Genomic DNA, 72,089 nt, shown 5'->3' on the forward strand with positions numbered 1-72,089 from the left:
GCCACGCATCATACGCTGCTGACACACGGAGCGGTTATGGACCTTTTGTGCGCGCAAAACGCACACGCTCGTGTGAATCCGGCCTAAGCGTAATAGTCTGTGGTTGAAATAGTAAAATCAACCCACTGGTATAATAAAAAGGTAGTAAGAGATGAGCAAAACACAAGCGAAAATCCCCACCTTGGTTCAGATGCCCAAGGTTTCTATGCACAGACATGTTTGTCAGAAAATCATGAGACCTATACAGATTTGCATATCAGCATGTGGGTATAAAGCATTGCCCACAGCTCGAAGCAGTCAACGGAAGAGGTTTTTAAAAGGGGCCGGGGGGGGGGGGGGAAACGACATTTTCGGACCAGAAAATGCACATTTACACATGCATCTTCATATATGTGGTTGGCATTTATATATTCCCAGTTTAACAGTTTGTCTCACATAGAACAAATAGCGTTTTGGATTTGCTACCTCATTCTTACCCTGTCACTTGTCCCTGTCAAGCAGTAAAAAATGAAAGCCTGCATGTCCTAGCACAGACAAGCCAAAAAACGTGTGTTTGGGTTTTATTTACCAACCACCAATTGACAGTAAGAATGAAAAATAAATATAATAACCTTTAATAGGCTACGTATAGCCAGACAGACCACATAGATATAGTGTTAAAATTGTCACTACCTGAGACACCGGACTAAATTGTCAGTTACCTGTATATAAACAGGCAGAATTAGTGATTGACTTAGGAATAAGTGTGGTTCCCCAGCCAGTTCCCTAGTCAGTTAGATTGTTAAATCAGCTAGTAAGGAATAGTGAGTCCGGTCTACGGTAGGTAATTAAAATCCTAACAGCCCCCCCGACATGTTTCGCTACTACGTAGTAGCGAAACATGTCGGGGGGGCTGTTAGGATTTTAATTACCTACCGTAGACCGGACTCACTATTCCTTACTAGCTGATTTAACAATCTAACTGACTAGGGAACTGGCTGGGGAACCACACTTATTCCTAAGTCAATCACTAATTCTGCCTGTTTATATACAGGTAACTGACAATTTAGTCCGGTGTCTCAGGTAGTGACAATTTTAACACTATATCTATGTGGTCTGTCTGGCTATACGTAGCCTATTAAAAGGTTATTATATTTATTTTTCATTCTTACTGTCAATTGGTGGTTGGGAAATTGGGCTTGGTTGCTTGCAGGCAGCCTTCCTTCTTTGCAATTGTTAATGTGCCCGCCAACTACCAGGGGTCCAATCCGTTTCTTGTATTCTTGGGTTTTATTTACTACTCCAATAAAGGGATATCCTAGAAGGTAAAACTAAAAAAAACAAAAACCGCTAAAACACCACATTACCATAGTAACTACTAAAGTCAATCACCGTGGCATCAAATGGGGTTTTAGTTGACTGAAGAAAAAAAAAAAGATCCCAGGGAAAGTGTTGTTTATGTATTGACTAAACCGGTTATTAACAAGGTTGTCCAAGCTTAGAAAAAAAAAAAAAAAAAAAAAAAAAAGGGTTTGCAATAACAGAGACAGCCGGTGGACAAGTGTCAACTTTTCTGAAAAAATTAAAAAACACCCGAAAAAAAAAAAACGTCAGAAAAGCAGATCTTTCATTTTAATCTCGAACAACCCCTTTGAAAAGGAAAAAGCACACCTAAAGAACGAACCTTATGGCGTAAATTATAGCGTAAATTTACTTGAACCCATAACTAGCGTAGAATTGACATTCCGGCACCCTGACGGCCAGAGATGTGCCTAATTATGTAAAAGGTATGCACGTTTTAATAAATTAGGCGCATCTTAATATATTTTCCCCTTTGTATTTATAAGGGTGGTCTACATTTATGTAAATAAGCATTCGTTTATAATGAAACATCATGCAACTGTCCAAACTATGTAAAACCTCTGCCGCTGTCAGTGACTGGATAGATGACGTTTCCATCCAAACGACACATTTAAAAATAAAGTTTAAATTCAGAACCCAAATATTCTATCCAACCACATGTCACAATAACGTGGTCCAGGAAGTGGAGTAGAATTAAAAAGTAGCAAAAGGTAAGTAGTAAATTTTTATGGATTTATTTTTAACCTTGCAAAGCCACCGCTGACTAAATTGTTCCCTTCATGTCACAGGCAAAAACATGGAGAGCAAGCAATACTAGTGAGGTCCCTGCTTCACAGCTCCTTATATATTAGCTTCCCGGACCTGTGCGAGTCTGACATGGGGAAGCAGAATATTTTGGTTTGGAATAACTGATCACTAGACGTACTTTAAAAGGGGTTGTCCTAAGATTAAAGGTTATCCCCTAACTACAGGATAGGGGATAACATGCTGATTGGTTGGGGTCAGACATTGGCGACCCCCACACATCGCGAAAACGGGCGTCCCATTTCTTTGAATGTAGTGGCAGGTCAAGCATGCGCCCCGCTGCTCCATTCATTCCCATAGACCTTGGATGGAACGGCAATGCACATGCTCCACCTGCCACCCTATTATGTTTAGTGAAACCAAAAAGAAAACTGCACTTCCAGAACTACTGGACACGTTCGTAGAGCATCGGAAGGATCATCTTCATTACTGAACGACTTACTGTGTTTTTTTTTGGAAAGACCTCATCCTGTTCCTCCTTCTTATCCTTCAGGTGACTATACAAGGAGAGACACTGTTTCTCCGGTCTGTGGAATATTCCAGATAACCATTCCACATAGTAGCACCCAAACATGTATTTTTATACACACACGAATTTAACAAATTGTCCTCCCTATCCATTCAGTTCGTCACGCATGCAGAAAAAAATCCTACTGTGCTTTACAATGGGACTGCGGAATATATGGGGGGGGGAGGGGGGGGGGGAAGATGCAAAAAAAACACATTCTCATAAATATGAAAACTCAAGGGATTCAAAAAAAAAAAAGGATACATGCCAGCATGCAGGCATAGAGGATGTGAGATGTTATAAGCCTGATGGTCATAACACAGCTTATTCTTTCTACACGGATATTGCAATGCAGCGTATATTCAATATCAAATATATATCTCTATAGAAGGATATATATATTTATATATGTACACACAATATCTAGATTATACCACCCCATCATTTAGAAGGGGGGCTGAATATGAACAAATAGCAAATAAAAGACAAATCTGTTCCACAGCAGACTCCTTCTAATGCTGTATTTCTCGACTTAGTGGAACCCTGCTTAAAAAAACAAAAAAAAAAACAAGGAGGTAGATTTAATGTCTATGCGTATGTATGTGTGTGTATATATATATATATATATATATATATATATATATATATATAAAGCTGAGTGCAAAAGAATATCTTCTTTCTATTAGATGGTAGGATGCTGTGGGGGTAAAAGTTACTGGGAAAAACGAATATATAGTTATCGGTACTTAATGCTGCAGATCAGTGCCTGCTATGTATGCACACGAGGGCATCCAAAGAACGAACCCTGTCAAACAGAAGATTGCTACATTAGTTGATAATTCTTGTGCTGGAAAGTGTATTGCTCTAGGATTACGGGGAAGGAATAACAGGATTTATGAGCAACGTTGTTTTTGAAAATGGAACAATAACAGCAAAACGGAAGGGGGTTAGCACCATGTGGCCTTTCATAACCGAAAGGTTTATCCACTTGCAAGTTTGTTTGCTTTTTTCCAAAGAAAATGAGATCTAAAACGAAACAAAAAAAAAAAAACTAACAAAAAAGGTTTAGTGAGCATTGGGAAGAGACAGGTGCGGAGGAGGAAGGTATCGCTGGGCCAAAATTGCAGCGTCCAACGGGCTCATTGGCTGAGCATCATACCCCAGTCTTCTAATTGGGGGAAAATTGCCAAAATGCCGTTTTTGTGGGAAGTTTTTGGCTTCATGGATTGTGTTCTTCTCTTCTGCTAGAAGAAGCTGCTGTCGCATGTAGTTTTCAAACTCGTACTGTGAGGATTCCTCCATTACCTTTGCCTAATGGTTAAAAAATAAAATTACAAGGAATTGTTATTAAGCAAAGATAATCACTTATAGTCAACAGCTAGATTATTTTTTTAAAGTAAATGTTTAACCCTTTCATGATTAAGGGTCATAGATGCCCCTGTGTCCAGGTCACATTTTGCATTTCTGATATGCACTTCTTTAAGTGATAATATCTTTTCAACTAGGGTTGCACGATGCATTGAAATATCGATACTATTTAGATGCCGTGCACCCTCAAACGGTTCAATACCGTAAATTCATGTATTTCGATACTAAGGTGTGCGGCTGTACAGCCTTGTATAGTAACACATGAAAGTAGTCAGAGCGGGGCTGCGTCTGTGCGATACAGCCATTGCCCTGCTCCTGACAACAAGTGCAAGCGCGGTCAGCATGATGTGATGCGGCTGGTGCTGCACTAATGAGCGCCGGAACTGAAGACTGAGAACATGGCGGGCTGTACTACAAAACATCCCCATGTTCTCTCTTCAGTGTTGGTGCTGATTAGTGCAGCGCCAGCAGCATAACCTCATGCTGACAGCACGCACACTTGCTGTCAGAAGCGGGGCAACAGCTGTATTACTACAGCCCCGCTCTAACGGTGGAGATCAGAGAAACCTCTCACCTCCGCCGTTATTCCCTTGAATGAAAAAAGCCAAACTTCCTCACAATGGCAGATATACTCTGCCTGTCTGTCTGTTCATCAGTATTTTTGCACTTGTGCCATCTCCCTCTATGTAGCATTGTAGTCTGTCTGCGACCTCGTGTGAATTGGTGCGTATATCGGCCATTGGGAGTAAGTTTGTCTTTTTTTGTGATTTTAAATTAATATTGCTCATTTTTGTGATTTATTCCCTTGAATGCTCCGATCAAAGTTGACCACAGCATTCAAGGGGAAAATGAGAAGGGGGATGCCCCATGGATCGAGTCATTGGGTATCCCTGTGACGCAATCCGGCGACATACCATATATGGGCAGACAGCCCAGGGTCCATTGAAGTCTGACCATATTTCCTGTTAGGGCATACTTCGGTATGTCCTAACAACTGCCTGTGTACTATCAGTACACAGGCTAATGTACTGGCATAGAGATATATGCCATTACATTAAAGTTTAAAAATAAAAAAATAAAACATTAAAATAAAAGTCCCAATACATAAAATATACACCTACAACAAACTTATAGCGTCATTTATGATGTGTACGCTGTAAAAAAATAAATAAAAAAAAAGTGTGTGCGCGCGCGTGTCCAACTAGGACAAGTATAAAGGTCCTTCTCCAGTTCTTACCTCTTGTGAGTTCTCTGGACTGGTCACATGATCAATGTCAGGCACAACTTGCAGTGGGCCGCTCAGAGAAGACATAGATTGCCTATGAGTTACAATATAATTTGTTATGAAATACATGGATTTGTAACAGCCCAAGTGGCAGCCGACCGACAAGAACAATAGAAATATAAACTTGGTATGAGTAAATTATCTAGTGAAACAGTGATCTAAGAGATTATACCATTAACCCTTTAACGACCAGGCTTCTTTTGGCCTTAATGACAAGTCATTCGTTTTAATTTTTTCATTGTCAATTTCCACAAGTAATACCTTATTTTTCGACATGGCCGTATGGGTGCTTGTTTTTTGCAGAACGACGTGACACCTTTTTTTTGGTACATGTAATACATTGATTACCGTTATCTTCTGGGAGGGAATTAAATAATTAACTCCGTTCTTAATGCGGCCTAATTAACATGTTACCTTAATTTCTTGGGTCGGTACATTTACAGCAATACCAAATATTTTTATTTTTTTTAATGTTCTACTACTTCTGCACACAAAAAAAAACAAAAATTAATTTGTTTTTGCATCGTCGCATTCCAAGAGATAGAGAAATTTATATATATACACACACACACACACACACTGGAAAATAAAACCACTTTTTATGGTAAAAACGATTTTATTTTTTACTTTGCAATTTTCTTTTTTTAAGAAAAACGGTCTTCATTATTTTTCTTAGTCCCACTAGGGGACATCACAATGCTTTCTTCTGATAGAGGATCTAATGCTTTTGCTTTGTTGCTCCGCATACCAAAGCACTAATGCATGGGGCTTTTATTAGGCCTCAGCCAGTGATTGCATTCATATGCCACCGATGGGTGACAGAGCTATAGACCATGATATTTAAGAAGTTAAACTGCCAGGATCGGAGGTTTCTCCTATCCCGGCCATTGAAGCAAGAGCCCAGTTGTTAGTCATAGCCGGGTGCCAGCATCGCACCACCATGTACAAGCACGTCAGGAATGCAGGAAGGGGAATAAAATGCACGTACATGGAATGCGTTAAGGAGTTAAGATAGATTACAAAGTTTCGCCTTCGTATTAGGACAAGAGTAACTAACCATGAGAATATGATGCCTCCAAGAGACTCTAGGACTTCTGACGCAGTCAAACGTTGTTGTGGGTCCAAAACCAACAACTTTCTAATGAGGCACACTGTGTTCTCCGACACTCTGCCATCTCTGTTAACAAAAATACAAGACATTGTATTTGAGAACTATAAACCATCAGTAAATAAGATTTGCAATTATTAAATACTGCAATATATAAAGAATTTGTTTGCAGGGCTATTGAAGTGATCTATTTCAGACCAAAGTCCCAATACTGAACTGTGCAATAGTCACACAAAATTCTAGTATCAACTTCTTCAAAGACAACCTCTATTAAAGCATTCATTTATTATTAATTTAATTATATTAAAAAGGTACATATCTTTATTACAACGGTTATCCAAAAAGGCTCATGACAATGCTGCACTAAAGACTTTCAAAGTCATCCACTTGGGGAATTCATACACTTAAAGGCCACGCAAACCTTTTTATTTATTTTTTAACTAAAACAATGTATTATAGTGTTTAATGCAAATTTGTAATTGTTTTTTATTTAAAAATCATAATAATTAACTTTTCAGATGCTTCTATGTATCTTGTGCTGAAACCCGAATCCATCAGGTCAGCGGGACGGAGGGCGGGTCCTGCATGTTTCTGGCACGCAGAATCCAGCTGTTATCGATCACATCTGAGCTAGAACTTAGATGTGATTGATAACCGGTGGATAGGACCCGCTGCACTATCAATATTCAGGATTCTGCACTAAAAATCCACAACATAAAGTACAACACAATGTAGAGGATACAAATCTATGTGGAACTTATGGCACGCTGTGGATTTTCACCATGGATTTCACGCTTTACAGTGGAAGGCAAATCTGCAACGTGTAAACTCAACCTTGAACTTTATAAATTAAAACATTTCTATTTTTTTAATTTAGAAGACAAACAAGAATCAATGCCCACGCGGGGTTAAAGTCCAATAAGATATATATGATTTTATAAACTTGTGATTGGCCTAGAACAATATTCCCCAACCAAAGCTAGAGCCCCCTTTTGGCTCCCTGGCCTCCTGCATGTGGCTCGTCAGCTGGTAACAACCCTAAATATTATTGCGCCCTAGCGGCACCGGTGATAGTTTTATTAAAACTTGGCACTATAGTCAAAACCATATATCTGGCAGTTACCAATAGTGCAAGCGTCATCGGTGTTAGACTTTTTCCCTTATAATACCTAGCTCAACACTAAAAGTCTAACAGTTTGCCTCTATTTCCGGGTTACCCAGGGCAGCGGTTTTAAACCGGATCAGAAACCAACAAGGTTCGCAAATCATCTTTTACTTAACTCACATTTATGGAGGCATTACGGGTCTTCCAACAAAAGCAGTTCTGTAACTTTTCTTAGAATCGTTTTAGTGAATCTCTTTAATTTATAATGACAGTGTTTGTAGTTCTTCTCTGTAAACAGCCAATGACTATACTCCGCTAATAGAAAATGGTCATATGCCAAGTGGTAAACAGGGAACACTGAGGATGTTTGTAACGGGCTTTTTTATTTTTGTTTGTTTATATAACAATAAAGGCACAAAAACAAAAAAAAGTGATTAATAAAAAGAATCTGCTTAAAACAATTACATTTTTCTGTCATGTCACGCAAAAACATGACGATTTTCCAATTATAAGTCATACAACAATGTTCCTGTGTCTACATTCTTGTTATGGTGCCCCCTGGTGTTCTTCTGATTCCCTTTCAGAACGTCCAACTTATGTGCTCAGTGCTAAGGAGAAGCAGCCACTTCTATTATGCCAACGCTTATTGGCTGGCCTGCACAATAGTAGGAATCATTCCAACGCCTGTGCACGAGAGCACTGTAACTGACCACAGGCACTGTAACACATTAGGTGGACGTCCTCAGAGGGAATCAAAAGAACACCAGGGGGCACCATAACAAGTATGTAACAGCAACACCTATACACAAGAGAACTGCTCGGATATGTCCGTTTTAGTAAATATTTGTATTCCCCTTGAAATAAAATTCTGAAAAATCTTATCTTAGAACTCTATGTTGTACCATTCCTCCTAAACATTTATGAATAAATGGACAACTGGGTATTACTACAGACCGACATTGTCCAATCAGTGCTGAGAGACTGTGTAGGGACACACCCCTTTGGCAATCGTACAACTGGTTGTTACATTTATTTATACATTTCTAGGAGGAATAACAGGAACCGCAGATGCAGAGTTCTTCCAAATTGTTATTTCATGGGAAATACAGATATTCACTAAAACGTGTCAGAAGATGCTACAGGTCCTTGTTAATGTTTCCAATTAAAAAATGCTTATATTTTGTGTCATGTAACAGAATTGTAGTATTTAATCAACCCCTTTAAAATTCTTATCACAGGGTGTGCCAGAATATCACTGAATAGGAATTATGGAACGCTTTAATCTGCCTATTTGAGGTGAAAGTGTGAGAAGGAATTACCTGAAAGTGGAAACATTTTTCAGTGGTTTCCCCAAGAAATTGGGTTGAAAATCACCTACTGTATTCTAAAATACATGCGCGACAATGCACACAAACAATATTTGTAATGAACTGAATGATTTTTCTATTACAAACAAAAGAATTCATAGCACTACAGACATCTTACAATATTTGCCTCTTTAACCAACAGCACAGTTAAAAATACAGAAACGATGGACAGAACATGGGAAAACGGACCCACGTATAGTCAGCTTTATAAAAGCATAAGTAACATGTCTCATTAAAAGATATGTGTAAACCCGAGTGTAATAGAAGCTTTAGAGGTCAGGAGAAATAAAATTTTTAAAAAAAAGTGTGGGAAGATCACAACCACTCACTCTGGGATAGAATATTCTGCCGCCTTAATTTTGCGAAAGAGTTCCTGAGGTATGCTGTCATAGAAGGGGAATTGGCCATACAACATAGTGAAAAGAACCACTCCAAGTGCCCACATGTCGCTTGGCTTTCCACGATAAGGACGACCTTGATACAAGCGGAAACAGCAGTTAAAACAAGGATAAAATAGAAGATCTAACACCGAATAGAGCTCTTCAGGTCTAGTTCACGCACCAAGACAGCTATTCAAATTTGTTGACTTGGCGTATTTGTCTTTTTTTTGCATTCGTGTTTGTAAGCCAAAACCAGAAGTGGAGAAAAAGTATAATGAAATTATCTGCACCTCCTCCATATTTTGGCTTACAAATGCTGATGCAAAAACCACTGACCATAATAAGTCCATGTAATGCCGTGTTCACTCTGAGTTTTTTGCACAAGAAAGTAGAGACCGCAGCCCACGTAGTTACCAAAGTATCAAAAAAAGGTGTCTTCTTTCACCATAATAAATAGCGACGTTTCAACCCAATTGTGGTTCTTTCTCAAGCAATTTATTATGGTGAAATAAGTGACCCCTTTTTTGATACTCTGATAACTACGTGGGCTGCGGTCTCTCTACTTTCTTGTGTCTATTTTGGAGTTGGACTGGCTACGACTTGACACTGCCTGCACCGGTTGAAAATTCTCTTGATGGAACGCTCCTCATGAGTGCTTCCTGGGACTGATGTGCAGCGGATTTCTTTTTCTGGACATCTGAGTTTTTTGCAGGCAGAAATCTCTGCCTGGAAAAATTGGCTCCGGTTTTTTTGAAGTGGTTTTGCATCACAGGCGTTTTTGCTGTGATTTTTGAGGCGTTTTTTTACCACTTTCGTCAACGTGCAAAGGAAAAATTCAGAAGCGTTTTTTGGCCACAAAACGCATCAAAAAAAGGCCTGAAGACAGGGCATGTCGCGGCTTTTTCCAAAGAGCGGGTGAAAAAAAAAAACTGCTTCCACCACCCAATAGGAGGAAATGTCGGCTGGTTTTTGCTGCAAAAAAAACTCAGTGTGAACAAGGCCTAAAAGTGGCCTTAATCCCTATTTTAAAAGAGAATGTTAATATGCAAACCCTTAATACGTTTATGCAAAAGTGGCATTTTCATTTAACAACATTTCACAGATTGAATTTACATTCACTTTTCCTTTCGACGTTGTGTCAGATGTATAGGTTGATCTACATCAGGGGTCTCAAACTCGGCCAGGTAAATGGGCCACATAAAGTGTGAAGTTGACGTGCCGCATTACTTTCAAATTTAATACATTATAAAGTGATTGTTGATCAATGTCATTTGAACTACTAGAACAATACTACATTACTATAATACTTTCTCCATGTGCTTATTATAGCAATCCAGTTTTCCGGTTTAAGTGTCGCTAAATGCAGTTCGGTGGCTCAGTTGGCAGCGTTTGGCAGACACACGAATGTCAAGATTGGGCAGCCCCTTTTTAGATCGTGCCAGTGCCCTCTAGATACTGCGACACACCCACCCATAGATAATGCCCCAGTGCCCTCTGTACACACACACACACTTTGGGGCTCCCTCTAGGAGTGGAATACCCAGCCAGTGGGTTGCCGACGCTTTGGCCTGGGATTCCTCTGCTGGAGGAGCCCCCCTGACGTCACTGTCCATAGACAGTGACGTCAGGGGATCCTCCCCGACAGGAATGTGATGTCAGGGGCAACCACAGAGCTCTGTTCCAGACGACAGAATTAGTATAGGCTCTGCTCCGGAACTCTGGCGAAGCCACTGACAGTGGTTATATATGGACAGTGATGTCAGGGGCTTGCTCAGAGCTGGAGCCCCGGAGCACAGCCGCTTCTAGCACTTTGCCTGGGATTACAGCTCTGCTCCTGACATCAATGTCCATATATGCACAGAGATGTCAGGGGCAACCCCAGAGCCAGAGTCCCGGGCAGAGCGCTAATAGCACTCTTCTGTGGGACTCCGGCTCTGGGGAAGCCCCTGACATCACTGTCCATGCATGGACAGGGATGTCGGGGCTTCCCCGAATCTCGGAGCAGAGAATATACTAGCGCTCTGCCTGGGACTCTGGCTCTGGGGAAGCCCCTAACATCACTGTCCATATATTGACAGTGACGTCAGGGGATTCCACAGTCCCGACAGCCTCAGGGGTTTGAGACACCTGATCTACATTGTCATATTTGAGAAATCTGCAATAAGCAAGCGCCAATGGTGCACCTGTTCCACCTGCTCTTGGATCTAAGCAGAGATTTATCTGCTTTTATAGTGGTCACAATAAATGGAATTGTTGTACCAGTTTTAATGACATATTGTCATAACAGGATAATGACAGGATATGCCATAAAAGGTCAGATAGATGCGGGTCCAACCTCTGGGATACGGTGGGTGTGTCACCTGAGGACTGGCCCTGGAAAAACTCCTCAAGTCACTGTCCATGTATGGACAGTGACGCCAACAGCTTCCCTATCGCCGGAGTCCCCGGTCAAAGTATCAGATGGCACACTGCCTCGGAACTCCCGCACTGCTCCTGACATCATTGGACATATAACTTTCCATATGCAAAGCCAAAGTCCCTGGCCAGAGCATCGGCACGCTCTGGCCGGGGATTCCAAACACAGAGAATCCCCTGATGTCACTGTCCATATATGGACGGTGACTTCAGAAGCTCCCCGAGATATTCTTCCAATGCATAACGGTGACTGATGCCATACAGTGGCATCCATCACCCATAGGCTCTCATGTTAAAAAACATATACCATGTTGTATAATTTTTGAGAGATCCCTCAGGATGCAATACCGTAGTCTACAACACTATTCCATCCTTAAAAAAAAAATAAAAAGGCATGTTGACCTATACCAGATGAAAACCTGATGAAAACCAAAAGGACACTCTTCTGATCTCGGTCGGGATAATGGTGCCGTATAAAAATGTTTATCGCGTATGTGGGGAGCTTTCCCGACATACACTACAAACGTAGGGAAATAACGTTGTGAATGGGGCCTTAGCCAGTAAAATACTCTTCAATATTCGCAGAACGACCGTTTCAACAAATAACTCACGACAAATTTTCATATATTTGACACAAATAAAACAAGAATTATAAATACAATAAAAAATATTAGTATATCTGCAAACCCATATATTCTATGAAAGTAGACACCTTACACATCGTAAAAATGGCAACCAGCACTTTACACGCAAAGCCTCCATACAATTTTGCATCACAGCGTAACGTTGTGTACAAAATGCACAAAAGTCTCTGCGATGCAGATGCTGGTAAACATCACAGTGCTGACAAATGGCCTGATTATTTGCAGAGTTTGAGAAGATGTGTAACATTATATTCTCACCATTGTAGTAAAAAAAAACCTACCCCTAAATTTGACAGAGTAAATATCATCTCTTCTTGGTAATGGGAGTGATAACACGAAGAAAAGTTCCTGCATATCCCCCCTGGATTCACTGAAGGGCTTTATAGGAGAGAGGTGACAGTAAGGCCTCATTTACACGAGCGTGTGCGTTTTGCGCGCGTAACAAACGCAGCGTTTTGCGTGCGCAAAAGGCACTTGACAGCTCCGTGTGTCATCCATGTATGATGCGCGGCTGCATGATTGTCGCGCAGCCGCCATCATAGAGATGAGGCTAGCCGACGTCAGTCACTGTCCATGGTGCTGAAAGAGTTAACTGATCGGCAGTAACTCTTTCAGCACCCTCGACAGTGCATTCCGATCACCATATCGAGTAACCTGTTTAAAAAAAAAAGAAGAGGTTCGTACTTACCGAGAACTTCCCGGCCGTTGCCTTGGTGACGCGTCCTTGGTGACGCGTCCTTGGTGACACGCCTCTCTTGACATCTGGCCCCACCTCCCTGGATGACGCGGCAGTCCATGTGACCGCTGCAGCCTGTGCTTGGCTTGTGATTGGCTGCAGCTGTCACTTGGACTGAATTGTCATCCTGGGAGGTCAGACTGGAGGAAGAAGCCGGGAGTTATCGGTAAGTCAGAACTTTTTTTTTATACGTTCACGTATATAGGAATCGGAAGTCACTGTCCAGGGTGCTGAACCAGTTTAACTCTTTCAGCACCCTGCACAGTGACTGTCTCCTGCCGGGTTCGGTCAAAACGAGTTCGGCCGAACCCGGTAAAGTTCGGTTCGGTCATCTGTAAGACACTCCGTTCGGATGTTTGTAAACAGAAAAGCACGTGGTGCTTTTCTGTTTACATTCAGTTTGACAGCACTTGCGCGAATCACGCAGTTCGCACGGAAGTGCTTCCGTGCGACCTTCGTGGTTTTCACGCACCCATTGACTTCAATATGTGCGTGATGTGCGAAAAACGCAGATTTATAGAACATGTCGTGAGTTTTTTTCAGCGCACTCACGCTGAGCAAAACTCACGGACTGTCTGCATGCCCCCATAGAGTAATATAGGTGTGTACGACACACGTGAAAAGCACGCGCGTATATTACGCTCGTGTAAATGAGGCCTAAAGGCCCTTTTACACGAGTCAATGATGGGGCAAACGCTCGTAAATCTGTCCATTCACCTATCATTTCCTATATGAGGGCAGAAAAGGATAGAGGAGGTGCTGAGCTCAGATATAAATGCGCTTTGTTATTTAAGTATTTTTAACTAAAAAGCTGTTTAACCCCTTAACTACCCGTCTTTTGACGGCAAGCGCTTCGTCTCCTGTGAGCGCTCATCTTCTAAGCAGGAGCTGTAACGTCCTGCTGAACACAACTGGGATTGGAAAACATTCCGACCAGCTGTTTAACCCCATGATCAAAGGGAACTCCCCTACACATATTTAGTATCTACACTACTTCAATTAATTCTTCAGGTTATTAAACAGGTTATGAAGCGTGAAACGTGAATGGGGTGAAAAAAAAAATGGCGAAAATAGCTTTTTCCTATATACACGCCGTAAAAATAAATTATATAAAAACCATACACCGTGAATTGTTTTTTTACCCCCAAAACAAAAAAAAACAAAAAAAAGTACACAATTTTTTCATGCATAAAACAAGACCTCATATAGCCACATCAATGAAAAAATAAAAACCATTATGGCTGCTGAAAGGCAGAGTCAAAAACTGAAAAATTTAGCTGGTCACTAAGGCCTTTTCAAGCCCGGTAATTAAGGGGTTAAATGGGATTTTTGTGCCAACAACAAAAACCTGACCATTAAATCTGAACCCATTTGAAATAGCCTCCTGCAGCTTCCCGGAGGCAATGTCAACTATACACTTTTATATATAGATAGGCATTGTAGGGAAAAGGATAAATTCTCGATAACCAGACAAAAAAACGGGAGAACTAGGCCTAATCCTAGATTTCATAGATCATTCCTGAGCGACTGCACGGGTGGATTGATTACGTATGAGCCCTATTAGGAGATATTACGGATGCTTTTCATCTTACCACTAAGTACATCAGGACTTATATAAGCTGGACTTCCTCGCTGATCCTTCAACAGATCGTCTTCACTCACCAAGTGCTTACCCAGGCAAAAATTGGTGATGGTTATTCTGTGCGTCCTGAAACAGAAATGACGAAAAGTATAAATGTGAACTTCATAAGTAAAGCAGTGTTCCAAATAAAACAAAAAATTCAGTGCCCATGTAGGTGCAGATGGCGCTCAACTAACTGAAAACAACCAAATCAGAGCCATTCACAGGACAACAGTGATCTTTTTCCCCAGAGAAATAATACATTTGCCACCCTTAGACAAGTATGGAGCAAGCTGCACTTGCTTTATCTTCTCCTGCCTCATTTACTATAAAACCTGTACTAAACACTTAGGGCTTGTTCACACACAACGGAATTGCTGCAGAAAATTTTTCATTGAAAAACGCAGATATTCCCCGGAGGCAAAAACGCACCATTTCCTGAAGTTTTTAGGCAGAAAATGGCACGTGTTTTGCTGCGTTATTCACAGGGTTCATCTCCTCTGAAAAACGCAGCAATTCTGGCCACTTTCCACAGTAGGAATTGACATGCTGCGGTCCAAAAAATACGCACAGTAGGTCAAATTCTGCTTGGAATTTTTACGCAGCGCGTGGATGAGATTTAAGTCTCATCCACTATGCTGCTACTGTATTCTTTGTTTTTTTCCATCCGAAATTCCAGCTGGAAAAACCGCGGAAATCCCGCAGCATGTGGACGAGCCCTTCAATTTACCATTGCATATTTAAAAAAAAAAAAATATTACAAATAAACGATGGTTGGTACAAATCAATATATATTAAAGGTGTTGTCAGTTGATTTAATAGGAAGCGGCGCTTGCTGAGGCCACTTCAAACAGCTTATCGGTGGGGGTGCCAAAAGCCAGACCACCCCCGATCTGATATTGATGGCCTATCGTCCCACCTGTCCGAGGCTGGTTTAACTAAGAGCGCAATAAAACTGACTAATACCTACCATGAGCTCATTTTCTGGGCTTAGTCCATAGTTATAAAAAATACTTCTATATCTTAGCACCCGCAGCGTGCATCTGCATCTTTATTTTGTCATTAAACATGTTGCCTAAAAGTCTCAGCACATTAGCACCTGCATATTTATTTCATGTTTCAGGAGAATGTTGTTTGTACGATCCTCAGGATAGGCCATCAATTTTTATTTTTTTTTCACGTGACAACCCCATTAAAGCAGTTCCCCACTTTGGAGAATGCCTGGTTAGGCAGGTCCTGTGACAATACGCAGATCAAACAGTCCCCCTGCTAGGATCCCCTGCAATCTGTGAGGAAGCCTGGCAGGAAGTGTTATCTTTCCCTGCAGTGTCACAACAGGTGAAGTAAATGGGTTGTTTGTGCAATAAAGGACAGGTCCTCCCGCACTAGAGACGCTCATTGTAACCCCTCTTCACTCTGGCCAAGAGGTGAGGATCCTGAACAGAGGGCCCACTCCTTAATCTCAATTCCCCAATAGGGTATATGAACATGGGTAGCACAACTTTATTTACTTCCATGTACACAGCACGTCAATTGCCTTGGCTGCTATGGTGCAGTGACTGTCTGGCTCCTGAAAATTAAAGGGAAGGGGTCACGAAAAAAAAAAATTTCTATATAATATTGCTTTTAGATAAATTATATTAAAATAAATTGTATTTGTGTTCTTGTGTTGTACTTTTTACCTTATTCTTACTTCTCTATGGGGGCTGCCATTTTTTTTTTCATCTCTGTGTCGATTAACGACACATACAGAGATGGAATACGGCACATACATCCCCATAGAGAATGCGAACGGATGCCGTTCCATTCACTATAGCGTATGCCGTCTGAGTGGGAACAGCGCATGCGCCGCTCCCACACAGACCAAAAGGAAGGTCTTTGGCAGAGCGAAATCCGGCGCCATTTTCATGTGGACCGGAAGCCACGGCCGGACAGTAAGATGACGACTTCCGGTCGCGGCTTCCGGCCATATGTTCAAGGCAGCGAATACGCAAGGAATAGGAGCGGAGGCGGCAGCAGGTAAGTTAGGTTTGTGTATGTGATGTGTGTTTTACGTTTGTGTAGGCTTGTGTTATACTGTCTGATTACCACTGTATATAATCTTCCTACACTGTGCATTCGCTCAGAAAATGGCGGCACACAGTGAAGGAGGTTTGAAGACTCAACCCCCTCCTTCTCCTGGCCCTAGCCAGAATAAGGGAGAGGGGATTGTGTGAGGACACTAGAGCGAGTGTGTCTACCCCAAATTTGCAGCATAAAGCAATGAGGTTGCTTTACCACATTGCCAATGCTGCAATTTTGGGAATTGCTCCCTCTAGTGACCAGCAGATGGAAATTTTATAAATTAGAATCTAATTTATAATTTATCCTGACTTGTGAAAAAATTAAAAACAATGTGTAATCACTTATATACTAACTGTTTAACTGAAAAAAACAAAAACATTCTAGCTACACATTCCCTTTAATTTGAAATTATTTGCAAAGTTTATGTTCATTACTTTGCATAGTAGCCAAGAGGCTATAGAGGGCAGAAATATTAATGAACAAGATACTGCTAAATGCGCTCTTAATAAACCCTTCTGTGTACATGTACGTGGGTGATGTACTGGACTGGGTAGAATACACACAGGAATCTCCATTATCTGATACAGAACAGGCTGTACTCCTGGAGATGAATCATCCTCATTAAGCCAATAGTTTTATACATAAACCCACACTAATCTACGGGGGAACACACTAAAGTGCTACAAACACATTCTTTTTCAATGCCTTTTCGAAGTCAGATTTGAAGATTTGTGAAAAAAAATATAAAAATATACAAAGTATTTAATAAAACACATTACTAAATGTATATATATTTCCCTCAAAAGGGAAATTACACAAAAAAAGGAACATCTATATAGCAGGGGAAAGTTCCATTTTTGCGTGCAAACTAAGACTTACCCTAAATATTTGATGGAGACGCACCACACGCAAATATAAAACGCAGCATTCATTAACCCCTTAAGGACACCGCCAATTTTGGCCTTGAGGACAGAATTTTTTTTTAAATATTTCCCTCTTTGCATCCCGACTCTCAGAACTTTTATTTTTTGTAAGACGTCGTTGTAGGAGACAGTTTGTTGCGGGACGAGTTGTGTTTTATGTAGGTACCATTTTTTGGCACAAATACATTATCATTTAAATTTATATAAACTTTTATTTTGGTGAAAATGCAGGAAAAGACATAAATAAAAAAAAAAAAAAAAAAAAAAAAAAAAAAAGATAAAGCAGTTCCACTGCAGTTTTTATATTTCGTTTTTTTTACACCATACACCGATCATAAATAATGTTATACAATTGTTGTTCAGGTTGTTACGGTCATGGCGATTCCGAATATTTCTATATTATTTTATGTTTTGGGACTTCTATTTTAAAAAGTCTATTTATAGTAAAAAATTTAACAAAAATGTTTAATCTCATAAAGGGATTTTTAATTTTTCTTTTTTAACTGTAATGTACTGGCATAGATCTATATGCCAGTACATTAGCCTGTGTACAGATTGTACAGAGGCAGTAGTTAGGGCATACCTCAGTATGCCCTAACAGGAAATATGGTCAGACAGCCCTGGGGTCCTTCACTGGACCCTGGGCTGTCTGGCTATACAAGTTATGGGCTTTGATCGCCTCACAGGCATTTTCTGTGACGCGATCAAAGGGCAGTCCCCCTCTTATTAGCTTTGATCGCAGCATTCAAGGGGTTAACGGCGGAGAGAAGGTTCCTCTTCTCTACGCCGTTAGAGCGGGGCTGTGTATTACAGCCCTTGCCCCGCGCCGATTGCACACGGACACGGCTGTCACACAGGGCGAGAATGCTCGTCCTAACGCGCGAAGTACCCGCCGCTCAGGGCGAGCATTCTCGTCCTATGTCGGCAACCACTTAAAGGGGTTGTCTCTTCTTAGAATGCAGCCCCCAGTGATCAGCTGATCGCTGTGGGTCAATCTTATCCAAAGTCTTATGTACAGGGCCAAATAATGGTTTCAGACAAGTTCTAAGTTGTATGGAATGGTAATACAGCACCCAGTGAAGTGTATGGTGTCATACAGTACCGGTGTAGGCCTCAGATTTCATACGGAAGCATGCATTCAGTTTCCTCTGTCAGATTCCCACAAAGTCCAAAAGTTAAAAAAAATGGTGGCGTGCCATAGAATGAAGGTATTTTAATGTAGGGGAGAGTATCACCGTAATACAGTGACCTATGGGCAGTGATGCACGGTTATCATTAGAGGAAAATACAGCTGCTCTCATTTCCCCTGCAGTACATAAAAGTAAAATAAGTATTCTAACAGCCATGCTTACTGTGGGCAACAAGAGCAGCTTTTGTTAGACCGTTTTGATAAATGAGCTTCTATAATCTTTCAAGTCTACGTGTCGCAAGGGATCAGCCTGCAATATACTGGCACACCAGTCCAAACATTGAATAAATGAAGAACGCTTACCTTTTGTTCAGCACCATGTTACCCAGCTTTAAGTCTCTGTGCACAATATTCTTCTGCAGAAACAAAACATCATTCAAGTTGTACCAAACACGGCTGCTCAATTGACGGCTCATAAATGTGGATCTTATACCACTAGATACATGAAATAAAGCCAGAATAAAAATTTCTAAAAAATGCTGGTCGGAGTTGACGAAAAAGAAAAAACGTACCTTGTGTAAAGCTTCCACTACTCGGACAACATCGTAGAATATGACCACAGTTTCTCTCTCCCCCAATCTCTTCTCCTTAATAACGTAATGCTGTAAATTAATTAAGTCGGCAGTTTTGTCGCTAAAATCGTGGGCACAGAGGCAATCCAGAACTAGGCATATTCGCTTCCGCATCTTCCTTACTAATTTGTTGGCATCCATGTCTCCAGCAATTTCACATGTTCGATCCTAAGGAAAGAAATGTGAGAAGATGGTGAAGCGTAAAAAGTAGACTGGATTCAAATCCAAGAGCGAACACTTTCAGCACGGTCCTCCAAAACTCCAGCGCCACTAAGGAACATCAGATGATGGAATCTCAGTCTTTACAGGAATCAGACTCTGTACAGATGACAAATGTGCCAGGACTTAACACATGGTATGCCATATAATGGATTTCGGGCTTGGGGCTCAGGGTTTAAATTGTGTGTTAGGGGATCAATAAGATACACATCCACAAAACAGCCCCCAGAAATACCAATCAGAAGACTAAAAACGGCAAGACACGTGTGCAAATTATTTATCCCTCCAACTCTTGGTCAGTTAGATGCAATGAGAGGGCCCATGGGACAGTTCATTGTTTAATAAGTCTATGCACATATAATGAGGTGCGTGGCGGGCTGTTACATTACAAATTGAGTGTAAAAATGCGTGTGTCCCTAGATGCCAGACTTTGCAATTTATGTTCCTGGAAGCAAAAACCAGTCTATGACAGACCAGTGCTCAGGACCACTAGGGGGAGCTGAACATGAAGAGGAAACATCTGCCGCAAATACTCAGCAAAATCTGCATGTGTAAGGGTCTCTTTACAGGCAAACATGGGCCGTGAAAACGAGCACCAATCAACCAAATAGCTCATTGATCGGCACTCGTTTGCTCCTTTAACAAGGAGCGATGCTTGCTTATGTATAGGGATGCATTGGTCCCCAGAAATTTCCATCATGTCGGCAGCACAACTCCCTATTTACACAGGAAGATGTGCTGCCAACAACGAGAATATTTAATACAGCATAAAACGGTTGCTGGTTTATCGGCATGATCCTTGCCCTGTTTACACAGGGCGATGATCAGGAACGAGCGTTCATATGAACACTCATTTGCCCGATAATTGTTAGGTGTAAAAGAGCCTTAACATGCCGAATAGTAATTGATATGCTGACCCGATATCTCAGGAATGGTGGGGGTTAGAAAACAAACGCATCAGAATCTGTGAGGCCGGCTCCTGCAATCTAACTCAGATGTCAACTGCCGTTTTTTGGGCAGGTGACAGGTTCTCTTTAAGGATTATTTTCCTTGTATAGACATTTATTTTTTTTAAAAACATCTTGGAAAATCTGTTCCACGTTTATTTTAATCTCATGTAAACGTATACAAGAGGCAGAAAACATGAAAAAGAAATCCTGGAGTCAGAAGACACGGCAGTGTAGACCCCACTAGGAGGGGTTTTAACACTTCCCCTGAGACACGGTAATCGAACTGATCAGAATGAGCAGGAAAAGGGCTGCGGAAATGTAACCAACACATTTCTAAACCTCCCTAAAAGTGATGCCAGTCAAGCGTATAACCACTGCATGCCCTCTTTCAAAGACATGTCCTGGTTTATAATATAAAAAAATAATAATACGGTTTCCTGAAAAATAACTAGTGCACAACACACTATGTTTGCTGCAATATGTTCAGCCTGGATAAAAAGTTCTTACATTCAGGTAACTTCTAAAGCGGCACACCAAGCGTCACAGCACAAAACAATATATGATGGAAGTGCAGCATTATATAGGAACGCCATCAGGACATATACCGTACACGCTTCTCCCTTTTGGCTCACATTCAGGGCTGCCCGTCTTCTCCATACAACACGCATGAGGCAGTTGTCATTTACTGACAGTCATCACAATAGTTTGTGTCAGCACTGTGACAAAGTATTCTGCCAACAGGGTAACGTCTAGGCATTTTTAACTCTTCAGTGCCCTGCTAGGTTAAAGCATACCTAGCTTTTCAGAATTATCTGTCATGTGTACATGAGGAATGACACATTTTATGACTATTATATGACATTTTTTTTAGCAGTTTTTCCCTCTGGTCTCAAAGCTAGTGGGCGGAGCCTAATGGCTATTATGTCTCCCATACATAGAGAACAGACCCAGCGGGGTGCTGCGGTCTACACGTGGGAGGTGCTATCTGCAAGGGAGGGGGGGGTGGTGCTACGATCTACATGGGGGTGGGGGTGCTATCTGCAAGGGGGTGTGGCACTGTGGGCACTGTCACTACATGTGGATACTGTGGCACTGGCACTATGTGTGGGCACACTAGCACTATGTGTGGGCACACTAGCACTATGTGTGGGCACACTAGCACTATGTGTGGGCACACTAGCACTATGTGTGGGCACACTAGCACTATGTGTGGGCACACTAGCACTATGTGTGGGCACACTAGCACTATGTGTGGGCACTGTGGCACTATAGTACACGCAGTGCATCACTGATTATAAATTCAGTCAACCTGTTCACTGCCGGGGAACACAGAAGTTATAATCAATTAGATAATCAAATACAATTGGAAAAATGTCAAACTAAAGTATTTGCAGAGGTTAAAAGTTGTGAAGTTATGAACAATATTTATAGCAATATATGTTGAAAAGTTATTTATATAAAAGAAAATGTATTAAATTATCTCTTGTTATTACTGATAAACACAAAAAAAAAAATAAGAAAAAAAACGATTCTCTTAATTTTATTTTTCAGGCAAGATCGCTCACAAAAAACGCATGCAGTTGACCGCATGCGGTTTTCAAACGCAACAAAACAATCAACGATGCACCGTGTGGCATAACCCTAAAGAAGTGTCAAATTTTCTCGTCCCACTCACATTTGATTACTTTTGTCTGAAAGGGTTGTCTCATCAAGAGGTTTCCCTGGGGGGTCTCTCTAGTCAGAACTGCAGCCTTCAGCTCATCACCAGGCTGACTTAAAATGAGGGTGTCATGATGAAACAGAGTCCTCTTAATACTAAAAACGGTGGTTTACATTACCTGAAAGAGGCCATGATGATGAACCACCCCATCCTGATTGTGCAGTAGAGATAACAGGGAATATTCCGTGTGTAACAACATTTTGCCTTGCCTCTCCTCCTGAGTCTCTCCTGATTTGTCTGGCCGCTCCTCCAAACTCAGTATCTAATGGATAGAGAAAATGGGCAAAACATTTTTTTGTAGGTGCCAATACATTGATCAAGTAGACTTGAATAAATAAATCATGTGCTCCTTTTGAAAATCTGGAGGGAATCCGAGGTCCTCACTATTCTACGGCATGCTTTGTGATGTGGTGATTTGAAAGTTCTAGGAGCTTTTTAACCAGTATGCAGAACAGGGATGGGCCAATCACACATGAATAGGTTATTCTGCATAGCTTAAAAGGGGTTTTCCAGCCAAAAAAAATTGATGGCCTATCCTCAGGATAGGCCATTAATAGCGGTTGGGTCGGATCAGACTCCCAGGACCCCCACCGATCAGCTGTTTTGAAAGGGACAAGTGAGCGATGGAAATCTGTGATCATCACTGCAGAATATAAGCAACGGGAAATAAAAATATACCGGTTAACCATCCACAATTTATTTACAATCTTGCCATTTCAGTGGATGGTCAAAACTACCAACAAAAGTAGAATAAACGTTCACCTTAAGCTGATAGAAGTCGTCTGTGCCATCCTTCCGTGCCAAGCACTGCACAATGCTGGGCACAGGAGAGTTGCCTAATCGTGGCCCTAAAAAAAAATAAATATATATATATATAAATATAAAAAACAACTTAAATTCAAAAGGAGGGGAAAACAATATAAAATCTATTACATCCATGCAGTACATAATGGAAGATCACCAATAGACTACCCCTGATCTAGAGCTGACATTTCTGTGGCCAATTTTAAATTCCTCTACACATTATACAGTAAATGGCCTCCTCTTTGAGAGGACCAGCTCTCTAGAAGACAAATTTTCACTGTATATAATGGATTGCAAGCAACACATAGGGAGAAAAATGTATTACTGTATATACCCCAGCTGTACAATACCAATCGCAGATAGCAATTTCAAGACATGGCAAAAGCCACAATCATGTGACTGGTATAGTTCCCATTCACATCTATTAGAGCGCAGTCGCACTACTGTTTGGGGACGTGTGAAATGTAAACATTATTCACATTGCTTGTCGCTACGTTTAGCATGTACCTCGGGAAAGCTTATTTTCCTTCCCTCATGTACCCCCGATGGAAGAAAAATAACGCAACGCTTTTAGCATGCGTTTTTTTTGTTTTTTGGTTGATGAACTCCCATTAACTCCTTCCCGACCGCCCACCGTCTTTTGACTTCAGGCGGTGCAGGTCCCTAGTCTACAACAACTACTTTTGGAGTCGCTGAGAAGCCTCCTGAATACAGCTGGGGGTTGGAAAACATTCGGACCCCAGCTGTTTAACCCTTTGACCGCGGCATGATCAAAGGGAATTCCCCTCTCTGATCGCATCACCAGGATTCCGTTAATGCGATCAAACACTGGGGAATTACTCTGCCGTCAGGCCTGGGGACCTAGAAAGGATCCAAGGGCTGTCTGTTCCGTTTGCCTGCTGTTCGGGCACACTACGTGCTGCCCTAACAGCAGCCTGTGTCATAGTGACACAGTATGATGTATAAACATACAGGAGTATGCTAATACATTACAAGTAAAAAATAAAGTTATAAATAATGTTATCCCTTAGGTTGGATTCACACGAGCATGTTCGGTCCGTAAAGGACGGAACGTATTTCGGCCTCAAGTACCGGACCGAACACACTGCAGGGAGCCGGGCTCCTAGCATCACAGTTATGTACGACGCTAGGAGTCCCTGCCTCTCCGTGGAACTACTGAAAACATGATTACAGTACGGGCCAGTTGTCCTGCAGAGAGGCAGGGACTCCTAGCGTCGTACATAAGTATGACGCTAGGAGCCCGGCTCCCTGCACGGTGTTCGGTCCGGCACTTGCGGCCGAAATACGTTCCGTCCATTACGTACCAAACATGCTCGTGTGAATCCAGCCTTAATGGGATTAACCCCTTCCCGTCGTAAACAACTTTCAGATTTTCGTTTTCAACTCCCCACATTCCAGAAGCCATAATGTCTTTATTTTTCCGGCGATATAGTACTATCAGGGCTTGATTTTTGCAGGACTAGTTGTAGTTTTTCCTAGCACCATTTATTTTGCAGTATAATGTACTAGAAAACGCGAAAAAATGTAAGAAAAAAAAACAGCGATTCCGCCATTGCTTTTTGCGCGCCGTTTTTACGGAATTCACTATGCAATTAAAACAACATGTTAACTTTATTCTGCGGGTCAATACGATTACGGCGATACCAAATATATATAGTTTTTTCTATGTTTTACTACTTTTACAAGGAAAAACCTAAGTGTAAAAAAGAAAATGTATCTTGTGCCGCCAAATTCCGAGAGCCACAACTTTTATATTTTTCCGTAGATTAAGTGGTATGAGGACGTATTTTTTGCAGGATAAGCTGTAGTTTTTAATAATTCCATTTTGGTGTACATGGGACGGTTTGATCACTTTTTATTTCATGTTTTGGGTGACCAAAAAAATAGACATTCTGGCGTTTACAATTATTATTTTTTTACGGCGTTCACTGTGCGGGTTAAATAACTATATATTGTAATAGTTCAGACTTTTACGGACACGGCGATACCAATTATTATGTTTATCTATTTATTTTTTTACTATGCTCTAGGGGGAAAATGGGAAAAGGAGGGTTTTTTGAACTTTTAATTTTAAGGTTTTTTTACACACAAAAAAAAAAACAAAAACATTTTTACTTTTTTTATTAGTCCCCCTAGGGGACTTCAACGAGTGACCGTTAGATCGCTTGCACGATATACTGCAATACTATATACTGACTATTTAAATGCTGCGGTCGGTATTGACCGCAGCATTTAACGGGTTAAACTAGCGGGATCGCGCTCAATGCCGCTAGTTACTCTGAAGTGTCGGCAGGAACATACAGCAGACACCATCATATGGAGCTCACTCACTGCGTGAGCCCGCTCCATACTTTCACTACCCGACTTTGGCGTATGGATACGTCAAATGTCGGGAAGGGGTTAAAAAAAGTAAAATAAATAAATAAAAATAGTCCCAAAGAGTCATTATTTTGCATAAAATATATTTTATTGCCCCTACACTAAATAAAAACCGACACATATTCGACATCTATACGGCCATAATAACCTGAAGAATTAAATCGAATGGGTTATTTAGTGTGAAACGTGAACGAGATAAAAAATAAAGAAAAAATGCAGAGAATCGCTTTTTCCCATATTCATGCCGTAAAAATACTATTTCTCTCGCATAAAACAAGGCCTCATACAGCCACGTCAATGAAAAAAATAAAACAAGTTATGGCTGCTGAAAGGCAGAGAGGCAAAAATAGAAAAATTTAGCTGGTCATTAACTGGTTGCCGACACAGGACAAGTATGCTCGTCCTGAGCGGCGAGCACTTTGCGCATTAGGACGAGCATACTCGTCCTGTGTGACAGCAGTCTCTGCCGTCTCTGTGTGTGCGAACGAGAGCGGGGCAACGGCTGTAATACACAGCCACGGCCCCGCTCTGACAGCGGAGAGGAGAGAAACATCTTCTCTCCGCCGTTAACCCTTTGAACGCCGCGATGAAAGCTAATCAAAATGATAAATCCATTTATGGGATTAAAAAAAAAAAGTTAAATGAATGTAAAAAAAAAAAAAATTATGATAAATAAATAAAAAGTAAATAAAATACACAGAAACACACATTTTTTTATAATAAACAAACTTTTTAAAATATAAGTCCCAAAACATGAAATAGACATATTTGGTATCGCCACGACCGTAACAACCTGTACAACAAATGTATAACATTATTTATGATGATCGGTGTATGGTGTAAAAAAAAAGAAATCTTAAAACTGCTGCGTAACTGCTTTTTTTCAGAATTTTAATCTAATTAAAAATGTATAGAAATTAAACGATAATGTATTTGTACCAAAAAATGTACAACTAGTCCTGCAAAAAACAAAGTCTCATACAACTACGTTGTACAAAAAATAAAAGACTTATGAGCGTCGGGATGCAAAGAGGGAAATGTTAAAAAAATTGCTCTGTCCTCAAGGCCAAAATTGGCCGTGTCCTTAAGGGGTTAAAGATTCTCTGTCACCAGATTATAAGTGCCCTATCTCCTACATAATCTGATTGGCGCTGTAATGTAGAGAACAGCAGTGGTTTTTATTTTGAAAAACAATCACTTTTGAGTAAGTTATGAACAATTTTAGATTTATGCGAATGATTTTCTTAATGACCAACTGGGCGTGTTTTTACTTTTGACCAAGTGGGCGTTGTAAAGAGAAGTGTATGACGCGACCAAAGTAAAAACACGCCCAGTTGGTCTTTAAGAAACTCATCAGAATAAATCTAAAAATTGCTCATAACTTGCTAAAAAATTATAGTTTTTCAAAATAAAAACCACTGTTGTCTGCATTACAGCGCCGATCCCATTATGTAGAAGATATAGGGCAATTATAATGTGGTGACAGAGCCTCTTTAAAGAGGCGCTGTCACCACATTATAAGTGCCCTGTCTCCTACATAAGGAGATTGGCGCTATAATGTAGGTGACAGCAGTGCTTTTTATTTAAAAAAACACAAACAATCTACTTTAACCACTTTATTAGCGATTTTAGATTTATGCTAATGAGTTGCTTAATGCCCAACTGGGCGTATTTTTACTTTAGACCAAGTGGGTGTTGTACAGAGGAGTGTATGATGCTGACCAATTAGCGTCATGTACTCCTCTCCATTCATTTACTCAGCGCATAGGGATCCTGCTAGAACCTTATGTGCTGTCTTATACTAACACATTAACAATACTGAAGTGTTTAGACAGTGAAGACATTCCACTGTCTAAACACTTCGGTATTGTTAATGTGTTGGTATAAGACAGCACATAAGGTTCTAGCAGGATCCCTATGCGCTGAGTAAATGAATGGAGAGAAGTTCATGACGCTGATTGGTCAGCGTCATACACTCCCCTGTACAACACCCACTTGGTCTAAAGTAAAAATACCCCCACTTGGTCATTAAGACACTCATTAGCATAAATCTAAAATCGCTAATAAAGTGGTAAAAATAGATGATTGTTTTTTTAAATAAAAAGCACTGATGTCACTTACATTATAGCGCTTATCTCCTTATGTAGGAGACAGGGCACTTATAAAGTGGTGACAGAGCATCTTTAAGGACTTTTCAGGCCCGGTCATTAAGGGGTTAAGACACATGGGAGATTATCTACCAATAATAAAAAAAAAAATTGCATGCTAAAAACACAACAAACAGCACCACGTGAACCCAGTCTAATATACCACAAACGTGTACCACCTGCCATAGGTGCATTCTGTGGTTTCATAGTCCAGCCTACAGCAGGACGTTTAATTAAGCATAATGCACACAAAAAAAGCAGGTGCCAAATTACACCCACGAGATGCCCACCTGATTCACATTCATTCTTGTTCTGTATTTGGTAAAAGTCAGAAAGTGTGCAGGTCAGGCAACATGACGGCCCCAGAAGCACCTGTATGTGGGTTTTCATTACTATGGCATCGCGCTGGTCCTGTTACACGTCTAAACAAACCAAGGCTTTGCAAGCTAACAAAAGCCCTTCCCACTCACCCAGAATGAACGGCCCAGCCCTCTTGGCATTACTTCCAGAGATACTGCTGCAAAGTGCTTTGGATCTGGCAGAGGTCTCACCAGAATCCCTTTCAGATGCTCTTCTCTTCATCCTCTACCTGGAAAAGAAAAAGGATGTCTGGGGTGAAATGCTGCTTGCTCACTTACTCATGTGCATGCCTTTTGCCTGCACAGATTCTCCACCTACTGATATTACAGTCGGTTCTCCATCTGCCTTCACAAGAGCGTACAGTAGGATATCATACACATCAGTGAAACTGACAGGTCATCTACGTTTTCAGACATAAAATGAACATCTAGCAATCTGGCTAAAGACCGCAATTAGGACTTTTGGGTGAAAAATACCTATGGAAGGTCAGACTAGGAATCAAATGCTAGAATGCGGCGCACACTAAATTTCTCAATTATGATTTGTCCACATTGTAGAATAAGCGGCAATAGCAATGGTTAATTTCCCCAGGGACCATGCAAAGCAGTGTAAAAATGACGACATTATTACATAACGGCACTGGGTTACATGAGCACGGACTGCATAATAACACCAAGGACAGCCATGTGCAAGTTATTCATTACCAAGAGGAGAGAATAACAGAGTCCCACATGTTTCATCACAGGAGTGGTAAACTAAATACTGATCTTATATGTCCCTAAAGTATTTCTTTATATTGGACATGTGACGAAAGCTGGTACCTGTAATCCCATACAACGTTACAACAGAAGTGTAAAGACAACGCCCTATCAGAGCTGTTCAGAAAAGATAAATCAGCCAATCATCAAGCTGAACGTTCCACCGCATCAGTGTCCATTATCCTTCGTTTTGTATTAAACAATGGTCACTAAACGGAGAATTTCATTTTTTACCATGGAAGCAAAATTAAGCTGGATATAAATTAGAGATTTTAGACCGCGGCAAAGTCGATTTAGAACATTTTCTGCCGATTGATACCACCTTTTTGTGACACAGCAGGTTGGATTTATGTGGTTGTTGTCAGGTGGAGTTGTCGGCAATACTTGGGGTGCAAATCTGTTTGGCACGAAAAACTTTCCATCAACATAAGCCAAGCCTAGGTCAACCCAGGTCACAGATCAAGGCAGAGATTGAGCAGCGATTAGTCATTTTAACTTATGGTGTTGTGGTCCAGAACAACAACTTTCATAGACCAACTGTGAACCACAAGTCATTCAGAAAATAGCCCTGAGAAAGCTCTAGTGTTTGGCCAGCAATAGACGGAGCAGATAAAAAGCTCAAAGTTTCACAAAGTAAAACATAAGCTGGGTTAAACCATTTTTTGTTTTTGTTAAAAACATACTGATTAATTGACGGATCTTATTCATTTCAATGGGACCAGCCATGTCCCATGATCAGGTTTTTTTTTTGTGGGCAGGGGGTGGGGGGGGGGGGGGTCATTTGGACATTGGGGAAAGAAAGAAAAGAAAAAGACCTTATGCATTAATAAATAAATCTGTGCTTACTTCCATGTCTGCATCTTTCAGGACTAGCTGTATACATATAAACTAATCTCCAGGGAGGAAGCAGATATGGAAACACACATTGTCAAAACCCTCAACCTTGGTCCCAGAGTCTTACTTTAAAAGGTGTATTCAGACCTTGCGGTTGAAGTGCAGTTAAAATCGCTTTAAAAAAAAAAAAAAAAGAATCCTAAAGCCACACGCATTTTTACTACAATTTTAAATACGTATTCCAATGGGATTGCAGTGAAAAAAACACATCAAAACGCAGTAAAAACATATGCAGTTTTAACCGCAACTCAACGTCTGAACAAACTAAGTGAAATGCCACTTTATTGATTCACATACCAATGCCTGCAAGGATGTACGTATTAGTGAAACCAGAGAAAAAGAAAGCTCACATCCATCCCGCAGTCTTACATCAGTAGACTTGGGTTTCTGAAGATCGGGAGATACCCCTGTGCCAGCCCTTTCTATGCATTACTGGATCATGCTCCACCACATGTAGGAGGAATTTACTCCTCTACACGTTAGACGGAGCATATGTCCGATACATGCTATGTTGGTGTGGGAGCAAAACGCACGGCAGAGAAAACTCCAAATAGAGAAAATATCAAGGGGGCCAGCTTGCCACAACGTGGGCAAAACTATATTTTTTTACGTTTTGACCCAAGTGGTTCTCAAACAGCTGAGTTTAACATCTACTGGCTACCGTTTGCCATTCAGGATAGCAGTGAAACTGATCTTAAGTCAGAAGACGAAGGCGGAGAGACTACAAGGACAACTGTACTGTAAAGTTGCCTTGGTTTCCACCTATAAACAATCCTCCCCACACCCTTCTACTTTCCTGAACCACGCTGCACAGGTTGCCATTTACTAGCAACAGGGCTGGGTGACATCTCACAACTCTGCTGTCTGTCAAGAGAAGAGCCGCAGATCCAAAAGCCTTGAACAGCTTCCAGCTAAGAAGACTTCAAATAATCAGAGACACATAACATCACCAGAACAACAACCAGTGGAGCTTGTGTTTTATTTCGTTTACATATCACATACAGAACAAAAGATTTGTTCAGTAACCTATTTTCTCATTTGCAGTTTGCAAAATACAACTTTATATAGTGTGTGGCCATAAACAAAGCCATTACAGCAGTGAAGATGTTAACAAGGCAATGAACTAATAATATGTCAACATACTTACTGCCGGCCTAATGAATGAGATGTGTAAAGCCAAGTGCGCCGGTGTTTATAGGAGCATTAATTGTAGGACAAAGCTCCTTTCTACGTTTACTCAGAGGTGCGTGGGAACACTTTTATTCCATGCAAACCAAATTCCAGGCAGCCTTCAGGCAAAATGCCTAAATTTGCCTAGACTACTGTAACCCATATTGAAATCCACTTGTCCTGATCATCTGGAGAAAGCAAAACGGAATAGAAACACGTCAGATTCTCAACTATTCATCAAGCTTTCATTCTGGTTTTTCTTACCAGTTACATATACATTTAACGGTAACACGCGCAGTCCCCTCTTATCATAGGCCATGAAGTAGATCTGCAGCAAAATCCACAAGTCCATATTGTTTTTAACCAAGTAAAATAAAAGACCCCAAAAAACTGCTCTCCTCCCATTGTTGCAATGGGAGGAGAGCAGTTTACCTGGTGCCCCGCAGTGCTCTGCAGACCCGGCATCCAGCGATTATGTGCCGCGTTGGCAATTCTGCTACATGTGTACCCGGCCTTAAAAGGGGTTCAACGCTTTACAGTGCCTACTTGTGAGAAAGGTGCCTCGACAATTCGATCAAAAAGTGTCCCCGTGCTGGGACCCCCAGCGATCCGCTGTAATCAGTGGGGAAATCTCACTAAGGCCTTATTCACACGAGTGGATTTCACATCCGTGTTATGCGCGTTAAAACAATGGACGTCACACGAACCTATGCAATTCAATAGAGCCATTCAGTGCTTTTCACGCAGCGTGTGTCCGCTGCATGAAACTCACTGCATGTCTTATACTTGTCCGTTTTTTACGCATCACGCACCTATTGAAGTCAATGGGTGCGTGAAAATCACGGACATCGGTTTGCTGTCCACGATTCACGCAACAGTTAAATAAATGAGAAAAAGAAAAACACCTTGTTTTTTTTGCGGACATGAAAAACGCATGACATACAGATGACATATGTGCAGCCGAATGTCACACGTAACTGCAACGCAAAAAAAGCTGAATTTTTTTACGCGAGCAAAACGGACACGCTTGTGTGAATAAGGCCTAAGTGTTTAATTTCCCTGCAGCACTACTACATGAGAAATGAAGCACTACACAGTTCTCATTCACATCAAAGGTTTGTTAGCACAGAACTGGTACTCCACAGCAACAGACACTCTTTGTAACCGCTCCTCACTCTTTCTAAAAGATGGGGATGCTGAGCAGAGAATCTAACCCCCCTTAACTTAAAATTCCCAGGATGAAGCCATCCTGGGGGCCAGGAGTGAGAGGGGAGCCATCCTGGAAACAAAAAACGAGAAGGTTGTGTGTGCTGTACATGTCTACTGACTGCATTACACACTTTAACCTACATGCCAAGTACTTGTTTCTTTGAGGGGACCACCCCCCTAAAAGACCATTATTCTGTGCAATTTTATGTATACAGAAAAAACCTCCATATGAAATCAGTACAATAGAGTGCTCATGCCCCTCCATGAAATACCTATTATAGCTCCCTACAAAATAGATCAGTAAGGCTGCGTTCACATCGGTGTCAGGGCTCTGTTCCGACGTTCCGTCTGAGCTTTCCATCGGAACGGAGCCGTGACGGACACAAACGGAAACCAGAGGTTTCAATGGTGACGGATCCGGTGCCAATGGTTTCCGTTGTTCTCCATTGTGCAGGGGCTCCGTCGTTTTGACAGAACCAATACCGTAGTCGACTACACTATTAATTCCGTCAAAACAAAATCAAAAGGCGATGGAAACGGAAACTGTTTTTTCTGTAAAATTCACGTGTTTAGTTTAACCCAGAAAGAAAAATCATGGACACAAAATACACAAATCTGCATGTATTAAGGAAATTTCGCTGGTGATTTTTTACACCACTTGCGAATTCATCCTCTCACCAACATATCAGCACTCCTATCATTAGGCATCCTCACCAAATTTGGCACATCAAATATTAAGGCTGCCAATTCAAGGCGACAGATCTGCCAAATAGACTACAAAAGGAAGTACTAGGGAATAGTTCCAAAGGCCCAGAAACATTTTGTTTAACTTCTCTTTACTCCATTTAAATCCCCGCTACCCTTTGGGTCCATTCATACGTTGCAATTAGAACCACATCGGGAAACAAACTAACCCGAAAAACACGATTTAATGCATTTTTCTATGCGGCTGCGAAAAAAAAAAAACAACCGCATTAAAAAAAAGGCAACAAATTGTGGTAAAAGCTCATGCGGTTTCGGATGGGGTTCAAACGACACTTCAACAGTTACGTCCTTGAATTATACTATCCAGACATGCCCTTGAGCCCATTGAGTAAACATCTACAGTGCAGGGAGAAAAATAAGGCTGGGTCCACGCCTACGTCTGGGTTTCCATTGTTTTGCTCCGTCAGAGGAACAAAACAATGGATACCAGAAGTGCTGGTTCCGTTGCACAACGGACACCATCAATGGCTGATGGAACCCATTGACTTAAATAGGTTCCGTCGGGTGTCTGTGGTTTTACCTGAAACAATAGAGAACATGGTATTATTGGCCTGATCAGTGACGGAGGCCCCTAACAGAGCCTCCAACGCAAATGTGATCAAGGCCTTTGTGAACCTCTCTATTAAGGATTTCTGAAAGAGCTAATTGGCTAAAGGTGTGTAAACTAAGGAGATAAGGTTGGAAGTGTGGGTTTCACAGGTGCTTTGCCCATTAGATTAAAAAAAAAAAAAAAAAAAAAAAAAAAAAAAAAAAAAAAAGGCACACAAAGCTGCAGCCAGAACCCCTGCAACAGGGAAGAGACAGGCTGGACCTACAGCACTGCTAGTCCAAGGAGGCATTGACATCAGTCTACCAAAGCCCACTGTGATTAGGGTAGCCAGAGACTGGCAGTCATTTTACATACATAGAAAGGTGGCACCAGAATGGACGTACGGCTGCAGCTTCATTCAAAAAGGAGGGCACCATGTAGGTTTACGATACATTTGCTCTGTATAGTAACATTTTTACTTTGGACCGGATGATCACTTTAATTACAAGGAAGTTTATTAAGCCTCATAAATTTCCTGTCTATTAAAAAACAAAGACAGACACATACAAGACCATAGAGGCCCGTCCTACAACACCCACGGACTCCACAGTAAAATTGAAACTAAGATCACTATATTTATGGTACAGATGAGTAAACATAGGAAACTGGACTGTTACCACACACTACCCACCAAGTCAGCAACTAACAAAATAATGATGTCACGGATTTCCATGAGAAATCTATGTATAGTTAAACCGGTTGTATATATTCATGACTGGTATTGTAAAAAGTACATACTGCTTACACTACAATGCCACCTAGACACTAAAATCGAACATCGGATCTGTACAATCTTCACTAAAACTTTGGTATACGTAGTGTTGTGTAAATGCACTCACCTCCCTCCAGATGTCCCCTATTCCTGCAGATTTGTCACACTACAGTTTACAAAAGTATTACACACAGTGGGAAACCCAAGAATACAGTCTTAGACTACTGTAAGAGTACCAGCACCCACAATATACATTAAAAGGGGGTAGTTACTTTTTCTCATGGGTAACTAGTTGCACCACCATTAGCTGCAATAACATCAACCAAATGCTTCACATCTGTGGTGGGGGGCATATGCCACCTGGGCCAGTCTCCCAGTGAAAGATTAGGGCTGCGGCCACCAACTACCATTATAGCAGCTGTAGGCCAGCGGAATGAGGGGACCCAGTGCTAGAGACTGCCACGATGAATGGTATCTGCGTCCTCAGGAAGTCAATGGGTCAGTGAAAACAACGGACAGCACACGGAATGCTGACGTCCGTTTTTGACGGATCCGTTGCCCTAGCAACGGCAGGGCGTGCTAAAGTTCACAGACTGGGACATGTGACAAGTTCAAATGAAGTTCAATACCTTCCGTTTTTTTAATGGAAACACGGAAGCACAAAGTCCGTTTGAAACAGAAACACGGAGTACACACAGATACCATAACGGACACACGGATACGTCAGAAACGGCCGTGAAAACGGTGATGGAAGTGTGCATGAGGCCTAAGGGAGGAGTTGCAGTTTCTAATGGCAACTTTTAAAGTACCATTTAACGTACTGGTAAACTACAAAAAAAATATTTGTGGGCTGAAATTAGAAAAATCTACATTGTTTTTTGGTTTTCCGTTTTACGGCTTTCCCCATACGGTAAAAACGACAACTTAACTTAATTCTGCAACTCAATAAAATTATGGGGATACCAAATTTATATAGTTTTATTTTTTTAGATTTTACTAGTTTAAAAAAATAAAATAAAATTGTTTTGTTTCACCACATTCTGAGAGCCATAACTTTTATACTTTTCCGTGGATTGAGCGGTGAGGGCTTATTTTTTGCGGGATGAGCTGTAGTCTTCATTGGTACATAACTATTTGATCAATTATTACATTTTATTTGGGAGCTAAGGTGACCAAAAAAACAGCGATTTTGCTATTTTACATTCTTGTTTTTTACGGCCTACACCGTGCGAGTTAAATAATGGTATATTATAATAGTTCAGACTTTTACGGACATTGCGATAGCAAAATTTGTTTACATTACTTTAGAGAAAAATTGGAAAAGGGGGTTTTTCTGAACTTTTAATTATTTTTTTTTTCACCACTAATAAACGTCAGTACATTTTTATTTGACACATTTTATTAGCCCCTCTTGGGGGCTTGAACCAGCGATTGTTAGATCGCTGGTACAATACACTGCAATACTAATGTATTGCAGTGTGCAGTCATTTTTACAGGAGTCTGTTAAGCCGTGCCGGAGGCACGTCCTGAGGGCCATGACCAATATCGGCACCCCCCGATCGCGTTATGGGGGCACCGATGAGATGTCGGAGGGGGTCGCCCCCCTCTTTTCAACGCCTCAGATGGTGCAGTCGCGATTGACCGCAGCATTTGAGGGGTTATACGGCTAGGAATAGCGCGATCGCTGTTCCTGGCCGTTAGTCCCGGGTGTCAGCTGTACAACACGGCTGACAGCCGCTGAGCATGGAGCGCACTCAGCCTGTGAGCGTGCTCCATACTTCGCTATGACGCTTATCACGTACATCTAAGTGATAACGCGTTAAAGGGGTTGTTCAGATGGCGTTTTCTCCTAAAATCTCCCTAAGGCCTTATTCACACAAATGTGTCCGTTTTGTGAGCGTAAAAAAAATGCGTTGCAATTCCGTGTGACATCTGTGTACAGTGCGTGTCTGCGTTTTTTACACACGTATGTGATCCTTGCGTCTCACGTTTTTTACGTCAGCAAAATAAACTGAAGGTGGTGTTTTTTTTCCTCATCATTTCTTTAGCAACAGTTACGTAAAAAACGCATGGCACTCTGATGTGAGTCCATGTGCGGTCCGTGATTTTCACGCACCCATTGACTTCAAGGGGTGCGTGATGCGCAAAAAACGCACAAGTATAGGGCATGCAGTGAGTTTCATACAGCAGACACGCTGCGTAAAAAACACAAGGTCTGAATGGCCCCATTGCATAGGTCCGTGTGACCGTAACACGGACGTGAAATACGCTCGTGTGAATAAGGCCTAAGTGCTAGAAATTGTCACAGGAAGGGTTAACAATGGATATAATTGACCATATGTAACTTTTCTCCGACTTTCTCCCACCGCTGTGCCACTATGAACGGATACGATTCGGTGAGGGATTCAGAGGAGGCACAAGTGATGGCACTTGAGACGGCGTTTACTACAAGCCCCATAATGCTTTGCATGTGCCTCTTCTTCGTTGGCCCTCCCCAGCCGCCTTATCGTTGCATACCTAGTCTTCTACTCTTGCGGTGGTCAAAAAGAACGCCTATAATAGTCCACACACATCGCCCATCAATTTTACAATCTACAGCCTGGGACAATACTACACTTGTGGATTATAGTTAGTAGGTCCCCGGCTCTACAGCACTGTATAATGGGAAATAAACAGTTGTGCAAACAACTGGGCTATAAATCCTTAACACTGAAAAGTGAATGACTAACTGCTTTAATTATTGCTGCTAAATGTTGCGTAAGCACTAAAATGGGTTGTCCAGTCTAGGAATCCCACGTTCATATACCCTATTAGGGAAGTCAGAGCTATTAGAGGGGGTTCCCTGTTCAGGATCCTCATCTCTTAGCCAGTTACATTACACAACCAGTTAATATGAATCGGCACTGTGTAATGCTTAGTTTCCCCTGTGGTGGCGATGCAGGGAAAGTTACTGCCATGTTTTCCCACAGATAACAGTTGATCGATGGAGTCCAAAAAGGGGTACACTTTGTGCGTTGCTTTTTGTTGAAGGGACTCTAACAAGTATTGATAATGCAAATCAGAGAACCTCTTTATAGGTCACGTATGAAGAGTACTGTTCGAGCACCCTAATCTGGGAGACATGGTAGCGAGCTATGTATTTCCAAATACCTGATAGGTACAGGCGACTAGCCTCCTAAATGCCATATAATAAAAGTGATAGAATACGTAGGCCTACATTGTGTTTTAACCCCTTTAGGACACAGCCTGTTTTGGCCTTCAGGACACAGCCTATTTTTTCAAATCTGACATGTGTCACTTTATGTGGTAATAACTCCGGAATGCTTTTACCTATCCAAGCGATTCTGAGATTGTTTTCTCGTGACATATTGTACTTTATGTTAGTGAAAAAATTTGGTCGATAAATTCAATATTTATTTGTGAAAAACTTCAAATTTTAGCAAAAATTTGCAAAAATTTGCATTTTTCTAAACTTAAATGTATTTGCTTGTGAAACAGATAGTAATACCACACAAAATAGTTACTAGTTACCATTTCCTATATGTCTACTTTATGTTTGCATCATTTTTTTTCACGTACTTTTATTTTTCGAGGACGTTACGAGGCTTAGAACTTTAGCAGCAATTTCTCATATTTTCAATAAAATTTCAAAAGGCTATTTTTTCAGGGACCAGTTCAGTTCTGAAGTTGCTTTGAGGGCCTTATATATTAGAAAGTCCCCATAAATCACCCCATTTTGAAAACTGTACCCCTCAAGGTATTCAAAACCACATTCAGAAAATATTTTAACCCTTTAGGCGTTTCACAGGAATTAAGGCAAAGTAGAGGTGAAATTTACAAATTTCATTTTTTTTGCCGAAATTCATTTGTAATAAAAAAAAATCTGTAACACAGAAGGTTTTACCAGGGAAACGCAACTAAATATTTATTGCCCAGATTCTGCAGATTTTAGAAATATCCAACATGTGGCCCTAGTATGGTAATGGACTGAAACACAGGCCTCAGAAGCAAAGGAGCACCTAGTGGATTTCGGGGCCTCCTTTTTTTAGGAATATATTTTAGGCACCATGTCAGGTTTGAGGAGGTCTTGTGGTACCTAAACAGCCGAAACCCCCCCAAAGTGACCCCATTTTGGAAACTACACCCCTCAAGGCATTTTTCTAGGGGTATAGTTAGCATTTTGACCCCACAGTTTTTTTGCAGACTTTAGTGGAATTAGTCTGTGAAGATGAAAATCACCTATTTTTCTGTGGAAACATAGAATTTTTTCATTTTTACAAGGAATAAAGGAGAAAAAGCCGCCCAACATTTGTAAAGCAATTTCTCCCGATTACGGCAATACCCCATATGTGGTCGTAAACTGATGTTTGGACCCACAGCAGGGCTCAGAAGGGAGGGAGCGCCTTTTGGATTTTTTGAAGCAGATTTTGCTGGATTGGTTTTCAGTGCCATGTCGGGTTTGCAACGCCCCGGAGGGACCAAAACAGTGGAAACCCCCCAAAAGTCACCCTATTTTGGAATCTACACCCCTCAAGGAATTTTTCTAGGGGTATAGTGAGCATTTTGGCCCCTCAGGATCTTTTTTAGAGCTAGGGTGACCAAAAAACAGCGATTTTGGCGCTTTAAATTCTTTATTTATTACAGCGTTCACCGTGCGCAATAAATTACGTTTTAATTTATTCTGCCGGTCGGTACGATTACGCCGATACCATATGTGTATAGTTTTTTTTAAGTTTTGCAGCGTTTGCACAATAAAATGAAGTTTCTATAAAATAATTTATTTTCTGGGACACGCTATTCTGAGCCGTAACTTTTTTATTTTTTCGTCAAAAAAGCTGTGGGAGGTCTTGTTTTTTGCGGGACGGGTTGTAGTTTTTATTGGTACCATTTTGGGGTAAATGCGACTTTTTGATCACTTTTTATTCTATATCTTGGGAGGGGTGGTGACCAAAAAATAGCGATGCTGACCGTTTTCAGTTTATTTTGTTTGCGGCGTTCACCGTGCGGAAAAATTAACATTATAGTTTCATAGATTGGGTCGTTACGAACGCGGCGATACCAAATATGTGTACTTTTTTTTAACGTTTTCATTTTTTCCCTATAATAAATGACTTATTATAGGAAAACAAAACCTTTTATTTTTACACTTTTATAAAACATTTTTATTAACTTTTTTTTACTTTTTACACTTTATATTTTTGTTTATTAACTTTTTTTTTTACTTTTTACACTTTCTTTTTTTGACCTGCAGCTCTGATCGCTGCTAGAATACATTACACTACCTAGGTAGTGTAACGTATTCCAACTGTCAGTGTGACGTCACAGTCACTCTGACAGTTGGTCTACGAGGATCAGCAGAGGCTGATCCTCATAGGCTGACATACATGGCAGACCTGGGGGCCGTTGTCTGGCCCCCGGGTGCCATCACAAGCATCAGAAGCCCCCACGATTGCATGGGGGCTGCTGATGCGCTACAAACCCGCTACATGCGGAGATCGCAATCGAGCCCCGCATGTAACGGGTTAATTGCCGAAATCAGCGGCGATGAGCCGCTGATCGGCAACACTGGAGAGTGTCAGCTGTCGGGGACAGCTGATCTCCAAGTTCCCGATGCACACTGTCGCCGACAGTGTGCATCGGGAACGGCACAGTGACTTTCTGTCACTCTGACAGGAAGCCTATCAGGACCAGCCGAAGGTTGGTCCTGATGGGCTTCTGTCCATGGCAGACCCGGAAGCCATTGTTTGGCTTCCGTTTGCCATACTAACTATCGGCAGACCCCGCGATTTCGGACGGGGGTCTGCCGATATGTTAGAAACCCCTAAAATTCGGCGATTGCACCCGATCGCCGAATTTAAGGGGTTAATGCGCCGAAATCAGCGGCAAAGGACCGCTGGCCGGCAAGAGGGGAGTGTCAGCTGTCGGCGACAGCTGACCTCCTGGTTCCCGGTGCACACTGTCGCCGACAGTGTGCACCGGGATTAACTCAGTAACTGTACGTCCTCGTGCGGGAAGTAACTTCCTGCAACGACGTACAGTTACGTCCTGGTGCGGATAGGGGTTAAACATGTTTTTCTTGTTTTGGTTGGTTTATTTCCATTGAGACATGGGATTTTGTGTACCAAAACAAGAATTACGCATGTTAGAGAGGACCTGTGATGTCCCCAAAAAAAGTTAAATAGCCGTCATACCTGGACTCCTGCCTTAACCCTAGATACAGCATTTCCCCCGCCCCATCTCTTTACATGCATCCGTTCTCCCACAATGAGCCCAATTTGTTTCAGACGCCTATGATCACACATTGCGATTTGTTGCAGATTTCTATCTCTTAAAGGGGTTGTCCAATGGATAGGTTATCAGTACATGATCTGTGGGGGTCCAACACCCAGACTCCGCACCGTTAAGCCGCTCCGGCTGCCTCTGGGCACCAGACGTACATGCTGGTAGCAGATGGCCTAGGCCAGGGAATAGCGGCCGAGCTGCAGCTCTGCAGCACGGCCGTTATGTACAGAGCCAACAGCTACCAGCTCCATACATCGCATAATGGGCAAGAACATCTGGTACAGCAATAACATTCCGGGGGATAGGTCATCAGTTGTCTGGTAGTGGACAACCCATTTAACTCTCTCCTCTCAATGTTCCTGGGGTGGGAAGGTTGGGTATTAGGGAAAATAGTTTGGGAATATTTTAAAGAGAAATTTATTCTATATTGTATTTGACATATTTTCCTTTTTTAAATGTGATAAACAGTGTAAAAGGAAAATAAAAGATATATACACATTTTTATTTGATTATTTTTAAAGAGGGCCCGTACAGTATAAATAGTGGTATTGAGCACCACATGGGCCCCACACTATATACACACACACTAGTGTAGTAATGTATATATTGTAAAAGAATGTTCCTCCTGGACATGGATCCTGCTTATAATTAACAAGTGACATTTTTTAGCTGCTATATGAACCGGTATATACCAGTACATTTATTCACTATTTTAGTTACCCTGCTAACAAACTTCAAATATTTCAGTAATTTTACTAACATTATACAGTTAATGCATCCTTTTTTACTAATGGGAAATAAAAGTAAGGCTGGGATAAAACACAGAATTTTTTGCAGGCGGAAATTATGCCTCAAAATTCCGTTTGGAATTGAGGCAGATTTCGCTCTGCCTGCACGCCGATTTTCGCCCATGGCTATTAAACGCCGCGGGCAAAAAACGCCACGAAATACGCTTTCTCTGCCCCCCATTGACGTCAATGGGAGGTCAGAGACGTAAACACCCGAAGATAGGGCATGTCGCTTTTTCCCGCAAGACTGTTTTTCCGCTTGCAGGAAAAAAACGCCTCCACCTCCCATTAAAATCAATAGGAGGCATTTTCGGCCGTTTTTTTTACGCGGTTTCCGCGTCAAAAATCTAAATTGGATTCACACCACAAACAATCCATGAATTATCGGAGACCTGACATTTCTCACTTTAGCACAAAGCCCAGGATACCGCTTCATGAAGAGTGTTAACCCCATTTCTGGATATCATTGATATAATGTGATAAAATAGAAAGGAATCCAGGAGACAATGGATCTGCATGACAGGCTATATTTGGGTCATTTGTTCTGTGGCAACCTTGAAAAGATTTATATTTAGAAAAAACACTCATAACTTTTAAAACAATAAACGTTTTGGGACACAATTTTCACTAGCATTATCTGCGTGACAGCGCCCATTAGATTAACTAGGAGATTGGCCATTACTAAACTAGTGACAGACCCTCTTTAAATAGAGGTCAGCCGAATGCTTGTTTGGCCCATACACGTGCAGGTTTGGCTGAGTGTGCATGTGTTCTCAATGGGAAGATGGGGAATAAGCCGGGGCTTATCTCCGTTGAGAACAAAGGATCGTGCAGGTTGAAGTAAAAAAGCATGATCCTTCTTTCCACCCACGACATCTGCCATTGAGGAGAGTCAAGACGCTGCCATACACACAGATGGTTAGCTGGTAATGCAGATATTTATGTAGAGTATGGGCACCTTGAGACTCAATGTCTTCCCTGGTATAATCGCATGCACATGCATTGGACAGTGTGGGATGTGCTGGTACCTCTAGTACAGCACTGAACAGCTACAATCTATTGAGCTGGCAGTGGTAGTAGCTGCATTGGGAGCCATGTGACACTTCTTTTTTTAACTATTTCTCCCTACCCCCAGTGAAACTGAACTGAACACATAGGAGCGATTTACAATATAGCCACATAAATCTCCACCAAAGTAAAGCTTCACTTACAGCTGTCAGGGCAGGAATGTTTTGCTTTCAAAGTTATACCAATGAATATCAACCAACTTTTAGAAGTTTCCACAAACGTCTATGGAGAATTTTTAGCTTGCAAACAAAATAAATGTAATGCACAAGTACAACAACTATGTATTAGGCTGGGTTCACACCTGCGTCGTGTTATTCCATTATTCTGCTATGTCAGAGGAGCGGAACTAGGGAACACTGGAAGCAACGGTTCCATCGTACAGCAGACACCATCAGCAGCCGACGGGAACCATTGACTTTAATAGGTTCTGTCGGCGAGTCCGATGTTTTACGGGGTGTTACGGTACGGATTTGTGATGGAGGCCCTTAACGAAGCCTCCAAACGCAGATGTGAATAGAGCCTTTGAGAAATTGAAATACAACCACACTTGTCTAAAGCCGCTATTGGACTGATGAGAAACAAAGAGGTGCTTACCACACGGTCTCTAGTGAACAGAAGTGATGCAAACACACAACAGGCTTGACATCTAGAAAACTACATTGAGCAGCAATTCCATACTCCCAAGAGCAGCGATCCACAAGCCTGCACCTCAGGAAGCCTCTATGGGAGAGAGGAAACACAAACACTGCATTTAATTTATTTTACATAGTCAAAATAAAAGGTTTTGAAACCTCTGCACCGAATGTATAAGAGTAAAGGATTCCTCTAACAGTTCTGCACTTTAGGGAATTGATCAGTGTAGTAATCCCAGCCATCGGCTTCGTGCAGCCACTCGTTTCCCCTGTCGTGTAGTAACACATGGTCGCCAGCTCTCTGCTCATGGTGGGGAGGATCCTGAGTAGGGGTACCCACTCTATGATATCCATATATGGTCATAGGACTGGTGTGCAGGGGGTAGTCCAGATGAAACCCCTTTAATGAGGATGCTTGCCATTCAAACGCAAGCAGATCTTATGGCCTACAGCTGCAGGGGGGGGGGCAGTGCCATGTATACATTTATGTTGCCCATGGCTGTGAGAAATGTACATAGGTGCCATATCCATGGATAAGCAGATGTAAAGGTGTGATGCAGCAATAAAAGCAGTGAAAGTTTTTCCTTATACACTTATTTAGCACTGTGGCTGGCCCCTTACATCTGTTCAGACCAGGAATATGTCTGTCTATCTCTCTACATACCTATATATCTATATTAGCGGTTGATATAAATGGTATCATAAATCTGGTGCATGCCACTATGCACGTTAACCGTTTGCGAGCCATATTAGAATATTTGCACAACCTCAGATAAAAATAGAAAAAAAATTAATTTAAAAATGAAAGAGCACTCCAGCTTAAGACAAATTATGAATTGTGTGCAGCATAGATGTATCAGCATGCCAACGTCACATATGACGTGGTTATATGATAAAACCATGTACCCACATTATCCGTAGTCTCTGGCAGGCACAGATAAAAATTCATACACTGATCTGCGCCTGCATTGAAGTCTCTGCGTGACTCATCCAAACCAGATAACTGCAATCCATAAGGAAAACTGACAATAAGCTGGTCATCGAAGAGAAGGGGGGGCGTAAAATGCATGGACAAGCCGGGTCCTCCAAGGAGAGATGATCTTTGTCCCGGCTAACACAGCAGTGGCATCCCCTTCTATTAAAACCAAACGGATAGGGGTTGTCTATAGTAGACAAGCCCTTAAATTGGCTATAAACAGGATAGCCATTGGCAGAGTCCTGGCCTGACAGCAATCTCCCGTGACCCTCCATAGACATGCAAGCTCGGCAGAGTGTGTTTGTGTATTTCAATAGGAAAGAGGGGCACAAGCCATTGCCAGGCACTTCTGGTGGCATTTATGTGTGAACAAAGGACAGGACCAAATCCAAAATGTCAGATCTGTGTGTCCCCCTGCAGCCAGGATGCCCCACGTTCACATCACATTGATATAACGTAGGGACCCTCGCACCACCTGCATGTTTGCACGTCACAACTGCGCAAATGGCGTAGTGTGCAATAAGGAATTACCAAATTCTCATAACTTTGTAATGTGCATTTAAACGTCAGCTTGTCCTAAAGCCAGAATACCCCTTAAACACTGGGTAAATGTATACAGTAGCCCAGATTAACTACAATGGATTCCAGCAAATAATAATATATCATCTCCACCCTGCCCCCATATCTGCAGGATGCTGCACACTAGTTTTATTACATGGCTGGATGAGACTTCCAGCAGTGCACGGTTCTAATGTGCAGACATGATGCCCCTTGTTTCCAATACAAAGCACATATATTCACTCGGCTGGACAGTAGGATATCCCCGGGCCATACAACAAGGACAGCCACTCCATTGCCTCTATTATTCTATTCCCGCCCCACTCTCACCTGCACACGGACGAGCCTTCCTCTCCACTACCTGCAGCCCTGTATTACCTCACTGCATTCAGAGCCCCAACCACAAGCAGTGCGTATACCGTCCTGCCCTCACCTGGTACGCAGCACTTGGTCCACCTCACACCGGACTCATGCCCAGTGATATGCACGGAAAGCGAGACACACAGGCAGGCCTCCGCCGACCATCAAGCCCGGCTCTCCATCGCTGCGCACTTGACAACGGAAATTACGCAGTCCTCTTCCAAACCAATCACAGCTTGTCTAAGATCCTCCACACCGTCGTCTAGACAAAAGAAAGCTACTCCTATTGGTTACAACCAATACATTTGTTGCCTATTGAAGCCACACCTACACACTCTCCAGAGTAATGACGTCATCGTGGATCGGCGTTGTTTTGTGTTGTGAGTGGAGGCGGCTGTGATTGGCTGCTGATAAGTATGGTTTAACCCCTTTAGGACCAGCTTATCTTGCGTTTTAGGTCGAAGCATTTTTATTTTTTAGTTTTCTCATCGTCGTACTCCAAGAGCCATAACTTTGTCATATTCCCGTTCATGTAACTGTATGAGGGCTAGTCTATTGCAGGACGAGTCTTTTTTTTTTTTTAATAGAATCATTTTTGGATACATATAGATAATTGGTTAACTTTTATTGGCTTTTTTTCGGGGGGGGGGGGGGGGGGGGCAATTTCGCCTTTTTGTATTTTCACCATGCAGCATAAATAATGTTACCCTTAGGCCTCGTTTACACGAGTGTGATATACGTCCGTGCGACGCGCGTGCTTTTCACGCGTGTCGTACGGACCTATGTAAGTCTATGGGGGCATGCAGACAGTCCGTGAGTTTTGCTCAGCGTGAGTCCGCTGAAAAAAACTCACGACATGTCCTATATTTGTGCGCTGTTCGCGCATCACGCACCCATTGAAGTCAATGGGTGCGTGAAAATCACGCCGGTCACACGGAAGCACTTCCGTGCGAACAGCGTGATTCGCGCAACAGCTGTCAAACTCTGAATGTAAACAGAAAAGCACCACGTGCTTTTCTGTTTACAAACATCCAAACGGAGTGTCATAATGATGGCGGCTGCGCAAAAATCTCGCAGCTGCGCATCATACACTGATGACACACGGAGCGGTTAAGTGCCTTTTGTGCACGCAAAACGCCGCGTTTTTTGCATGCGCAAAACGCACACGCTCGTGTAAACCAGGCCTTATGCTATGGGTTAGTACGAATACGGTGATACTTTTGCACAGTATATGCAAATTCCGGGGGGAAAAAACTAAAGTCTATGTCGTTGCATTCAATGAACCATGACTTTTATTTTTCTGTAGATGTGTGCTTGTTTTTTTGCGGGACGGGTCAAATTCTTCAATAGAACCATTTTTGGGTACATATAGATTATTGATTAACCCTTTCCCGTCGCAGCCATTTTTCATATTTTCAATTAAATTTTTTCCTCCCCACCTTCCAAAAGCCATAACTTTTTTATTTTCCGGTCGATACAGTGCTATCAGGGCTTGACTTTTGGGGGACGAGCTGTACTAGGAAATGGTAAAAAAAATATTTGTGGGATAGAAAATGAAAAAAACACTGATTCTTCCATTGTTTTTTGCGCTTCGTTTTTACGGAATTCACCATGAAATTAAAACGACATGTTAACTTTATTCTGCGGGTCAATACGATTACGGCGATACCAAATTTATATAGTTTTTTCTATATTTTACTACTTTTACAAGTAAAAAACAAATTGAAAAATAAAATGTATTTTGTGACATCAAATTTTGAGAGCCATAACTTTTATTTTTCCGTCGATTAAGCGGTATGAGGGCTTATTTTTTGAGGGATAAGCTGTAGTTTTTAATTTGGGGTACATGTGAGGTTTTGATCACCTTTTATTCAATTTTTTGTGGGAGATGAGATGACCAAAAAAACAGTGATTCTGGCGTTTTACATATTGTTTTTACGGCGTACACCGTGCCGGTTAATTAATGACATATTGTAATAGTTCAGACTTTTACGGATGCGGCGATACCAATTATGTTAATTTAATTTTTTTTACAATACTTCTGGGGGAAAAGCTTTTTTTTTTAACTTAATATTTTATTTTTTGTTGTACAGAAAAAAAAACTTTATTTAACTGATTGTTACTTTTTTTTTTTATTAGTTCCCCTAGGGGACTTGAACCAGCGATATACTGCATTACTAATGTATGTCGTCTTTCTGACAGGTTTCTCTTGAGCCCCGGCAGACCTGGGGGGTCTTCATTAGACCTCCAGGCTGCCATAGCAACTGTCGGCACCCCGCGATCGTGGGTGGGGGGGGTGAGCGGTTAGAGGGGCCCCACATTTTTAACGATTTATATGCTGCGGTCGTTATTGACGATGGCATTTAATGGGTTACACGAGCGGGGTCGCGCTCGTTATTTTGAAGTGTCGGCTGTAACATACAGCTGACACCCGCGTTGTAGGGAGCGGGCTCAGCCCATGAGCCCGCTCCATACTTCCCCTACTCGGCTATGACATAGGCATAGGTCAAATGTCGGGAAGGGGTTAAAGGGAACCTGTCAGCAGCATTTCACCTATATAACCAGCAATACCTGGTAGTGGGTGAAAAATCATTTTTATGTAACCTATAATTATCTTCTAAGTCGTCTCCGTACCTATATTCCGTTTTTTTGTGTTCCTGCACCGTATGCAAATGAGCATAAGAGTCAAATCTTCGATTGAAAAGATAAATACAAGAACTCGGCACTCAGGTATGTGGTGAAAAAATTTGTAATCTTTATTGCATAATCCACTTATATGAAAGTTTTTGGGCAAATTAGGCCTCCATCAGATAATTCTATACAAAACAGAACAGAAGAAAAATATACTAGTATAGCATTATCTTAAGTCACATCGTAATTTTGTGAAGACAAAGATAAGCGTCATTCAAAAATAATATAGAAATAAGGACTTAGAAAAATAGTGCAAATACATCACCATCGTATATCCGTAACATTCCTTTTCAAGTTAGAGATCACGTATAATAACATAACTGTGACGTACTCTACGAATTCAAGTGTAATAGGCCAAAAAATTTAACAAAAAACTTGCTTAGTTACATAAAGTGTTTCACCAGACTAGTCCACATGTCCTGGCCTCTGTATAAGACAGTGTTATCCGTAAAAGTTTATCAAGGAGGGTGTCCCGTGATACATAATGCAAAGGAGAAGAAAAAACATCTAACCGGATTGCTCGGGAACGTGACGGAATACAACAGGCCCTAAGACGCGGTGAATCGCTCTCAAACGCATTGTCCATTGCTGTGGTAAATGGCGCCAAGTCAGAATGTACGCAGCGTGTATTTAAAGGATACTTCACCTCGTGATCGTTGACGTTGCTGACCCGCACCGTCATTACGTGGTCCAATCATGTGACCATCCACCAGTATGAAGCATGGATACGTGATTACAACACCTGTATCTGGTGGATCACATGATGCAAATGCGTGAATGACAATATTACGCTGCATGAGAAAAATTAACATAATAAAACGTTCCCAACAATGCAGCAAGATCCAAAAGGTTTCCCTCAATGTCCGTGTCTTTCTATGATCGCCACCTCTCCTAGGAACAGACACTTGATCCAATACTTGGAACTTTAATTGAGATACATTATGACCTAATTTCTGAAAATGTTTGGGCAATTGCACCATTTGTTTGAATAGGGTCATATCTTCATTTCTCAAGCATTTCCGCGTTTATCCCGCAAACTTACTTTTGATTGACGGGCGCATGAGCGCTATCTTAGATGAGATTTTGGCATCCAGGGTGGGCCAGTTTTCGGTGGTGGGCGGGCATAAGAAGAGGAATGAACAAGACTGACGGATTATTACAATAAAAGTTGCAAAATGTTTGCAGACCGGTCAGAGGAGGAGTTTAGGAGAGGGGGTAACGGCAATGAACTTTTGACAGCAGTGGCCAGTGAGGGGTGAGTAGAGTTCAATAGGTGAATAGATGCCGCTGACAGGTTCCCTTTAACTTTTATTCTTTTTTTTAAGAGGGGGAATGAAAAAAAAAAAAAGATATTCCAACGTTGCTTCTTTCTGGGTTTATTTTTACAGCGTTCAATGTGCGGTTAAAATAACGTGTTAACTTTATTATTTGAGTCCTTACGATCTCAGAGGTACCATATATGTGTATTTTTTATGTTTTAACACTTTTGCTAAATAAAACCACTTTTTATTGTAAAAAAAAGTATTTTCTTTTTACTGTGAACTTTTTTAATCAACTTTTTAAGCTGTATTTATTTTATGCCCCACTAGGGGACTTCACAATGCGATCTTCTGATCAGAGATATAATGTAATCAGTGTAAGGGCTTGTCAACGCGTAGCGGAATTGCTGCGTATTTTCCATCCGGAATTGCGGACGAAAAATGGCTGCAATTCCTAAACGTTTCACAGAATATTTTTGTTCAACCCCTTGAATTAAACCTAAGGCTGGGTTCACACGACCTATTTTCAGACGTAAACGAGGCGTATTATGCCTCGTTTTACGTCTGAAAATAGGGCTACAATACGTCGGCAAACATCTGCCCATTCATTTGAATGGGTTTGCCGACGTACTGTGCAGACGACCTGTCATTTACGCGTCGTCGTTTGACAGCTGTCAAACGACGACGCGTAAGGCCCCATGCACACGACCGTAAAAAACCTCCGTTTTTGCGGACCGCAATTGCAGTCCTCAATAACGGAGCCATTCACTTTCATTGAACACTGACACCTTTCCGTAGCACTACGGAAGGGTGTCCGTGCCGTGGAAATGTTCCGGGATTTATGGAACATGTCCGTTCTTTCGCATTTTGCGGGCCGTGCTCCCATACTTTGTATGGGAGCACGGCCCGAAAATGCGGCTGTCAGTCAGCGGCCGGCCGTGCCCGCAATCACGGGCCGTGATTGCGGGCACGGTCGTGTGCATGGGGCCTAAAAATACAGCCTCGTCAAAAGAAGTGCAGGACACTTCTTTGGACGTTTTTGGAGCCGTTTTCTCATAGACTCCAATGAAAACAGCTCCAAAAACGGACGTAAAAAACGCCGCGAAAACGGCGCAAAATACGCGAGTTGCTCAAAAAACGTCTGAAAATCAGAGGCTGTTTTCCCTTGAAAACAGCTCCGTATTTTCAGACGTTTTTGGACACTACGTGTGCACATACCCTGAAAGTCTACACTTCAATTGCATCTCAGTTGTTTCATGTCAAATCTAATGTGGTGGCATGCAGAGCCCAAATCATGAAGATTGTGTCACTGTCCAAATAATTCTGGACCTAACTGTACATTCCGGTCCCCCGCTGATTATGATATTTTAGTAGATTTTTACAGCGCTGCCGGGGACCGGAAGTGTAGTGGCACAGTCTAACTTTATGATGGCACGACTTGTCGTCATGTGACCGGCCCTGCTGTACGCTAGGTAATCACCACACTACTGATACCGCTCGCGGTAAAAAAGAGGCTTCCGCCTCTGACCTCCCATTGAAATCATTGGGTGGCAGAGAAAGCGTTTTTCGCTGCATTTTTTTGCCCGCGGTGCCCAATGGTTGCCGCCGAAAAACAGCAGCAAGAAAGTGCACGCAGGTCAAATCTGAAGGAATTTTGAGGGAGAAAAACTCCCTTTGAACAGGGCCTAAAACTTCTACCATTGAAGCTTCCTTGATAAGTGTGTGAGGGAGCTGTATAATTATTCCTGCTGCAATAGTAGCTGGTAGAGATAAGGTAGTAAAACAAAAAATCTACAGCGGTTTTTACTATTTTACTATTGTTTAGTACTATTTTTTTAACATGATAATATGATGTTTAAGATTAAAATTAATCTTCACAAAAAGTTGTTACTTTGGAAGTCACATTCACAAATACATACACCAGTATTTAAAGAGGCTCTGTCACCAGATTTTGCAACCCCTATCTGCTATTGCAGCAGATCGGCGCTGCAATGTAGATTACAGTAACGTTTTTATTTTTAAAAAACGAGCATTTTTGGCCAAGTTATGACCATTTTTGTGGTTATGCAAATGAGGCTTGCAAAAGTCCAAGTGGGTGTGTTTAAAAGTAAAAGTCCAAGTGGGCGTGTATTATGTGCGTACATCGGGGCGTTTTTAATACTTTTACTAGGTGGGCGCTCTGAAGAGAAGTATCATCCACTTCTCTTCAGAACGCCCAGCTTCTGACAGTGCAGATCTGTGACGTCACTGTTAATTCTGCAGCAGCATCAGCGTTTGCAGGTAAGATCGACTTACCTGCAAACGCTGATGCTGCTGCAGAATCAACTGTAGCCTCTGGTGCCGATGTGGCCGACACGATGCAGGACCTGTGAGTGACGTCACAGATCTGCACTGTCAGAAGCTGGGCGTTCTGAAGAGAAGTGGATGATACTTCTCTTCAGAGCGCCCAGCTAGTAAAAGTATTAAAAACGCCCCGATGTACGCACATAATACACGCCCACTTGGACTTTTACTTTTAAACACACCCACTTGGACTTTTGCAAGCTTCATTTGCATAACTACAAAAATGGTCATAACTTGGCCAAAAATGCTCGTTTTTTAAAAATAAAAACGTTACTTTAATCTACATTGCAGCGCCGATCTGCTGCAATAGCAGATAGAGGTTGCAAAATCTGGTGACAGAGCCTCTTTAATTACTGTGATTGTGTCTTGTGTGCTCTATATTTAGTTTTTCACCTATAGGGTATGTGCACACGTAGTGACCAAAAACGTCTGAAAATTTCAAGGGAAAACAGCCCCTGATTTTCAGAAGTTTCTTGAGCAACTCGCGTTTTTCGCTGCGTTTTTCGCGGCGTTTTCTACGTCCGTTTTTGGAGCTGTTTTCATTGGAGTCTATGAGAAAACGGCTCCAAAAACGTCCAATGAAGTGTCCTGCACTTCCTTGACGAGGCAGTCATTTTACGCGTCGTCGTTTGACAGCTGTCAAACGACAACGCGTAAATGACAGGTCGTCGGCACAGTACATCGGCAAACCCATTCAAATAAATGGGCAGATGTTTGCCGACGTATTGGAGCCGTATTTTCAGGCATAAATCGAGGCATAATACGCCTCGTTTACGCCTGAAAATAGGTCGTGTGAACCCAGCCTAAGGGTATGTGCACACGAGAACTGTCTTTTACGTCTGAAAAGACAGACTGTTTTCAGGAGAAAACAGCTGCCTCGTTTCAGACGTAAAAGCTCCTCGCATTATGCGAGGCTTCTGTGACACTCGTAAATCTTGAGCTGCTCTTCATTGACTTCAATGAAGAACGGCTCAAATTACGTTGCAAAGAAGTGTCCTGCACTTCTTTGCCGAGGCAGTCAATTTACGCGTCGTCGTTTTACAGCTGTCAAACGACGACGCGTAAATGACAGGTCGTCGGCACAGTACGCCGGCAAACCCATTCAAATGAATGGGCAGATGTTTGCCGACGTATTGTAGCCCTATTTTCAGACGTAAAACGAGGCATAATACGCCTCGTTTACGCCTGAAAATAGGTCGTGTGAACCCAGCCTTACTATACACACGGCGTATTCAGGGTGGATAGACTGTGTTAAGCTGTGCAGCGTATCTACCTTGAACACCGCAGGGAATGCCGTCCAAAATTCTGCCGTGTTTTTTCAGGCGTAAATTCCGCTGCGTAAATTATCGCACATACTTACCCCCTCCATCCTCTGACATCCGTTCCGGCCTCCCTGGATGACGTTGCAGGCTATGTGACTGCTGCAGCCTGTGATTGGCTGCAGCGGTCACATGGCCTGCTACGTCATCCAGGGAGGCTGGACCGGAGAAGAATCAGGGGTCTCTGAGTAAGTATAAGGCTGGGTTCACACGTGGCGGAATTTCACTTGAATTCCGCTGCGGACACTCCGCAGCGTTAATCCGCAGCGGAGCCGTTTCTCCATTGACTTCCACTTAAATTTAGAAGTGTTCATTTAGACGATGCGTAAAATTCCGCTGCGGAGCATAGGCTGCGGAGCGGAATTTGGTGTCCGCAGCATGCTCTGTCTGTTGCGGAGCAGTGGCGGACTGGTTGCGGACTCATGGCGGAATTTCTCCATTGACTTCAATGGAGATTCTAAATTCCGCAATGAAGTCCGCAGCTGTCATGCACATGTTATGTGTGCTGCGGATGCGTCTTGCTTTTTTAACATGACATTTCTTCATTCTGGCTGGACCTATGTATTTCTAGGTCTACAGCCAGACTGAGGAAGTCAATGGGGCTCCCGGAATTACGGGAGCGTTGCTAGGAGACGTCAGTAAATAGTCACTGTCCAGGGTGCTGAAAGAGTTAAGCGATCGGCAGTAACTGTTTCTGCACCCTGGATAGTGACTACCGATCCCAATATACAGCAACCTGTAAAAAAATAGAAGTTCATACTTACAGAGAACTCCCTGCTTCTGTCTCCAGTCCGGCTTCCAAGGATGACGTTTCAGTCTAAGTGACGGCTGCAGCCAATCACAGGCATCCAGGGAGGTAGGGCTGGATGCCGAAAGAGGGACGCGTCACCAAGACAACGGCCGGTAAGTATGAAATTTGTTTACTTTCACTAGGGAAAGTGCTGTCCCTTCTCTCTATCCTGCACTGATAGAGAGAAGGGAAGCACTTTTCCCGCAGTCCGCAGCAGCTAGTCCGCATCAATTTACTGCACATTTTGGGCAGATCTGCAGCCGTAATCCGCAACCCGGATTAGGTGCGGCATTGATGCGGACAGTTGCGGAGGAAATCCGCCACGTGGGGGCATGCCCTAACTTTATTTTCATTTTTTCTTATCTGCGATTTTTGCGGTGGATTCACTGTGTTTCCGCCTCAAATATCGCAACAGACGCCACTTTGTTGCGGGTTTAAGCACCCCATTGAATTCACTGGAAAACCTGCAACAGAAGAGCTGCGATTTTGCAGCTTTAATTGACATACAGGTCAATTTATGTGCGGTTTTTTTTCCAGTGTGGAGACAAGATTTGTTGAAATCTCACCCACACTGCTGCTACTGTAAACAGCTGCGGATTTTCCGTAATTAATCCGTTGCGGAAAATCCGCAGTGTTTACTCTGTGTGTGTTCCTACCCTAAGGCCCCATGCACACGACCATAGTTTTTATCCGTAATTAAGGATAATCTGCGCATCCATTCATTTCTATAGGCCACAGACACCTTTCCGTATATTTACGGATAGGTTGGCTCGGCAATAGAAATGATTTGCAAAATATAGAACTGTCCTATTCCTGTCTGCAATTGCGGCACGGACTCACTCATAGTAGTCTTTGGGCGCATGCAAAATTGTGGATGGCTATGGATGTGCATCCGTAGCGATTCGTTATTGCGGAAGCATTGCTATGCAACCGCAGGGTATTCCCCAAGAAAATGGCACCTGACCGATCATGTGATCTTTTCAAGGGATTGGGACATGTTGGTGATATCATTTATAGCCTCCCTTATTATTTGCGGATCTGTAAATACGGATGTACCACGAACTGTATTTGCGGACAGCGTGGCAAATATGCAGATGACTTGCGGTTGACTACAGATCCGTATATTGCAGACAGTAAAAAACACTACTTAGGCCGGGTTCCCACGTAGCTTAAATGCTGTGGAATTTCTGCAACTTTATTCTGTGTGGAAATTCTACAGCATTTACAGTAGCAGCAAAGTGAATGAGATTTAGAAAATGTCATGCCCACGCTGCGGAAAAAACCCTCAGAAAAGTCGTGCAGAAAGTGTTCTGCGGTGCAACTTTCAATTCTGCAAAATGTCAATTTATGCTGCGGGTCCTGTGTGCGAAAATGCTTCGTGTTTGGCCCATAGGCTTCAATGGGAGCATAAATTCTGCAACAGATTTGTTTTGTTTTAAAGCAGCGGAAACGCAGTAAAAACGACTGTGGAAAAAACGCAGTTTCCGCCGCAATATGAGCAGGAAAAACGCAGTTTGGTGTGGATTTCTGTGACAGATTTACCAGCATTATTCCTGAGATTCTGCTGCAGATTATCAGCTCCAGAAAATCTGCAGTGTATCCTGTGTGTGCGAACATACCCTTTGGGTGCAGTGGCATGTGACAGATTTTTTCGCAGAAATTTTCTTTGGCTTTAGGGTATGTTCCCACACACAGGATACGCTGCAGATTTTGTGCAACAGAAAATCGGCAGCAGAATCTCAAGAAAATCGCTTTTAAATCTGTCATAGAAATCCGTTTTAATTCCTGCTTATATTGATGCGAAAACGCTGCATTTTTCCCAGTCGACTGCGCCATTGATTCCGTCAAAAAAACGGAAACCTGACGGAATGGTGACAAACGGAAACCATTAGCAAATTGATATCAATTGTGATGCAAACGGAAGCTAAGGTTTCCGTTTGCCTTTCCGTTGAGGGGTTCTCCCGACGGAAACCTCTGCTGGAACCCCTCAATGGAAAGCCAACATTGATGTGAACCGGCCCTATCAGATAGTATCAGATACTATGGTTGTAGATGAGAGACTTAGTACCATGTGTGGGAAATTTAGAAAGAGAAGTTACCCAAAACCAATACTTGAAAGGGCAATTATGAAAGTGAAGGAACAAGAGAGAGGGGATCTTTTAGTTAAAGGGTTATTCCCAAGTTGACTCAAAATTTTTTTTCTAGACATTCTAAGCAGGAAATTAATTTTAAAACATTTGCTGTTAAAAATGTTTAAAAATTCATTCCCTAAGTAACTTTTTTTTACACTTGACAACTCAGCAACTGCACGCCCCTTTTAAAAAAAGGGGCGTGAGCGGCTGGATGTCAATCAAGCCGCTCCGCTCTGCAGTGTGCGCCCTCCCGACGTTGCTAGATACTGTAGTTCTAGCAACATCGGGAGAATGTTCGTCTCAAGCGGGCATGGTAAGCTCGGTTCAGACGAACTTACCGTGAATGTCTACAACACTACACTGCACTACACTACACTACATTCACCCCGTTTCGGTAACCAACTTTTCCCTCCCCCACCCTGTCACTACATGTAATTTTTGTAGCCGGTGCTGCATCAGCACCCGGCGAACAACAAAAAATATATAAAAAAAATAAACTCACCTAAGACGTTCTAACGGCGCTCTGAACGATCCCGTCACTTGCCATCTTCCTTCTACTTGGCGCCGCTCGCATTCATAGTAACAATGCGTTGTGGCGCAGATGACGTAATCATATCAGGGCCACGTGATTACGTCATCTGCGCCCACCGCTCTGTTATTGTGAATGGGAGCAGTAAGAAGAAACGTTACGGGACCGTTCAGCTCTTCGTGGGAACGTCTTAGGTGAGTTTATTTACGTATGTATGTTGTCATGTATGTATGTTGTCATGTATGTATGTGTATATGTGCATGTATGTTTGCATGGTTGTATGTTTGCATGTATGTATGTTTGCATGTATGTATGTTATGTATGTATGTGTATATGTGCATGTATGTATGTTTGCATGTATGTATGTTTGCATGTATGTATGTTGTCATGTATGTGTATATGTGCATGTATGTATGTATGTTTGCATGTATGTATGTTCTCGTGTATGTATGTTGTCATGTATGTATGTGTATATGTGCATGTATGTTTGCATGTATGTATGTATGTATGTTGTCATGTATGTGTATATGTGCATGTATGTTTGCATGTATGTATGTATGTGCATGTATGTTTGCATGTAGGTATGTTGTCATGTATGTGTATATGTGCATGTATGTATGTTTGCATGTATGTATGTTGTCATGTATGTATGTATGTATGCATGTGTATATGTGCATGTATGTTTGCATGTATGTATGTATGTATGTTGTCATGTATGTATGTATGTGTATATGTGCATGTATGTTTGCATGTATGTATGCTTGCATGTATGTATGCATGCTTGCATGTATGTATGTTGTCATGTATGTATGTGTATATGTGCATGTATGTTTGCAGGTATGTATGTTTGTTTGCATGTATGTTGTCATGTATGTATGTATGTTGTCATGTATGTATGTGTATATGTGCATGTATGTATGTATGTTTTCATGTGTGTATGCATGTATGTATGATAGTTTGTATGTATGTATATATGTGTGTGTTTGCATGTATGTATGTTTGCATGTATGTATGTATGTATGTGCATGTATGTATATGTGTGTGTGTGTGTGTGTGTGTGTGTGTGTATATATATATATATGTGTGTATGTATGTTTCCATGTATGTATGTTTGCATGTATGTATGTTTGCATGTATGCATGCATATTTGTTATGCATGTATCTATGCATGCATGTATGTATGTTTGCATGTATATATTTGCATGCTTGTATATATATATATGTATGTATGTTTGTATATATGTATGTTTGCATGTATGTATGTTTGTTTGTTTGTTTGTATATATGTCTGTATGGTCATGTATGATACTGTCTGCTGGCACCCTGTATCTAAGTCAACTTCGCGGCAGGCTTCTATACATGATATAACAGTCAGTATCACACATGAAACTGAAACTAAGCGTACAACATGTTTTATTTTATTATTTTTTTTACAGTTTTGGTGTTTGGATTACCTCGGTTTCAAGGACTACTTAGATGACACTTTTTTTTCTATAATAAAATGGTTAATGAGGGTTGTGTTGGGGGTGCTTTATTTCAATAAAATATTTTATCTATAGCTTTGTCTTTTCTTTTCAAGCTTTATTACTACCACTTTAGTAATGGCCGCTGTCTGAGTGACAAGGTCCATTACTAAGGGGAGGCTTAGTGTTAGCCGGTGCAGAGGCTAACACTACCCACCATTATTACCCCGGTACCCACCACCACCAGGGGTGACGGGAAGAGCCAGGTACGATCCAGTACCCGACCATCTGTTGTGATGGTCGGGCCCTGGGGCGGCCGCAGGCTGGTATTATGAGGCCGGGAAGGTCCAAAAACAGTGGACCTTCCCACCCGTGTAATGCTAGCCTGCTGCTGCTGTGTTGTATCTGGCTGGTTATAAAAATTTATCATAACCAGCCACATACAACACAGTGTTATTAGCCTGGGAATGCATAAAACCAGTGGCCCTTCCCACCCGTTTAATGCCAGGCTGCTGCGGCCTTGTATATGGCTGGTTATTAAAAATGTATGGGACCCAACGTCTATTGTTAAATTTAAAATAAAAACGACGTGGGGGTCCCCCCCATTTTTATAACCAGCCCGATAGGCGTAGTGCCGCCCCAGTGCCCGACCATCACAACAGATGGTCGGGTACTGGATCGTACCAAGCTCTTCCCGGCACCCCTGGCGGCGGTGGATAACGGGGTAATAATGGGTGGTTAGTGCTAGCCTCTGCACCGGCTAACACTAAGTACCGCCTTAATAATGGACGCTGTCAATCAGCCAACTGCCATTATCTAGGCACTAATAAAGTGTAAAAAAAAAAACACAAATACAATTTTTATTTATTGAAATGAGAAATCCCCAACAAAACCCTCGTTAACCATTTTATTAAAATTTGAAAAAACGTAGATCTACGCAGTAGTCCAAAGAATCGAAGATGTAGGCCAATCGGTACATCAAAATCTGCAATAACATAAAAAAAACGTTATCAATGTGAACAATACCAATACTTATACTCACCTACACACATATATACACGCACACACAAACAAACAACCATACACAAACACACACATATACACAAACACACCAAGATATACACAAACACACACACATAAACACAAACACACATATATACACACACACATACACAAACACACACATATACACAAACATATACACAAACACATATAAACAAACACACCCATCTATACACAAACACACACACACATAAACACACATACACACAAACATATACAGAAACACATATACACAAACACAACCATATATACACAAACACATATACACAATCACACACACACATATACAAAAACACACACACACAAACAAACATATACACACCCATATATACACATACACACACATATACACAAACACACACATACCAAAACACACACAAACATACACACAAACACATATGCACAAACAGCCATATGTACACAAACACACACGCATATATACACAAAAATATACACAAACACATACACCCATATATACACACATATATATACACAAACATATACACAAACACACCCATATATACACAAACACACATATAAAAACAAAGACACATACCCAAACACACATATATACACAAACACATATATATATATGTATATATATATATATATATATATACCTTTAGCGGAGCGACGGGTGCCTTCCACTGCATCTCCTGCGCATGCGCCGAGATGTGCGTTCACGAGAAAAATGACATCCTCTGCTCAGGACGGAGAGGATGTCATTACGCATGCGCGGCCACCGCTAAAGGTAAATAGCGGTGGCCGGGAACCTAGACAACGAACAAGATACAAAGAGGGACTGACGTGGACTTCAATCAAGAATCGCAAGAAAATGAAAACGCTGGGCGACGGACAGGTAATTAGAAAAATTCTTAATTTTACATGGGGGAGCTTCCTAGATACATTTTTGAAGATGGGAATAACCTTTTAAGGAAAAGAAGAAAAAGATTTCCAGAAGGATCCCTTTTGTGTCCATTTTCTCACCTATTAGTGGAAAAATCTCAAAGATCTTAAAAGACTATTAGCCAATATTAAGTGAAACATTCCCAGGGAGATCTGAATTTCAGGATCCCCCAATGATGTCCTTTAGGAGACCACCTAACCTGAAGGATCGCTTGTTACTTGCTGATATTGGCTCCCAACATAAGATGAATATTAATAAAAAAGGATGTTTTCCATGCTTGGAAAGTTTTAACTGCAACAGTATCTTACGAGAGAATACTTTTGTACACTCCAGGACGGGAAAAATATATAACATCAAGCAATTATTTACTTGCCAGTCGAATTTGGTTATATATGTGATACAGTGTCCCTGTGGATATCTGTATGTTGGGGAGACAACCCAAGAATGTCGGTCACGTATTAATCAACATAAATACACAATAAGGCTGGGTTCACACGACCTATTTTCAGACGTAATGGAGGCGTTTTATGCCTCGAATTACGTCTGAAAAAACGGCTTCAATACGTCGGCAAACATCTGCCCATTACTTTCAATGGGCTTTACGATGTACTGTGCCGACAACCTGTCATTTTACGCGTCGCTGTCAAAAGACGGTGCGTAAAATTACAGCCTCGTCAAAAGAAGTGCAGGATACTTCTTGGGACATTTTTGGAGCCGTTTTCTCATAGACTCCAATGAAAACAGCCGAAAAACGCGAGTTGCTCAAAAAACTTCTGAAAATCAGGGGCTGTTTTCCCTTGAAAACAGCTCTGTATTTTCAGACGTTTTTGACTCTGCGTGTGCACATACCCTAAGGGTATGTGCACAAGACCTCTTTTCAGACGTAATGAAGGCGTTTTACGCCTGAAAAAACACCCCTAATACGCCTACAAACATCTGCCCATTGCTTTCAATGGAAATTACGATGTTCTGTTCCCACAAGCCTTTATTTTACGCTTCGCTGTCAAAAAACGGAGCGTAAAAAGACGCTCCGTAAAAACAAGTAGCATGTCACTTCTTGAGGCGTTTTTTCCATTGAACACTATGAAAAACGCCTCAAAAGACGCCTTAAAAAACATCTGAAAAGAAGCCTCAAAAGAAGCTCCAAATTTCATTCTCAGCTTCAAAAACGCCTGAAAATCAGAGGCTGTTTTCTCTGAAATCAGCTCCGTATTTTTCAGACGTTTTTTGTTAAGCGTGTGAACATACCCTTAGGAGTAAAAAAGATTGAATTACCTGTTCCGGAACATTTTATTGGACTCAGACATAATGTCTCACAGCTGAGATTTAAAATAATAGATGGAGTCTGTCCGATTAGGAGAGGGGGAGACAGAGACAGGGCTTTGAAGAAGCTTGAGTTGAAATGGTTATAGGAGTTGGATACTCTGGAGCCTAAAGGGCTAAATAGAGAGTTTAGGACTACAGGCATTGTTTAGACATGTTTCCCGTATATAATTCTGGTCACATTATCGCAGAGGTTGAGATTTGGTGCCCAACCTTTTGGTTCTGTTCTCATAAAGAGAAATGCTGTTTCGAATAATAACTTATTCTGATTTTATATATTTATAGGTGTTCAAAATTTGATCACATTTGTGTGAATGGAACAAATAATACTATGCACAAAGGATTCTGAGAACTAAAATGAATATGACACTGTGATACTCCCCTTGGAGTTGTCTGCCTGCACCACCTTGGATACTATAATATTTGGAATATCAATTTTTTTGTCATTGTGGGTATGTGTCTGGGCATAAAAAATCTTAGCCAATGGTGTTAAATTGGAACCATGTGCTGGACAACTATTTCCATTATTTATGGGGCTTTTTGGTCCGATGGTCCAAGTGGATCATGATTTTGTGGTACATATATGTATGCTTATTGGGCATGTATGTATATATGTATATAAAAAATTTATTTGAAAGCTTTTTAGCCAGATAATGACACACTCCCACTTATGTATATGTTTATGTAGCTTTAAATCTATGGATTGATTAGCCTTGTGTCCCAGATGGGGTGGACGGAATCTCTTGAGAGGTAGGAATGTAACAATAGAATGTCTAATACTTATAGGATTTTTTTTTAAAACTTCAGTATCGCCACTCTTGTTGCTTATACAGTGTATGGATAGAACAGTACCTCCAAGAATTTGTTACAAAAATATACACACCAAGAACGTATTACAGGACCTATTGTTTAACCCCTTTAGGACGCAGCTTGTTTTGGCCTTGTTGCACAGCCAATTTTTTCAAATCTGACGTGTCACTTTATGTGGTAATAACGTGGGAATTTTTTTTACCTATCCAAGCGATTCTGAGATTGTTTTCTCGTGACGTATTGTACTTTATGTTAGTGGAAACATTTTGTCGATAAATTCAATATTTATTAGTGAAAAACACCAAAATTTAGAGAAAATGTGCAAAAATGTGCATTTTTCTAAATGTAAATGGATCTGCTTGTAAAACAGATAGTAATACCACACAAAATAGTCTCTAGTTAACATTTCCCATATGTCTTCTTTATGTTTGCATAGTTTTTTTGAACGTTCTTTTATTTTTCTAGGACATTACAAGGCTTAGAACTTTAGCAGCAATTTCTCACATTTTCAAGAAAATTTCAAAAGGCTATTTTTACAGGTACCAGTTTAGTTCTAAAGTGGCTTTGAGGGTCTTTATATTAGTATCCCCCAATAAATCACCCCATTTTAAAAACAACACCCCTCAAAGTATTCAAAACAGCATTCAGAAATGTTCTTAACCCTTTAGTCGTTTCACAGGAAATAAAGCAAAGTAGAGGGGAAATGTACACATTTCATTAATTTTTTTTTGCAGAAATTTATTTGTAATACATTATTTTCTGTAAAACGTTGTTCACTATGTGTTGTCTTATACTGACACATTAACGTTACTGAAGTGTTTAGACAGTGAATAGACATTCCTTCCAGCCAGGATGTCTATTCACAATCCTGCACTTCGTTAATGTTTCTGTGGTACTTACAGCAGAGCAAAGCGTAATCTCGCTGTAACCTGTCATTTACGGCGTGATTACGCTTACTCTGCTGTAAGTACCACAAAGACAGGACTGTGAATAGACATCCCGTCCTGACTGGAAGGAATGTCTATTCACTGTCTAAACACTTCAGTAACGTTAATATGTCAGTATAAGACAGCACATAGTGAACAACGCAGTGTCACTATGCGCGGAGTAAATGAATGGGGAGAAGTGCATGACGCTGATTGGTCAGCGTCATACACTCCTCTGTACAACGCCCACTTGGTCTAAAGTAAAAACACGCCCACTTGGGCATTAAGAAACCAATTAGCATAAAGCTAAAATCGCCTTTAACGTGGTAAAAATAGATTGTTTTTCTAAATAAAAAGCACTGCTGTCAACTACCTTACAGCGCCCATCTCCTTATGTAGGAGATAGGGCACTTATAATGTGGTGACAGAGCCTCTTTAACGGGTCAATGCAAAAATCCCTAGAGGTCTAGGGCAGTGAAGAGGTTAATATAAGCATCCCTGTTGGTCTAGGGGATAAAGGGGTTTTCCAGGCATGGGGCTGTTTTTCATACGGATGACCTATCCACAGGATAGGTCATCAGTATGTGATTAGTAGGGGTCCGACACCCGGGCCCTGCACCGATCAGCTGTTCCGGCTGCTTTTGGGCACGACACTTAGGGTATGTTCACACGCACTAATTACGGACGTAATTCTGGCGTTTTTGCCCCGAATTACGTTTAAAAAATGCGCCTCGATAGCGTTGACAAACATCTGCCCATTGAAAGCCATGGGCTGACGTTTGTCTGTTCACACGAGGCGTATATTTACGCGCCGCTGTCAAATGACGGCGCGTAAATAGACGCCCGTTTCAAAGAAGTGACCTGTCACTTCTTTGGGCGTAATTGGAGCCGTTATTCATTGACTCCAATGAAAAGCAGCGCCAATTACGTCTGTAATGGACGCGGCGTTCAAGCGCCTGCACATGCCGTTACGGCTGAAATTACGGGGATGTTTCCTCCTGAAGACATCCCCGTAATTTCAGCCGTTACGGACGCTGCCGTGTGAGCATACCCTTAGGGTATGTGCACACTGTAGAAGGCTTTTACGTCTGAAAAGGCAGACTGTTTTCAGGAGAAAACAGCTGCCTCGTTTCAGACGTAAATGCTCCTCCTCGCATTTTGCGAGGCTTCTCTGACAGCCGTAAATTTTGAGCTGTGTTTCATGGAGTTCAATGAAGAGCGGCTCAAATTACGTCTGAAAGAGTGTCCTGCACTTCTTTTGACGAGGCTGTATTTTTACGCGTCGTCGTTTGACAGCTGTCAAACGACGACGCGTAAATTACAGGTCGTCTGCACAATACATCGGCAAACCCATTCAAATGAATGGGCAGATGTTTGCTGACGTATTGTAGCCGTATTTTCAGACGTAAAACGAGGCATAATACGCCTCGTTTACGTCTGAAAATAGGTTGTGTGAACCCAGCCTTACCCTGTATAAGATCCGGTGCCCGGAGGCAGCCAGAACAGCTGATTGGTGCGGGGTCCGGGTGTTGGGCCCCCACCGATTATATACTGTATGTATTTCAGTATGAAAAACCGCCCCATTCCCGGACAACCCATTTAACGTCACTACGTCGTGGTCTGGGGCAGTAAGGGTTAAATGTCAGTATCCCTTGTGGTCTAGGGCAGTAAGAGGTTAATTCCAGCTGGTCTAGGTACTGAAAGGGTCAATGACAACATCTTTGATGGTCTTCAGTATTGAAGTGGTCAATGCTAAATTAGAAGTCTAGGGCAGAAAAGGGGTTAATGTCAGTGTGAGCCAGTCAGCCATCAACCCCTGCGTGAACCACAGATGCATTGTTGTAACCAAGAGACTGAACCTCTCAAGTGTTTGTTTATCTGCTTTGGCCGCATGTGAAGTTAACACCGGCCTGAGTAAAGACTAATGATTTTACTCCGACTCCATACCATTGCTCCAGCGACAACACTGCATAGGGTCATTCACCAACCAGGCCCACGTTACATTTTTTGGCATAGTCGGCAGGATGCCGCAGCCCAGAGCAATTTACAGCTGGCTGGTTGCAAGTGGTACTGGGGCGACGATGAGGAGATGCTGCATCAGATGCAGTTGGGGAAGAAGGAGTATCCCTGTGGAAGGGGCAGAGGTTGTGCCCTATTAAAGGGGTTATCTAGTTTGGGGGCTGTTTTTTATAATGATGACCTATCCACAGGATAGGTCATCAGTATATCATCAATGGGGGTCCGACAGCCATACCCCACACTAATCAGCTGCCTTCGGGTGCCAGAATCAGAAGGCACCACCATATAGTGGCCGTGCTGGGTCACTGAAGCTCTGCTACTATTCATTTAAATAGGAGCAGTGCTGCAGCACGGCCGACATACTGTGGACAGAGCCTTCTGCTTCCGGCACTCGAAAGCAGCTGGAACAGATGATCAGCTGTCGGACCCCCACCGATCATATACTGATGAACTATCCTGTGCATATGTGATCAGTTTAAAAAAAACATCCCCAAAACTGGACAACTCTTGAAAGAGGTCTGGTGTCCGTAAAAACACCTGGGGTCCAGGCTGTAAATGAAGTGGTTTCTGAGCCAAGGACAACACTAATTAAACTGGAGGGAGTGTAAGGGATTATTCACACGAACGTAGAATACGTCCGTTTGACGGCAGTTCACACGGCCGTTGTTTCAATGGACTCTGCGTAGGGTCCATTGAAAAATAGAACATTTCCTATTTTTTTCCGTTTTCATGATCCCTCGATAGACTCAAGTCTATAGGGATCCGTGAAAACGGGACCCGCACGGGTGTAACTACAGTTTTTCACATCCGAGTTTGAACTCATTCGTGTGAATCTGGCCTAAGAGTATGGGGGCGAAACCGAAGGTTTTAATTAATTTCTTTCCTTCCCCCAGGTGGGGTTTCCCATGAAGGGTCAGAAATGACATCTTGCGCTATGTTTGCACCGTAATGTTTGTTTGCTTTTGTGACAGGTAATGATGGTTGGCTCGCCGGTGGATCTAAAATTGCTTGGCACAGAGAAGTAGGAGCCAGACAGTGCCAGAACTTTGCAGTGTGGCTACACCGCGTCCTGAAACTGGGGGCGGCACTTATAGTATAAAAAGGCAGTATTCCCTCCCAGTTGTATTCAGTGCGTGTACTATGGTCCATGGAGGATGAAGTGTTGCTGATGTACCTGTGAGTCACTAGTGCTGCTGGAGTGCCAGAAGAATTCAGTGTGTGGGCAACGGTATTGAGGGAGCTGCTGTGAGAGACTGCTGAGAAGCTTCTTTTGTGCCAAGCGGCACGTGCTTGTGCCTGAGATAGTGTGGTAGAGGAGATTCGGGTGATGGGAAGGAGCCTCCGCGCTGTGATGGAGAACCGTTTTGTGGTTGCCCAGGTTCCAGTGTTCTCTCCCCTTACTGGTAGGAAAGTGAATGTGATGTGCTTATTCCATTCAGCTTTCTGTTACTTTCCTAAAATGATAACAGAGATCAGAGGAGGGTAGGAAATAGTAGACTCCGTGGCTATGACTGAACAGTGAGGGAAGAGTCCCCTGAGCAGACTAATTTTAAGAAGAATATATTCTGGCACTGGCCTCCTGCTATCAATCAGGCAGTGAGTTATTAGCTAGGCAGCAATCCTAGCAGTATTCCCCAACACAGCGTACGTCTATGGAAGAATAAGGGCAGATACAGACGGACGTTGCGTTTTTGCGCGCGCAAACAACGCAGCGTTTTGCGCAAAAACCATTTGACAGCTGCGTGTGTCATCCGTGTATGATGCGATGAGGCTAGTCGACGCCCGTCACTGTCCAAGGTGCTGAAAGAGCTAACTGATCGGCAGTAACTCTTTCAGCACCCTCGACAGTGAATGCCGAACACAATATACAGCAACCTGTTAAAAAAAAAGAAAAAGTTCGTACTTACCGAGAACTTCCCGGCCGTTGCCTTGGTGACGCGTCCTTGGTGACGCGCCTCTCTTGACATCGGGCCCCACCTCCATGGATGACGCGGCAGTCCATGTGACCGCTGCAGCCTGTGCTTGGCCTGTGATTGGCTGGAGCTGTCACTTGGACTAAATTGTCATCCCGGGAGGTCAGACTGGAGGAAGAAGCCGGGAGTTATCGGTAAGTCAGAACTTCGTTTTTTTTCACAGGTTCATGTTTATTGGGATCGGTAGTCACTGTCCATGGTGCTGAAACAGTTTAACTCTTTCAGCACCCTGGACAGTGACTATCTCCGGACGTGGCGTACCGGAAATTTTTTTGCCGAGTTCGGCCAAAACGAGTTCGGCCGAACCCGGTGAAGTTCGGTTCGATTGTCCGGGTTCGCTCATCTCAAAGACACTCCATTTGGATGTTTGGAAACAGAAAAGCACGTGGTGCTTTTCTGGTTACATTCATCCTTTTGACAGCTGGTGCGCTGTTTCAGTCGGTTCGCACGGAAGTGCTTCCGTGCGACCTGCGTGGTTTTCACGCACCCATTGACTTCAATGGGTGCGTGATGCGCGAAATACGCGGAGATATTGAACCTGTCGCACGGACTGTCTGTACTGCCCCATAGACTTGTATTGGTCTGTGCGTGGCGCGTGAAAACCACGCGGCCCGCACGGACCGAATACACGCTCGTGTGAATCCCCCCTAAGGTGCATGCTACCCAGCACAGATTTAGTTATTGCTATTAAAATCTGCAGCATGCCCCATTATTTCAGATTTTTCTGGTGAAAGGCTTCCCAGTGTGGGTGAAATTCATTGCAAAATTCCATTACATTCCAGATCTGCGTTTACAATTCTGCTGGTACCTATTGGAAACAGCCGACCAACTTGGACACATTTTTGACAGCGCACAAAGTGGCACATTTGCTGCAAATTACATGTAGATTTTGCTGCAGATTTTACCCCTTCTACATTGAAAAGGGTGAAATCCTCTGTCAACATCTGCAGATTGAGAATGCTGCGGATTAGAAAATCTGCAGCATGCTCCAATATTCGTGCAAAAAATGTTCTGAAGCATTTGTTTAAAGCTTATCTACATGGCTGGGACTGTAACCCGCAGCATTTTTGTCCCATGTGCAGTGGCATGAAGGGGTCTGTCATTGTGACCTTTTGCCTGTGTTCACACAGAGTTTTTTGCAGGAGGAAAATTCCTCCTGCAAAAACTGCTCCAGCCGGTTTTTGCACAGTGGTTTGACAAAAACTCGTCAAAAAACTCGTCGAGGCATTTTTTTTCCTCTTTCTGACTAATTGAAATGGGGTTTTGGAGGAGGAAACCGCCTCAAGATGGGTCATGACGCTTCTTTTTACCGCGATACGTTTTTTTTTACTCGCGGTAAAAAAACTCGTCCAACTCCCATTGAAATCAATGGGAGGCATTTTCGGGCAGTTTTCGAGGAGTTTTGTGGCACGGTTTCCGTGTCAAAATACTCGTAAAAAAACTCTGTGTGAACAGGGCTTTATAGTAGTTGTCCACTACAAGACTCCTATGATGAACGCTCTATACAGGAAAGTGGTCACTGGGCAAGAGATTTCCAGACAACCGTTTTATTTCGATTGAGTCAGTAAAGTAGTCTTTTATATATTGCACAGAATTTGCATTTACATTCATCTCTATTTAGCACATAAAGGGATATGAAAATTCTAGTATTCACAGGAAATATTTAGATAAAAAACATCATTTATTAATTAAATACGTCTTTTCGAGTGCAAAAAAAAGGGAAAACGATATCAAGTGCAAGTTGCCTTGTATGAAATCTGTACTGTCCTAGATTAAATGATTGCTATAGACAGTGTTTTGTTGTGCTTCCCACTCCAAAATGAGTCACAGGGTGGAATTTAAAAACCAAAGTTGTGTTGTTTGTGTAATTTATTTCCATTTTTTTAAGTACAGAATCTCTAACCATGTTTTTTTTTTTTAATAATAAACAAGACTCAATGTCGTACCCCCACATTTTTCAGAGGCCCTTTTCCCCTTTAGCTAGAATGTGCCATTCCTTCTCCACTGTATACTGTGAAGGATGGTTTATTCTCTGTATGTAATTACATTATGAATTATCAAGCAGGATGCCGAATTACTAAGATATGTATTATGTGAAAGTGATTATAATAATGTTTAAATTATTTAGTTTCGTGCAGCAGCCATCTTGTCTGGAGTTCCCATCTTGGTTCTTTTGTAGTGAATAAGAAAGTCATTGTTCCTTTAACACAAGTATATTAATATTGATTTAGTATGTTTCTTAGTTATCTTTGACCTTGGTTCCCATACGAAGCTTGTAGAGAAGGCACAGGGAGTGAGATGGGAGGGTGGCAAATATGCTTGTGGGAATGCCTCCCCCATCTTAGGGTATGTGCACACACACTAATTACGTCCGTAAATTGTGGACCGAACACACTGCAGGGAGCCGGGCTCCTAGCATCATACTTATGTACAACGCTAGGAGTCCCTGCCTCTCCATGGAACTACTGTCCCGTACTGAAAACATGATTACAGTACGGGACAGTTGTCCTGCAGAGAGGCAGGGACTCCTAGCATCGTATATAACTATGATGCTAGGAGCACGGCTCCCTGCACTGTGTTCGGTCCGGTACTTGCGGCCGAAATACGTCCGTCAATTACGGACGTAATTAGTGTGTGTGCACATACCCTTACAGGAACATTCTTGCCAAGAGAGATAAGGCCACCTGCAAACCTGATGTGTGAAGAATTATAATGATGTATCTGGAATGTATCGTATGTCTGTAATTGGCTGAATAACAAATATTGTCACATTGTCTCCGATTGGTTAACCTCAAGCCTACACCCCTTCTGAATGATAGTATTATAATTGAGTTTGGAAATAAACCTCCAGAGGAGTATTTTGAACATATCAGCAGCGTCTGTGTCTTTTTTCTCCTTTCTCGATATATATCGGTATGAAATATCCTGACTAGGATGCTGGATAAAGTGCCTGGCGTGAGTGTCGGTTGGAACACTCGTCTAAATTTCAGTCTAATATATTTTGAGCCATTGACTTCCACGACACACACAATTTACATACAGACGGTTAATACAAAATACTAAAACTTGTGACAATGCCCAATCATCACAAAGTCATGGATGTCCAGGTCAAGTCATCCATTGCTAAGTATAACATATGTTGGCCTCTGCTTAACAAATGGCCGACAAATTATTCATGTAGGAGTCTGACTCGCTAATGAATAGTTACAATGGCAAACTTCAACAGGATAGATTATAAGTATTAGGACGGGGGAGGAGCAACTACTGAGACCACCACCAATCTCTAGTACAAGAGACCCTCATCCCTCCTCGCCATGGCTGAGCTTTCATGCTGCCACTCCATACATCTCTATGGTAGATACAGAAAAAGCCAAGCTTGCTCACTGCTTTTTCTGTAAATTAAAATAACAATAAAACTGGATAGTAGGCCACTGAAAGTTCTATTGATAAGTTACTTTGTTTTAAATAGGCACTGCACTTTGAGGAAATTTTGCATAACTCAATAGTATAAGCGAATATATCTTATTAGAGTAAACTGCCTCTTTCTTCACTTAGGCTCCTTCCCTCCCCCTCTCCCCTAACTGTTCCCTTACTCTGAATTTACAAAACGAGACAGACTCTCTGCTAACTAAGGGTTCCGGTTACAGCTGCCCATAGAAGACTATGGAGAGCGGAAGGGCAGAAGGAAGCAGGAGAAGAGTGAGGGAGAGTCGCTTCTGCAGCTTCTAGTAAGTATAATTTCTTACCCCAGTGCTGGATTCTCTGCTACACTGCCCAGTACTGCTGTATAATCCCCTCCATGCGCCTGCCGCTTCCATATATATATATATATATATATATATATATATGTGATAGAAATAGGAGAGCAGGATTCTCCTCTGTGTATGGGTGACATGATAACAGTTGGCTCCACCCACTAGCTCAGACTCAGAGACAACTGAGAATTAGGGTATGTTCACACGTAGTCAACAAAAACGTCTGAAAATCCAGAGCTGTTTTCAAGGGAAAACAGACCCTGCTTTTCAGACGTTTTTTTACCAACTCGCATTTTTCGCGGCGTTTTCACGCTGTTTTCGCGGCGTTTTTAACGTCCGTTTTTGGAGCTGTTTTCATTGGAGTCTATGAGAAAACAGCTCCAAAAACGTCCAAAGAAGTGTCCTGCACTTCTTTTGACGAGGCTGTATTTTTACGCGTCGTCTTTTGACAGCTGTCAAACGACGACGCGTAAATAACAGGTCGTCTGCACAGTACGTCGGCAAACCTATTCAAATGAATGGGCAGATGTTTGCCGACGTATTGGAGCCGTATTTTCAGACGTAAAACAAGGCATAATACGCCTCGTATACGTCTGAAATTTGGCCGTGTGAACATACCCTTAGAGAGAGAGCCTGCAGAGGGAAAAACTGCTAAATAATCCAGAAAACAAGTCATATAATGGTCAGAAGTAGTTCTATTCCTCATGTACACACAACAGTTTATTCCGAAAAGTCACTTGAAACTACAGGTCTGCTGGAAGTATATACTATATCCTATCAAATGCTGCAGACACTTTTTCTCTAAATACATATAAGTAATTAAAAATGTTATATAATATTACCTCATATAATATACTACAGAAATAAAGAGTACTTCTAGTTATAGCTAACTTCTGACATGTCAGAAGTTGTCATCGGTGAAGGATGGTATGCTGTGATACTAACAAATCGTTCATGTGTGAGTGCTGCAATGCTCAACAGAGTGACGTAAACCTTCAGCTCCGTTGGCCTTTCTCAATTTCACTCTGAAAGATGAAGACTCCCATTAGCCAGCAGATTTAATTTGTAAGGTGCTAGTTACGAAAGAACATTTTCAGAAAGCTAGTACCTTCATGTATATTCAAGCCACGTCTGCAACCTCATCATCTTAAAGGGATTTTCCAGCTTCTGACAACTGATGACATATCCACCTGATAGGTCACCAGTACATGATCTGTGGGGTTCCGACACCTGGGCCCCGCATAGATCAGCTGGTCTGGTGCCTCCGTGCACCGGACATACAAGCCGGAAGCAGGTAGCTCTGGCAACGGAATAGCGGCCGAGCTGCAGCTCTGCTCCTATTCAAGTGAATTGGAGCAGACCTGCAGTTCTGCAGCACGGCCGCTATGCTACGTACGGAGCCAACTACTTCCGGGCTCCGTACATAGCATTATGTGCCACAACATCTGGGCCACCGGAGCAGCTTATCGGTGCGGGGTCCGGGTGTCTGGTGGATAGGTCATCAGTTGTCAGAAGGTGGACATACCCTTTAACTACTGGCATTAGTAGGCATTTAGTGCTTGGTTTTCAAAATTACTGTCAGTCCCTAGCTATGTCCGCATTTATGCACTCAGGAGGGACCATCAATGTCTTTCCATGCTTGCAATCTAAATTTAATATATTTGTTAGCGTATAGTATATCAACTGTGCTTGATTTGCTTAATTTTTAGTTTTAGTTTTCTGTCACTTTATTTAAAAAAACTAAAATATTGCATTTTTCTCATTGGCCACTAATCATTTACAATACGCTGACACCTCACGTCAATTTTCAGTAGACACTGGTTCATCTTATCGGAAGGAGCAGAATTACAATGAAAGGTAACACCTCTATTATAAAGTTGGAGGCAGGGTAACACATGATCACACCAGTCATAATAGTAGATGGGGATACCACCCTTCTACTCCCCCTCTCTCTCTGCACAGTGACCTCTGCATATATCACAAAGCATGTCCACAAC

The 72,089-nt window shown here is 42.0% G+C and overlaps 1 protein-coding gene across 1 annotated transcript; it reads right to left on the reverse strand.

The window, feature by feature from the left end:
* Positions 1–1,136: 1,136 nt before the first annotated feature.
* On the reverse strand, positions 1,137–45,016 carry STK40 (serine/threonine kinase 40). Its single transcript, XM_075850536.1, has 12 exons — positions 44,865–45,016; positions 42,860–42,985; positions 28,141–28,259; positions 23,082–23,167; positions 22,438–22,581; positions 19,371–19,598; positions 19,162–19,214; positions 14,654–14,769; positions 9,216–9,360; positions 6,364–6,483; positions 5,259–5,340; positions 1,137–3,964 (listed from the first exon to the last, which is right to left on the reverse strand). The coding sequence occupies exons 3-12, from the start codon at positions 28,250–28,252 to the stop codon at positions 3,719–3,721; spliced, it is 1,332 nt and encodes a 443-aa protein (XP_075706651.1). The 5' UTR covers positions 28,253–28,259; positions 42,860–42,985; positions 44,865–45,016; the 3' UTR covers positions 1,137–3,718.
* Positions 45,017–72,089: the final 27,073 nt, after the last annotated feature.

Source organism: Rhinoderma darwinii, chromosome 2 (genome assembly GCF_050947455.1).
Source record: "Rhinoderma darwinii isolate aRhiDar2 chromosome 2, aRhiDar2.hap1, whole genome shotgun sequence".
Lineage (NCBI taxonomy): Eukaryota > Metazoa > Chordata > Amphibia > Anura > Rhinodermatidae > Rhinoderma > Rhinoderma darwinii.

Coding starts and splice junctions, on each gene's coding strand:
- STK40 (XM_075850536.1), bottom strand. CDS start 28,252: ATGAAGAGAAGAGCATCTGAAAGGGATTCTGGTGAGACCTCTGCCAGA. Junction 9,361..14,653: donor AAGTCCTGATGTACTTAGTG/GTAAGATGAAAA, acceptor GCTTGTATCAAG/GTCGTCCTTATCGTGGAAAG. Junction 3,965..5,258: donor GTCCAGAGAACTCACAAGAG/GTAAGAACTGGA, acceptor TTTAACCATTAG/GCAAAGGTAATGGAGGAATC.